General features: G+C 30.1%; 2 protein-coding genes across 2 annotated transcripts; one reads left to right on the top strand and one right to left on the bottom strand.

Moving 5' to 3' along the window:
• Positions 1–6,036: 6,036 nt before the first annotated feature.
• On the top strand, positions 6,037–8,284 carry LOC135955199 (UDP-glucosyltransferase 2-like). Its single transcript, XM_065505527.1, has 2 exons — positions 6,037–6,297; positions 6,950–8,284. The coding sequence occupies exons 1-2, from the start codon at positions 6,051–6,053 to the stop codon at positions 8,266–8,268; spliced, it is 1,566 nt and encodes a 521-aa protein (XP_065361599.1). The 5' UTR covers positions 6,037–6,050; the 3' UTR covers positions 8,269–8,284.
• A 2,222-nt stretch (positions 8,285–10,506) lies between these two features.
• On the bottom strand, positions 10,507–25,024 carry LOC135961001 (uncharacterized). The gene is made up of 6 exons (XM_065512481.1): positions 24,644–25,024; positions 24,238–24,497; positions 18,949–20,009; positions 17,613–17,869; positions 11,740–11,999; positions 10,507–11,675 (listed from the first exon to the last, which is right to left on the bottom strand). The coding sequence occupies exons 1-6, from the start codon at positions 24,906–24,908 to the stop codon at positions 10,605–10,607; spliced, it is 3,174 nt and encodes a 1,057-aa protein (XP_065368553.1). The 5' UTR covers positions 24,909–25,024; the 3' UTR covers positions 10,507–10,604.
• Between the last annotated feature and the right edge of the window lie 35,924 nt (positions 25,025–60,948).

Below are 60,948 nucleotides of genomic sequence, written 5' to 3'. Positions count from 1 at the left end.
CTTTAACATTCCTTAAAAAAATATATCTATAACTTTAATTTTCTATGGAATGATTATCGGTAGCTTGAATTTTCCATAAACAAATTGATCAACAACTTAAATTTTCTGTGGAAAATGTATTGATGACTTAGAAAATTAATCTATAACTGTAAAAACCTTAACGATAGCTTTGATGTTCGAAAAAAAATTTATTGATAACTTAAATTTTCTTTAGAAACTTATCTGTAACTCTGATTTATTGATAAGTTTGATTTTCAATAAAAAATATATCGATAACTTTGGATTTTTTATAAAAAATTGTATCGATAACTTTGATTTTAAATAACTTTAATTTTCTTTAAAAAGTGTATGAATAATTTTAATTTTCTTTAGAAAAATTATCTATTTTTTAATTTTTCAAAAAAAAAATGTATCTATAATAGGGTGAGTCAAAAATGACTTTCCTGCCCCCAGATGTTCAAAATAGGTATTTTTCTAAAATATTCAAGAATCGAGGCAAAAAAATGTATTATCTCTAGCCAAACGTGCATGTGGGGGGTTTATCTTTGAGTGCAGCCAGAGGGCGCTTTCTTAAATTTTTTTGGGGAAAATTGACGAAATTGTTGTGAAAATTGGCGAATATTTGACTTTCTCATATTGAAATCCGGGGGCTCGAAATTCATTTCTGAGCTATGGTTTCTTCGAAAAAGTTTCTTGGAATGACACATAGAACAACAATCGCGATTCATTTTGTACATTTTTTCTGCCCCCTACAATTTGACCCACCCTAATCAATAACTATAATTTTCTACAGACTGTAGAAAGTTTAACGATAGCTTTGATATTCGGAATTGAAAGTACGAAATGCAATTTATCAATAACTTTAATTTTTTATACCCTCCACCACCATAAGTGGTGAATGAGGGTATATATAAGTTTGTCATTCCGTGTGTAACATTGAGAAATATTCATCTGAGACCCAACAAAGTATATATATTATTGATCCTTATGAAATTCTAAGTCGATTGAGCCATGTCCGTCTGTCTCTGTAAAACACGCTCACGTCCAAAATAGGCAAACAAAAGTGGCAGACTTGCAAAAAAAATGTTTCTTGTTCTCCTAAGCAGCTTGGTATTGAAAATCAGCAAAATCGGTTCAGTATAAATAGAGTTATGAACCAAAATGTGAGACAACCTAAAAAAAACTTTATAATTTTTACATAGTTTTCGTTATTTGTGCAAATATATTGCAGATAATACCATAAAATTGTACACACGTTATTTTTATGTTAAAGGGACTAACTCTGTCGAAAATTATAAGAATCGGTCCATGATTTCTTCTAGCCCCCATACAAATTTCTTCCCGAAATATGGTTATATGGTCTGTAAATGCCTACAAAATTGCAGTATCCACACAAAATTCAGGAAAAATAAGTTTCGTGCTTAAAAAAATTACAACAATAAATTTTTTGTGGATCGGCCCATATTTGACCATAGCCACCATATAAATTTCATTTCCGAAAATCACTTAAATAAGCATAAATGTCTTATAAATATCGCTATTAAGTTTAAATTCGTCATAATTAATCCCCATATATACCCAAATCACTGTACCTAATTTAATGAAGATCAGCCAATAATTGGTAATAGCTCCCATATAAGGACCACTTCCGAAAAACATATTAACCTACATAAATATCTAAAAAATATCAATATCAAAACATAATTTTATACAGATCCATAATTTATATTTAGAAATCATACTACAGGATTTTGTGAATATCGGTCCATATTTGACCATAGATCCCATATAAGGTCCACTTCCGAAAATCAGTTAAGTACTCATAAATCTCTTATAAATATCTTTATCATGCTAAAATTCGACAAAAATAATACTCATATACATAGAAATCACTGTACCAAATTTTATGCAGATTGGCCGATAATTGGTCATAGCTCCCTTATAATGCCCATTTTCGAAAAAGATATTAACCTCAAAAAATATTTAAAACAAATCGGTATCAAAATGAAATAACGCACATATCAGTAATTTGTATCCAGTAATCATACTTCTGAATTTTTTGAATATCTGTCCATATTTAACCATAGCTCCCATATAAGATCCACTCCCGAAAATCACTAAAATCCTCATAAATTTCTTAAAAATATAGTTATCAGGTTGAAATTCGAAACGAATTTGAATCAAGTATTCATTTGCTCAAAAACTAAATTTTCTGATATTTTCTATTGAATTTTGAGTTTTGAATTTGATAATTTTGACAATTGAATATACAATTTTCGTTATTGGTTGAACTTTAAATATAAATCTTTGACAAATGTTTGAATTGAAATATAATTTTTTCTGTGTACTGAATTTTGTGAATATCCGTACATAATTGGCCACAGCACCCGTATAAGTACATAAAAATCATGTTAAAATATTTTATGACAATCAAATCATAAGACGTCATAGCTCCCATATAAGTCCCACAATCAAATATTTTGAAATTTGACCAAATATATTTGTATACCCTTTTTATACCCTTCACAAGGGTAAGGGTATATATAAGTTTGTCATTCCGTTTGTAATTTCTACATTTTTCATTTGCGACCCCACAAAGTATATATATTCTGAATCGTTATAGATAGCGGAGTCCGTCTGTGTGTTGAAATCAGTGAGAAAATCGGTGTGAGAAAATCGGTCCACAAATGGCTGAGAAAAAACCAGGACAACCTCGATTTTTTACCTATTTTTGACCCATATCTGGATTACTAAATCATTAATATAGACAATATGGATATCTAATGATAGATATTTCAAAGACCTGTGCAACGACGTATATAAGACCATAGTAAGTTGGACCTACAATGGGTCAAAATCGGAAAAAATATTTTTTAACCTGAATTTTTTTTTCACCAAAATTTTTGTTCACTAAATATTAAAAAAATTAAAAACTAAAAAAAAATTTTTTAAAATTAAAAAAAAAATTATAAAATTTAAAAAAAAAATTATAAAATTTAAAAAAAAAATTATAAAATTTAAAAAACAATTTAAAAACCAATTTCGAAAAAACAACTGGAAAAAAAATTTAAATTTTGTTTACCTAAAAATATTTCAAATTTTTATTTTAAAGTATAATTTGGTGAAGGGTATATAAGATTCGGCACAGCCGAATATAGCTCTCTTACTTGTTTATACTCAGTTTCTTCACTTGAGGTTAACAGGGAAAAATGTGGTTCAAATGGTATTAACTAATTATTAAGTATATAAATTGTTAAATTTCATACGTTCTAATAGGAATTTCAATTGCAAATTGCTGAATTAGATAAAATTTTTTGTACATTTGAAATCAAATATCTTCTGCGTAAACTAGTCTTTCAAAAAATTGTTATATTATTTCAGTTGTTATACCATCATATTTAGGTGGAGGGTATTTAAGATTCGGCACGGCCGAATATAGTACTCTTAATTGTTTATAGAAAATGTATCGATATATTTAATTTGCTATAGAAAATATATATAAACATAAAAACTTTAAATTTGTTGAAGAAAATGTTTCAATAACTCTCGATTTTTTATGGAAAATTTATCGATAACTAAAATATTCTATAGAAAAGTTATCGATAACTTAGCTGTCCTATATAAAATGTCCTACATAAATCTGTAGAAAATTTATCGATAATTTTTCTGTAGAAAATTTATTTTTTACCCTTTTTTTCTTTAAAAAATATATTGATAACTTTTTAATATTATTCGATATCTTAAATTTTTTTTAAAAAGTGTATGAATAATTTTTATTTCCTATAGAAAATTTATCGGTAACTTTGATTTTCTTCAAAACAATATACCGATAACTTTGATTTTATATAGATATTGTTACGAAATTGTACTTGAATTAAAATATAAAGATTTTAAGGGCTGATTTAAAAGTAGCCTAATGCGTTCAAATAACAGTGCTGTAATAGCAAACTGTAACATATCTGTGGGCATTATTTAACATTGAATAAAAGTTTTCAGTTAACCATTGATCGTAAGTTGGCAACGCTGTTTGTTGCGACCGTATATTCGAATTCGAATATTCAGTTAAAGAACATTGTAGAAAGTACACCACAGTTAAAGAGAAATCTAGAGTGCAGATGGCAGTGTTATTAATAGTGGCAGAGATTGCAGTCGTTAGTGAGTTTATCATAGACGCTATTCGAATAAACATCAACTGAGTGCTCTAAAGTGTGCTGTATTTTTCAAGTGAATTCGTGTACATTATAAAGTGTCTGTATTTCTGAGAATTTATAAACGTGTATAAAATACATTGAGTGACTATTTAATTCTGTGGTTGTTGTACATTTTAAATAAATAAAGAGTTGTTACAATTTTTAAACTACTAAACGGCTTTTATTTGCAATCAAAATTATCCGGTTTATTTATAGGAAATAAACCAGCGTTTTGAAAAGGTTAAAACGTAACAATATTTAATCAATGATTTTTATAGAAACTTTATCAATAATTTTTATTTTCTATAGAGAATTTGTCGATAAGTTTTACATATATGCAATAAAAAATCTAACAATAACTTTAGCCTTAGGTAGAAAGTTCATCGAAAGTGTATAAATAATTCTTATTTTCTATAGAAATTTTATCAAACATAATTTTTTTAAATAATTTATCGATGACGATAATTTTTTAAGAAAATTATCGATAACTTTAATTTTCATTAAAAAAGTGTGTGATCATTTTAATTTTTTATAAACATTTAATCAGTAACGTTCATTTTCATGTATAGATAACATAAATTTTCTTTACGAAATTTATCGATAACTTTAATTTGATAAAGACAATTTTTCAATTAATTAAATTTTCTTTACAAAATTTATCGATAATCTTAATTTTCTAGACAATTAATCAATAACTTAAATTTTCGTTAAAAGATTTCTCAAATTAAAATCTGATACAAAAAATGTATCGATAAGTTAAATTTAAATAACATAAATTTTCTAAAAAAGATTTATCAATAAATTAAACCACAAATACAATTGTTCAGATAATTTTTTAGTTAAAATTATATATTTTTTTTAATTTTAAATCTAGCTATTTATTATGATAATAAAAATATTATTATATTATATATGTAATATTTAAATTTAAATTAACTAATCATATATTTTAGTCTTGATTCTGTTGAAATGAGATCACTTCACCCAGAGGCAATGAAAGTACATGCGTATTTAGAGGTTTTCTACAGCAACATATGGCAATATCTTAGCTTTTAATTAAACAAAAAGCTTTTTTTCACACTCTCTATTTACTCACTGGTATTTACTCTCTGAATAAATTTAATTATTTCGATCACACTGTAACTAACTACAACAATGTAGATAAGAATGTAAACAAAAACAATAATATCAGCTAAAATGACAACAAAGTATGTATAACAACAACAAAAGTGAGCGTGTAAATTTTAGTCAGCTATTGTTGTTATTTGTTTTTTTAATTTATATTAAACAAAGTAAATTTTGTGAGTTATTCAAGCATAAACAAACAATTGTCAGAGTAAATACAAAAAGCTTTAATTTGTCTCTCTTTTGTTTGAGCAAACAAAAGGTAAAACACAAAGAAAACTGCAAGCGATAACAGATTTTATAATTACTGAATATACAGTGGGGTCTAATTTGAAAAAATTATGAGAAACTTGAACAAACTAAAATAATACTAATATATATATGTTTCACTGTTTAATTATAATCGTTAAATTATGAATGAAAACTTAATAAAATTTGATGTAGATTTTTATTTAGAAAAGATAAAATTTGTATAATTCCTGCTCTGACGACTGCTTGAAATTTCATTTCAATCTGATAAGAAAATTCAATGCTTGATTAAATTTTTTCAATTCAAGTTTTAATGTGTTGTCGCCCATCGCTTTCATTTAAAATCATAGATTATTTTGTTTTAATTATCTTTGATTAATTCTATGAGATTATAAATTTTAATTTAGCTTTTGTATATTTTAAACTGATTAAACAAAAATAGTGTTTAACTAGTAGTGTGGCTAAACAAGTCTGTTTTTCTTCACTATGAAATATTTAAAATCATTAAATTTGCTGGTATTTGCATTGTTTGCATTAAACCTTAGCGAATCAGCTAACATTTTAGCTGTATTTCCTTTTCCGGGACCATCACAGTACTTGGTAGTACAGCCATATTTGAAAACTTTGGCGGCAAGAGGTCATGAATTGACCGTGATTAATGCATTTCCACAAAAAACACCCATACGAAATTATAGAGATATTTTTGTACCAGAAGTTTTGCAGTATGTGGGAGGTGATTAGTTGATTACACAGTGCAACAAAAAAAAAAATAAGCATATAAGGACCCTAATACGTGATAAAAAAACCAAAAAAAAAAGACCCGTGCCTCCCAGTTTTTCCCAAAGTAATGCACTTTTTTTTGGGCCCCCAAAGATTTGGGGCTTCGGTTAGTAAGAAAAAACTAAAGGAATTAGTGTTACATTATTATAAACTACAGCATACTTTTAGGCAGCTTAAAAAACATTTATTTCGAATTTTTTAAAGTTTTTTGCGATTTTGATCTTGAAGATGAAGTTGTTTTGAATTTATATGTTCACAACTTTTGTTCCCTACGACAAGGGCTACAACTTTGCCTTAGAGAGTAAATCAATATTCCAAACTGTTTGAAAGATATTAACCTGAGAAAATTATCACTTTTTTGCAAAAATGACACCGAGGCCACAAATCATTGGGGACCCATAAAAAAAAGTGCATGACTTTGGGCAAAACTGGGAGACATGGATCTTTTATCACGTAGTGGTGTCCGTAAATGGTTATATTTCAATGACTCAAAAATTACACACAGTGTTATTAATCGATGTAATTATGATCACACAATTAGGCCATTTTTTTTTTAATTTTCCTATGAATTCTTTCTAATCTATTCATTATTTTCTCTTTTTCAGATGTTTTCAGCTACATAAAAATGAAGCAAAGTAAATTTGCCGAAATAATGGGATTTTCCTGGTACTACTCGACTATTGTTAAAGATGTCTTAAATAATGAAAATGTTTGTAAACTACTAGATTCCCCAGAGGAAAAATTCGATTTAGTCATTATAGAAACTCTACAAACAGATGCTTTGTACGGTATTGCTGAACACTTTGGAGCTCCCATTATTGGCTATTCATCTTATGGCACTGATCCTTATATAGACTCTTTAGTAAACAATATATCGCCCATGGCGTATACTCCCCTACTCACGGGAACCTTTACCGAACGCATGAATTTTAAAGAACGTTTAGAAAACATGTGGAGTCATATACTCATGATGGTGCATCGTGAGTTAATGCATAAACCTTTGCATGATAGAATCTATAAGCAATACTTTCCCAAAGCCCGCAGATCATTGGAAGAATTAAGGCAAAATATTTCGCTGATATTATTAAATCAACATTTTAGTTTAAGTTTTCCTAGATCATACGTCACCAACATGATAGAAGTAGGTGGTTTTCATATACAGCATAAGCCGCAAAATCTAACCAAAGACATAGAAGATTTTATAAACTCCTCCTCACAAGATGTAATTTATTTCTCCATGGGTTCTAATATTAAAAGTGAACACTTTCCGGCAGCAATACGTAAAATACTATTGGAAACATTTGCCTCTCTACCCTATAAGTTTCTGTGGAAATTTGAAAATCCTGCTCTTATGGAAAATCGTCCTACAAATGTTTTCATCAGCAATTGGTTTCCTCAGGCAGATATTTTGGCTCATCCACGTGTAAAACTATTTATAACACATGGTGGTCTATTGAGTTTAATAGAATCTATTTACCATAGTAAACCTGTTTTGGGTATTCCGGTATTCTATGATCAATTTGTTAATGTGCTTAGATCGCAGCAATATGGATTTGGTCTTTCTGTTAAATACCAGGAACTTAATCATACTATTTTGAAAGAGAATATTAAAGAAATTATGGAAAATCCTAGTTATATGGAGAAGGCTAAAGAAATGTCCCAACGGTATCGTGATCAAGCCATAGATCCTTTGGAGAAGGCCATTTATTGGACAGAATATGTTTTAAGACATCGTGGTGCTGGATTTCTAAGATCGTCTGCCCAATATTTAAATTATTGGCAAAGAAATAGTTGGGATTGTGCTGCAGTATATTTGGTAGGCTTTTTGGTAATTGTGTCTTTGGTATTGTTTATTTTTGTTAAATTACTTATGTGTTGTTGGCAATTTAAATACAATTCAGGAAATAAAGTTAAAGTTAATTAATTTATGATATCTCTGATACACGCTTTGTTTCTTTGAGAGGTATACTAAATACTTCTGGGAGGATTCATGTAAAAAGCAGACATCAGTCGGATTTACAATATCCGATTTTAATGAAATCTACCACATACATAACATATCCAATATGTTCCTCATATCAGTGACTTTTACAATGGTAACTCAATCCAATGTAAAAAATGTAAGAAAGTATGGTCGGTCAGGCCGGACCATATAATACCCTACACCAAGTAAATAATCAAAAATATTTTTCTTTTAAAATATCAATAATTTATATTCGTAAGTGATTTTCGGAACTGGGCCTTATATGGAAGCTATGACCAATTATTTACCGATCACCATGAAATTAGGTCGTGTGATTCAAGTCAATATGAAAGTTTTTTGTATTAAATTTTATGTATATACCAACATTTTTAAGAGATTTATACACGTTAAAGTGATTTTCGGAAGCGGGTCTATATGAGAGCTATGACTAATTAAGGACCGATCGTAACAAAATTTTGTGACAAGAATTTTGTATATATAAAACTTATTTGAAGCGATATTTGTGTAGATACATATATAAATTAAACATTTATGACCGATAAAGTCCAATTTCGAGAGGACATTTGTATGGGGGCAAGGTGAAATAATGGATTGATTTCAGCCAATTTCAATAGGCTTGGTCCGTGGTAATGTGTACCAAATTTGATCGAAATATCTTCAAAATTGCGACCTATACTTTGCGCACAAGGTTTACATGGACACACAACCAGCCAGACGGACGGACATCGTGACTAGACTAGTATTTTTGGGCGTCACAAACATCTGCACAAACGCCCTCCCCATTATGGTAGTGTAGGGTATAAATATCACGATTTGAAAATTGAACAATTTATTAAAATAGTCTAAAATTATGTACACATAATTGCCCATAACTTTGAAACTACTCAAAGACTAGCATAATTTTTGACTCCATTTTAAAGCCGATGATATTGTCTTTAAAATATTGTGAATAAAATTGTTTACTTCCAAAAGGTTAAATGTCAATATTCGGAGTATATACATATTTCAATATAAAACAAGTAAGGAAGTATGGTCGGTCAAGCCCGACCATATAATACCCTACACTAAGCAAAAAAATTTTTCTTTAAAAATTTCAATAATTTATATTTTTGAGTGATTTTCGGAAGTGGGCCTGGATCACCATGAAATTAGGTCGCGTGATTTGTGTCTATATTAAAGTTAAGTATGTTGAATTTTGTGTGTATACCAACATTTTTAAGCGATTTATGCACGTTAAAGTGACTTTCGAAAGCGGTTCTATATGGGAGCTATGACTAATTATGGACCGATTGTAACAAAATTTGGTGACATGAATTTTGTGTATATAAAACTTATTTGGAGCGGAATTTGTGGAGATGCATATATAAATTAAACATTTATGACCGATAAAGTCCAATTTCGGGAGGACATTTGTATGGGGGCTAGGTGAAATAGTGGACCGATTTCAGCCAGTTTCAATAGACTTGGTCCTTGAGCCGAAAAAACAATATGTACCAAATTTTATCGAAATATCTTCAAAATTGCGACCTGTACTCTGCGCACAAGCTTTGCATGGACAGCCAGCCAGCCAGGACATCGCTTAATCGACTCAGAAAGTGATTCTAAATCGATCGGTATACTTTAAGGTGGGTGTTAGACTAATATTTTTGAGCGTTACAAACATCTGCACAAACGCATAATACCCTCCCCAATATGGTGGTGTAGGGTATAAATATCAAAGATCGCGGTGTTAAAAATTAATAAAAAACGCGGTATAAGGATACTAAACTCTCTACTATATTCGTGCAAAAAAATTCGATGGAGACTCGATTACTTCAGGAGTTATAAAGTAAAATGTTTTTAAATGTACGTTTTTTCATACTTCAAATCGCGATATCTTTGAAATGGAAAGGGTTTCCGATGAAAAAGTCATTGATTTGAGGAACCCTTTGGAATCGTAATATATGTGGTAAATTTTATTAAAATCGAAGATGTCAAATCCGAAAATATCTGTTTTCTGTCCGTTTTGATATGGATTCTCCCTTCTAGGTTCTTTAAAGATCTGAATTCTTTGAAACGTATTTTGTGGGCAAACAATAATTAATTGGTTCTTAATCCATAAATGAGTGCAAATTTTACTGTAGCTGATCTTACTATTATTGGTAACGATAAAAAAAAATATTTTAAAACTTTTTCACATAGTTTAACCAATTTTTATTTATTTTAATTAATTACAAAATACAACCCAATAAAATTTGACTAAAAAATTATTTACATAAGTAGCAGCACTCTTTAGTTTAATTCTTTTTCTGCTTATTTTTCTTAGGCTTCTGTTGAGGAGCAAGCTTCCTCATTAGCGCCCTCAACAAAATACTGAAAAAGTAGATAATGCCGAAAAGCATAAATAACAAACCACCATACAATAGTAACATGGCATCAATATTGTGATATTCAATAAAACTTAAATCTACACCAGCACAATGCAAATATTTGGCACCCTTATGGCGGGCGATATGTTCCACCCAATACACAGCCAAGTCCAAAGGCAGCATGGGTTGATCTCTATATCTCTCAGACATATCCTTTATGCGTTGAGTATAACTTTGATCATTAATAACACGTTCCACGGCTGCTGTGAGGTCCTTAGAATTCAAGGTTTGATAGTCCAAGCGTATGCCATAACCATTACTTTCCGCCTTGGCCATGTTAAGGAACTGATCACCAAATATGGGTATACCTATAACAGGAGTACCATGATAAATACTTTCGGTGGTACTCAAAAGTCCACCATGTGTAATAAAAACTTTAACATTCTCATCGGCCAATATATCGTCTTGTGGAAACCAATCACTAATGAAAACATTATCAGGTTTGCCTTCCAGCTTAGGATCTTCAAATTTCCATAAAACTCTTTGTTTAAGGTTCTTAAAGGCTGTCAATAATTCTTGCTTTTTGGCTGGCGGTAAATCCTTGCTCTTCAAATTGGAACCCATAGAGAAATAAACTACACCATGCTCAGCTTCTGTAATAAACTTCTCAATATCTTCGGGTAAAGGTGTACGCTGGCGATTAATGTGCATGCCTCCCACCTCAATTTGATTGGGCACATAGGGTCTGGCATAGCCCAAAGATACATGAGTGTTAAGCAGAACCGCAGCAGCATTTTTACGCACTGTATACATGTCTCTTTCTAAATGAGGGAAATATTTCTCATACAAGGCCGCCTGTCTGGGTAAATAGTGCAGATCCAAAAATAATCTCTCGAAAGAGACAAACGCCAAATTTCCCACACGTTCGGTGAGAGACATATGATCGGTGAATTTCAGCATGGCACTGGGTATATAAGAGGGAGGAGAGGGAGAGCCCACCTAAAAAAAATAAAGAAATGTTAAGTGATAATGACTATTAATTTAGTTTATATATTTAACTTACCATATCTGTGTTCCATGATATAGCACCAAATGTACCCAGACCTATGAGAGGTGCTTTAAAGTGTTCACTTAAACCAAATAGAGCCTCTGAGAGAAACACCTCACATATAACTGCATCAAATGTATGATTACTGGCCATTAGTTGTTGTACATTAGGTTCTTTCAAAACAATTTCAGTGAGCTCTATGCCCATGTCAAAATAGTGAACAGCATTCTGCAATACATTTTTATCGTTTCTATCCAGCAAACTATTGATTTTCTCTGAAAGAAAATTTAAAATAATATATATAAATTAAAATTTATTTATGATTAATATCTCGAGTAGTTGATAAATGATTTTTCTTGGAAATTTTTAAACATCGTAGGATATAAACAAATACTTAAGTTACTATGTATTCATAATAATATTTATACTCTACACCATCATAGATGTTTATAACGTTCACAAATATTGTCCCAACACTCATCTTAAAGTATACCAATCTGCTCAGGATCACTTTCTGAGTCGATTAAGAGATGTCCGTCTGTCCGTCCGTCCGGACTTATTATTTTAGAATTTTTTTGTTTGAAACACAAAAAAAATGTTTCATTAGGACATTATGACAATATGACCTAATAGCAGACCGTTTGTATCCCCCAATTGTTTTTATTTATTTCCTAATACACCATTTGTACAAGTATGTCCCTTTTAAATTTCACGCATTTAAATGCCTCAAACAACTTTTTTATTTGCAGGTGTTCATACTGATTTAATAAAAACAAACAAGTAAGAGAACAATCGGCTGTGCCGAATCTTATATACCCTTCACCAAACAATACTTTTTTGTTTTTTTTTAATTTTCTTTAAATTTAAAAAAAAAATTTCAAATTTGTTTTTATAATTTTTTTTCATTTTTTAAATTTATTAGTGCAGACTATTTTTTTTGGTGACAAACAAAATTCGGGTCAACATTTTTTCCCCGATTTTGACTCATTGTACACAGAAAAAAATTACTACAAATCAATTGTCATATTAATTACCAAATTCGTCAATACAATTAATTTTTAAATTAAAAAGGCACCAACAATCGACTTTGTGAATATAAAAAAAAATTATTACTTAAAGTTTTTAACACTCAACAATATTTTTTAACTACAAGATTGAGTTATTGAACAATTAATTTAATTTATTTAAACATTAAACTAATCATATTAAACAATTGTGTTGCTAACAGTTAATTACATTTTCTCTATTGGATTTAAACGAAATTAATGCTATTTTATTGACCTTTCGATACTAAGAAAAACAATAAAGGGTTTATTTAAGTAGTTTTTTATTAATAATTACAAGTTTTAATCTGAAAATGACATTGAAAAGGGAGTTTTTCTTGGTTCTATGCTAAGCTATTTCATCCCAAAATTATTGGGTGAGTTCTATTACTTAAGCCGGACAATTGTGGATATAATAGAACATGGATCTAATGGTTACACTTGAAGTATTGACTTTGAATTCGGTTAGAGAGGAGAATGCATTGGAGCACATGTGATCGCTGTATAATTCCTAATAATGTTGGATGGAATCTTGAATTTTATACAGATTTATTCAAATATGATCAATCGTATTTGCTAAATATTTCTTGCGAAGGACCATTGCACGCTCTTTCAGATTTGCACGTAAACCCTGTTGAAAAAAATATCTCTTTAAATGATTTTTCGTCCAATGTATTTCGCTTAAAAGTTACAACAACTTATTTAATTAATATACCTTGTATATTTTTCTTTAACAATTCGCAAAAAATTTCCATTGCAAACAATTAATATTTTATTTATAGATTTTTATTTTAAAATGTACAATTTACTTTTTCTTTTTGACATTTTTTAATTTATTAAAATAAATTATTCAACAAATGAAATACTTGATAAGAAAATAATTAAAATTGTTTACAAATAATTTGATTAAAAAAATTGTTACAAAAGTTAACCAAGTGTTTAGAATTTGTTTTAATTATTTAAGAACTGTTGTCTTTTTTTTCTATGTAGGTCTAACTTACTATGAACTTATATACGTCGTTGGAAAGGACTTTGAAATATCTATTATTAGATACCCATATGTCTAGTAATCCAGATATAGATAAAAAATAGGCAAACAATCTAGGTTGTTCTGGTTTTTTCCTTATATATCAGCTATTTGTGGGCCGATTTTGTCGAATCGAACCGGGTATATAGCGGATATATTGATGTATGAATCATGTGTGTAACTTATTTGGGGGCTACGGAATGTTGATTTCAACATACAGATGGTCAGATGGCCAGACATGGCTATATCGATTCCACTATCTATAACGATCCGAAATATGTGGGGTCGCAAATAGTAAAGGGTATAATAAGTAAGAAAGTATAGTGGGTCAAGCCTGACCATATGAGTATATGAGCAAATCATTATTCTATTACAATCTCAATAAATTTGTTTTCGTGAGTGATTTTCAGAAGTGGAGCAACCGATATGAAACTTATATTTGTAAATTTTATTTGGATTCCAAATACCGAGTTTCAATAAAATCAGCCATGCCCACCGCATACCGCCAATGCAATACATTTTTGTGTAAAAATTTTAAGGAATGGTCGTAGAGCATTGAAATTTGTCACCGAGAATTATATGGACTAAATTAAGAAAAAAAAATAAAATTTTTTCAAAATCGACCACGCCCAATGCCCAACGCCCACTGCCCATACAATCCAAATAGATTTTTTCCCATAAAATTTTTCCTTTCCAAGTAAAAGTCTAGAAATTTGGTACATATACCTCGGTGGTGTAGGGTAAGAAAATTGTAATATGTTTACTTCATTAATTACTACTAATGAACTTTTGATTCATTATTGAAGTTCACCCTACTTCAGGTTTGAAGAATATAGCAATTTTTCGGTGACTGCAAACTTAAATACAACTATTTATCTGTAACTTTGAATTCTTATCGCAAAAAAAATACAAATATTTTATAAAAAAACAGTCGGCTAACAAGTAGTTGTTATCTAAAGTGTTATAATTCATGCATTAACTTCAACTAAATAAAAAAATAACTCTATGGGAGTATTGAATCACCATTAACTACACTGTGCTAGTTGAAAAAAATGTCAAGAGGGGCACCCAGCGGATTTAAACCAAAAATTTCGAAATTTAAAAAATAGTTTTTTGTTTGCCAAAAAAAATACATATTTCTAAAATGACTACGAAGATTAAAAACATGTTAAACCTTACTTAAAGGCAATTTTATTGCGGAATTTCGGTTTTTTCATATTATTCGAGAAACTAAACCGTTTTTGAGTTACGCGTATATACATATGTTGTGCAACCTCCTCTATTTTCCAAATAACGGTATATCTCGAAAATACAAGCTAACCTAAAAAAACGGTTAGCCCCACTGAATTCAGCGTACCCGAATTAGTTTAACTCACTGGGTGCCCTTCTTGACAAAAAAAGTGTCAATTTCGTGCAAAAGTGTCAATTTCGTTCTAGTCTATTTAGTTTTCAATTGTATTTCCAAAATATCGTTTGCATTTTTAATCTACTTAGAAAGTGTTAGCTAATGGTAGTTTATTGATGAACTAGTCTTGTTCCCACAATAGCCATTGCATTGAACTACTTTTTTTTAACTATCGCTTTAACTTCATTTGTTATTAAAAAGAACTATTTCAGAAGCTAATTAAAAACAATATCAATTCTTATCTATAAATCTATTTAATCATACAAAATTGAAATAATAAGATAAGTAATAAAAAATGTGCAGTCAGCAGACCATATTGGTTATCAATATCATAATGAATGGTTGATTAATACACAATAATTAAACGTCAGCATGATAATAAAAATTGTAGTTAACTAATTCAATACAAATAATTTAACTATGAAAATACAATTTTAAAAATAATATTCTTCTTTTAGTGGTTAATTTAAATTTTATATCACAGGCTTAACAGATATAATGACAAAACCTACCATGTCCGTTCATGATTAATTTTTATAGCAAAATCTGAATATTTGAATTTCATGTCAAGTGAACCAACTTAATTACTATCTAATACGACTAACCTTGGTGTCATCCCGATCGGAAGACATCGGTTTTAAAAGTTGGTTCACTTGACATGAAATTCCCCATATGTAAATATTCAGATTTTGCTATAAAAATTAATTATGAACGGACATGATTATGTTTTTCATCACATATAGTATGTTATTTTGAAGGGTAAATATCAGTCATTTATTCTCACTTAGTTATTAAACATTATACTGTAAACAACGTTTTTATAGCTTCGAAAATTTAAAATTTTGTGCCAACAAAGCGTTACATGAGGGAAGTTTTGCTTTACTTTTTTAATTTGAAAAAAAGTGTCGCTGAAGCACGCCGATTGCTTCCCAAAGCTTATTGTTATTACGTTCCACAACTGCTATTCAGAAGTGGTACTTTTGACACGGAAGGCAAATATCGCCCAGGCCAACCAAAAAAAAAGACCTAGACCAAGAATTTGAGGCACTACTTCGTGAAGATTGTAGTCAAACTCAACAAGAGCTTGCAACATAATTGGGAGCTACTCAATCAGCAATTTAGAAACGTTTACAAGCAGCAGCCTTCATCCAAAAGCTGGAAAATTAGGTACTATAGCTAAGAGACCTTGCAAGAAGATTTTGTATGTCTGAAATGATGCCAACAAAAAAATAATTTTTGCACCGAATTATCACTTCTGATGACAAATTGCTGCATTACGATAACTCAAAGCGTAAGAAATCGTATGTGAAGCCCGGTCAACCAGACGAATCAAAACAAAAGCTAAATATCCAAGCCGCTAAGGTAATGCTCTATATTCTATTCTGAGCTGCTGACAACTGGCCAGAGCATCAGATAGAAACTGTATCGAATGCAACTGATTCGTTTGAAGCGATCATTGCCCGAAATATATGAAACCGTAATATTCCATCATGACAACGATAGGCCACATGTTAAAAACCTGGTAAAAACTATTTAGAAAGAAGTGGTTGGGAAGTTTTGTCTCAGATATTCGTCGAGTTTCAATTAAATAAAATTCTCTAAAATATATTACTTCGATGACAAATTGTAATGCTAAATGTAGCCGTTGGCATTTTGGTACTCACTGATAATGCAGAAAATGCAAACATTTAAAGTAGACTCACATGCAATTATTAATTATTAATATCTCTGAGAAAATATTGTTTCTCAAATACAGGAGTATTAGTACTATTAAATTTAATAGTGAAGTGTTATGCAGAATATTTCAATCGGATACCTGCCATGTTAAATTCACCAATCAATAACTTTGCTCGTGGGTTTAAAATTCGTCGTATATGAACTAGTTCAATGAACTGCAGGAAAGTTAGGTTTTCAAAAATCTTAGCTGGAAGGTTAAAAATTCAAATACAATGAAAACTAAAGTTTATCAAAATTTACCAAATTGGTTATGAACAATATGTAGGTGCCAGCAATTTTCACTGTTAAGAATTTATTTTACATTTCAAAATTTAGTTTGAAAAAATGTTTATGTTCCGAGCCTGTTCGTTGGACTGTAGCACCATTTGTGTTTAAATATCACAATTCGAATATTCTTAATGCATAACATCTGTCTTTTGTCGCTGATCAGTTTGCTAAATCAAATATTTTTAGATGTATTTAATAGATACATGTACATACATATATATATCAAATACATAAACTTCATTCTGTGTATATTATAAAATTCTTAATAATCAACCATTTTCACAAATATGTTAAAAATATTAATAACTGCTATTTTAAAACTTGTAGTTAATTACACGTATACACACCGAATAAATACTTATTGCTATTATTTATATAAAATTGTTTTTAATAACCTTTAAATACCCACCATTCATTACTTTCATCATAGATTCTAATGGAACGTCATGATAATTTTTAATATGTTGTTTTTGTGGAAACGGTGAGATCACATAAACTTCATGACCCTTTTGGGCCAAAGCTTTCATTAACGCCGAACCAACAATAAAATGTGATTTAGCACCCGTATGCAAGACACCCAAAAATTTGTATGATTCCACCACTACAGCAGAGTAGCTGAACATAAATAATAATAATAAACTAGCGAGACGCATTTTAATTAACCAAACGTGGGTTTTAATTTATTAATTAACTTATTTGTTGTTATTGTTGTTAGAACGCTTTAAATTTAATTTAAACACTGCGAGTTCGCGTAGACCGCTTTGCTAAACATGTGTTGTTAGAGCGCGTGTTCTTCTATGACTGTTTGAAAAAACTCTCTGTTAATGTTTATTTTGTTAGTTTATAAAAAAAAATTTTATACTGAAATCTAAGTTCCATATGGTGTAATTTCTCTTTAGTAATCTAAACAGTCGACACTGTATGTGTTATCATAACTAAAAATATTTTTTGGGACTTTTGTTGAATTTTGAGTACTTTTTTAGGGGAAAGAGATTATAAATTGTTCAGTAAAGGGCAGATCTTTAGAGGCAGTATATATAAAACTAATTTATGTATTAAACAGTTTGTTTATGTAGAACTAAAAAAACTTCAAATAAAATGTGCAACCTCTCTGTAAACGGTTTCCATACAGGTAGAATTCAAAGATATTGTATCTTGTTTTATTGTTGTAATATGTATTGTGTAGCATAGAACAACAAAAGGTTCATCCTACGATCTCAGCAAGAGATCAATAGTTTAAAGATATATTTTTCCCACCCTTATTGTATTGTTTGCAGGTAGCTAAAATTTGGCTATTAGATATTTTTATTTTGTTTACGTTATATTTGTACGTTAACACTAAAAAAAATTATTTTTACTATACGTAGTGTTTTTTTCTATCAAAATTCACATTTCCCCCATACAAATGTCCACCCGAAATAAGGTTTGAGCTGTCATGGCCCTTATGACGGGCCACATGGGCCACCAGCAGAGACCTGCGCCGAATGCCTAAGAGTCGGTTAAGCCGATCTGCCGAGTCTTGTACAAACTGTGTAGTTTATGATTCAATAAAAAAATAACCATCTAGAGAAAAAACTGTGCTTTTTATTTAAATTTTGGTAAAATTGAATGACAAACAAAAATCATTATCTTAATTTATTTATTAAATAAATATAAAATTAAATTAGTCTTAATGAATTTAAATACAAAAGGACAAATTAAAATCACAATAAAATCTATAATCTAGGAAAATATACAACTTAAATTAATTCTTCTTCAATTTCTTTTTATCCGTCTTTTGTTTCTTGCCACACACCAAGCCCACCATACACTTCAACAGCCACACAATTACAACTAGAACCAAGAGCAGACCACCATACAAAATTAGCATGGCATCAATATTGTGATATTGCACAAAATTTAAATCCAAACCGGCACAGTGTAAATATTTGGCACCCTTATGACGGGCCACATGTTCCACCCAATAAGTGGCCAATTGTAAAGGTTCCATAGGTTGATCTCTGTAACGTTTTGACATATTCTTCACCAACTTTGTATAGTTGGGATTACCCGTCATAGTTTCCACAGCCTGTTGCAAAGCCTGGGCACTTAAATTTTTATAATCCAACATAATGCCATAACCATTGGCCACCGCCTTGGCCATGTTAAGAAATTGATCACCAAATATGGGTATACCTATAAAAGGTTTACCATGATAAATACTCTCGGTGGTACTGAGTAGGCCACCATGTGTAATGAAAGCTTTAACATTATCATGGGCCAGTATATCATCCTGAGGAAACCAATCACTAATGAAAACATTATCGGGTTTTCCTTCTAATTGAGTATCTTCAAATTTCCATAGCACTCTTTGTTTAAGAGACTTTAAAGCTTTTAGTATTTCCTGTCTGGTTTCCAATGGTAGATTTTTCGATTTTATATTTGAGCCCATGGAGAAATATATCACACCATGTTGTGATTCATTTATAAACTTCTCTATATCTTGTGGCAAAGGAGATCTTTTACGATTGATATGCATGCCTCCTACCTCGATCTGATTGGGTACATAAGGCCGAGGAAAGCTTAATGAAACATGGGAATTTAGCAATACCAGGGCAGCGTTTTTTCTCACATCATACATGGATCTTTCATTGTAGGGGAAATACTTGTTATAAAGTTCTTCTTGTTGTGGCAAATAGTGTATATTCAAAAATAGTCGCTCGAATGTGGAGAAGCCTAAATTTATGAGACGTTCTTTGAGAGACATACGATCGGTGAAGGGTAAAAATGCACTGGGTACATAGGAGAGTGGTGAAGGGGAACCAACCTGAAAAGAGAAATATTAAGGGAATTATGGGTTAATGTTGAAACTGATAACAGTAATCGACAGCCAAAAGGGATTTCTAGTGTAAAACATAATTTTTATATAATTTTGGCACGCTGAACAAAAATATGGCAAACATTTTACGTTGATACTCAATTAAGATCTTAGCTTCCGTAGATTTTTAATTCATAAACAGTTTTTTACACATTCAGTTAAATGCTACATTCTATAAGGTAAAATAGATTTTTTTCGTGAAAAATTTAAGTGAAAATATCATGACAACTGCCCGTAAGTTTTAAGTATATGTATAAAAATTATGTTTGGTAAGAGGAGTACTTCTCAAAAATTGTATTTGTCTAGTAGTGTAATTTGTAGAAATTTGATAAATAACTTCTAATTAGGTGCTTTCCAAGATAAGACAAAAATAAGTTAAGTTATTTAGTAAAAACTATATCAATTTCGTTATTACATACATATGCAACGCTTTGGGGTACTTATTATAATATGATAACAAATAAATTAGTAGTTTAAAATTTTGTTATTTATTAATTTCTACTCGTATAACACAAATTTATGAAAGTCATGTATATTTCATACAAGTTTTTACCTCATTTTCGAAATGTCTAGTTATTATACTCATCACTAAAAAGATTTCTGGGTCCACATAAAATTCTAAGACGATCTAGCTATGTCCGTTCACCTGTCTGTTTGGTGATTGCATAATAGCACCGACTGTAGGGCCCTCAGACAAGGACTGCACAGTGGGGCAGAATCGAAATTTTTTGGAAATAAATCTGGCATTTCTAAACGACTGCTCCGATCAGAATAAAATTTGACACGGGCGTAGCCCAGGAGCATTCGAGTTTAAGATAATAAAATGGGCCATACAAATGATCCAGGGGCGGCACTATTGTGGCTCAAAGTAGGGTACCTTCGACATGTAAAATTTTTAAACACGTACGATTTTTTTTCCTGTCCGATTTCAAAGATTTTTATATTTTTGAAAAGCGCTCGGCTACGTCTTGGAAAAAACATGCTTGCGTGTGCTATTTATCTCTTATAATTTCCGAGTTATAGGCATTTCAAAATTGAAATCTTAAAATTTTGCCAAACCTTGGCCAGCTATTTTAAAAATATAGGGCGCAATTTTGGACTGAATGGACTCGAATTTCTTCTGTTAGACAACTAAACTAGAAATAATATACAAAAGATTTGAGGTCAATATCTATTATGGATCCAAAAATAAATGATTTTCAATTTAAATATTAAAAAAATAGTTGATTTTTGCTGTTTTGTAGGCGAAAATGTGACTTAACTCTTTTTTAATTAAAAAAAAATACTTTCTTTAATAACATATCGCTGGCCTAACATGCTCTAAGTCCACTTTTTTTAGAAATTGAGATTTTAATGCAGTAATGTACAATAAGTAAAAATACATTGATTACAAAGAAAAAAATTGGAGTTATTGTTGTTTTGTAGTGATGAGCAAAAACGCTTAGTCCAATTTATCACAAGAAAAAGCTCTAAGTCCCTATAAAAAGTACAATTTAACCATTTATATCAAATTGTTCAATGACATGTATTAAAATAAGTAAGAAAAAATGGTCGGTCAAATATTTTTCTTCTAAAATTTAAATAATTTATTTTCGGAAGAGGGTCTTATTTGGGAGCTATGACTAATTATGGACCGATCGCCATGAAAGTTATTTGCGTTGAATTTTATGTGTATGTATACCAACATTTTTAAGAGATTTATGCTTGTTAAAGTGATTTTTGGAAGCGGGCCTTATATGGGAGCTATGACTTATTAAAGACCGATCGGCATGAAATTAGGTTACATGATTTCCATAGTATAAAGTATTTTTGTATGGGAGCTAGAGGAAATATTATACTGATTTCATCCAGTTTCAATAGGTTTCGTCCTTGGGCCAAAAACAAGTGTATGTACCACATTTTATCGAAATATCTTCATATTTTTAGGTAAACAAAATTTAAAAAAAAAAAAATTCAAAACTGTTTTTAAAAATATATAATTTTTTTTTAAGTTTTTTCAAATTCTTTTTTTGTTTTTTAAAATTATTAGTGAAAAACAAGCAGGAGAGCTATATTTGGTTGAGCCGAACCTTATACACATACCCTTTTTAAAAAAGTTTTTTATCCAAATTTTGTAAAATTTTTTTTTAATTTTTAAAAAATTAAAAATTTTGGATGAAAAAAAAAATTCTGGTTAAAATATATTTTTCCCGATTTTGACCCATTTTAGGTCCAACTTACTATAGCCTTATATACATCGTTGCAATGAACTTTGACATATCTATCATTAGATACCCATTTTTCCTATATTAATGAGGTTATCCTGGAATTTTCCTTATATCTCAGCCATTTGTGGACCGATGTTGTCGATTTTTAATAGCAACCGAGCCGGAAGAATTCCCGATATATTGATGTATGAATGATGTATGTAAGTTGTTTAGGGGCTACGGAAAGTTGATTTCATCATAGAGACTGACAGACGAACAGACGGACATGTAACGATCCAAAATATATATTTTGTGGGGTCGAAAATGAAAAATGTAGAAACTACAAAGGGAATGACAAATCCTTGCCACTCATGGTGAAGGGTATAAAAAGTAGTAAATAAGAAATGAAAGACAAGTTCTAAGAAAAAGACCTAAGTCCATCAAAAAATACAAACTAAGCAATAGAAAAAGCTCTAAGTCCAAAAAAAACATTTACCTCGGCAAATACTTATTTTATCATTTTGCTTTTATTCACATAGAAAACAGAGAAAAATACAAAAATATAGTATACCGATCGACTTAGAATCACTTTCTGCGTCGATTAATCGATGTCCGTCCGTCCGTCAGTCTGGCTGGCTGGCTGTCCATGTAAACCTTGTGAGCAGAGTACAGGTCGCAATTCTGAAGATATTTCGATAAAATTTGGTACATATTACCAAGCCTATTGAAACTCGCTGAAATCGGTACATTATTTCACCTAGACCCCATACAAATGTCCCCTCGAAATTGGACTTTATCGGTCATAAATGTTTAATTTATATATGTATCTACACAAAATTCGCTCCAAATAAGTTTTATATATACAAAATTCATGTCACCAAATTTTGTTACGATCGGTCCATAATTAGTCATAGCTCCCATATAGACCCCGTTTCGAAAATCACTTTAATGTGCATAAATCGCTTATAAATGTTGGTATATACACAAAATTCAACATAAATATCTTTCATATAGACATAAATGACACGACCTAATTTCATGGTGATCGGTCCATAATTGGTCATAGCTCCCATATAAGGCCCACTTCCGAAAATCACTCACGAATATAAATTATTGATATTTTAAAAGAAAAATATTTTTACTCATTTACTTGGTGTAGGGTATTATATGGTCGGGCTTGACCGACCATACTTTCTTACTTGTTTGATGAAGATAAATGTAATGAAGATAAATGTAATTTGCTAAGTTGTCAAAAATTGATAAGTTTGTCAAAAATTTGCAAGGTAAACGATCGCTTTACAAATTCATATTGTTATAATATATATAATAAAAAGCTATATAATTATATATATAGCTTTAAAAACGTTAAGACGTGAATTTTTGTTTGACGATAGTGAAGATGCGGTTATAACAAGAAATTATAGAGACCGAGTTAATTTTTCATGACTACAAAACTTTAATTTTAAAAATGAAAAAAAAATTGGAAAAATTTTAAAAAAAAATTTTTTAAAAAAAAAAATTGGTATAAAATTGTCACTAAAAAAGCCAAAAAAAAAAATTTTTTAAATTAATTTTGAAAAAAAAATTAACATAAAATTTTTGTCACTAAAAAATTAAAAAAAACATTTTGAACTGAAAATTAAAAAAAAATATTTGTTTACCTAAAAATATTTAAAAATTTTATTTCAAAGTATAATTTGGTGAAGGGTCTGGCCAGCCAGACAGACGGAAGGTCGGACATCGTTTAATCTAAGACTAATATTTTTGGGCGCAACAAACATCTGCATAAATGCATAATACTCTCTCCGCTACGATGGTGTAGGGTAATAATAACTAGACATTGTGAAAATGATGTAGAAACTACTATGAAAACTACATGAATTTCAGCACGCATTACTAAGAAATTGACTTTATTTTAACAAAAGTTGTTAACACTTTTCATTACTGTCATTTGTAAAAACAAAAATATTTCTAAAAATTATTCAACTCACCATATCAGTATTCCAGGCAATCGCACCAAACGTGCCCAGACCTATTAAAGGTGCCTTAAAATGTTCACTTATGCCATACAAAGCTTCGGCCAGAAAAACTTCAGAGATGACAGCATCGAATGTTTGATTGGTGGCCAATAAAGCTCTAACACTCGGTTCATTTAGAACTGCCTCGGTTACTTGCAAACCTATATTATGAAATGACATAATATTTTCCAGTAAACTGCGTTTCGTTGTTTCCAAAAGTGCATTAGTTTCCTCTACGATTACAAGTAATTAAAACAAACCGCATTTTAGATTAATATATTTAGATATAATTAAAAAAAAGACATTCATGCATGTAACCATAAGTAATTACATAAATGTGTATGAAATTTAAAAAAAAAACAAAACAAAAATCACTCACTTTCCATTATCTTTAAAACCGAGGGCACCGGTACATCATGATAATTTTTCAATGGCTTTTTCAAAGGAAATGGACTAATCACGGTCACTTCATGACCCTTTTCCACTAGGCCGCGCATTAAAGCAGAGCCCACAATAAAATGTGATTTTGAGCTAAAGTGCAACACACCCAAGAATTTATATGATTCTAAATGATCGACACTGAGTAATGTCAATAACAGGCCTAAAAATAGCCTGAAGTTTATTTGTGCATTCCATAAACGCATGTTGTTTTGTTGTTTCTTTTTTTAAATGTTTTCTTTTACTTTTAATTTTTTAACCACCAGCCACTGCTCGTTCCTTGTGCGAATCTTTTAGATACTAAACTGCAGATAAACCTGTCTACTCATTTTTATTATTGAGGCAACAAGTTTTTTGTTTATTTTTCTCAGTATGTATTAGCACTTCTGTTAACAACATTTGTGCACAACTCAATCAGCTGTTGCTAATGAAGAATATTTAAAAGATTAATAATCGAAAATTGTGTGTGTATATTTTGTTTTGCTAAAAAAATATGCCCATCATGCTAATACGTAAAAAGCCGGCTAAAAGTGAGACAAGTTAACATGGAATCATTAAGAGATAATTTAATAACATAAAGAGAGCGTGATAAAGAGACTACAGCTAGTGAGATAGATATTTTGTATCAGAGATGGAAAATTTTTATTTTGTGTTTAAAATATGAGAACAACTATATTTTTCAAATCTAACCGAATTTAATTGTTCATTATTTCTTAAGTGTTTATGATTTTAATAAAATTGCAAATAATTTTGATTCAATGATACTACTAGCAACAAAATACCAGAATCCAATGTTTATATCTTTGTTAGTTATAGCTTCATAAATCTAGAACATTAAATTAAATTGAATGAAATATACTAGAGTTTTTTAATCTTTTTACCATAAATTTTTATATTATACTAGCTGAACCCGGCCCGCGTTGCTGGCCCTTACAATAATTCTGTTTTATATTGCATCTCGATTTTAATATACAGTGTCGGACAAAAAGAAGCACGGACTTCCCCGACCTGACATCACACCCGAAACACTGAGGTGGTCATTTGATAAAGTTGTAGCGGATATCTATAAGTACAGTGGCATGTATGCCCTTAAAAAAAAGAAATGGATGTATTTAAGGCAAATGGGATATTATATTTATGAATTCATCTTAAGGACAGGGGATATACGTTTCTTTTTTTATTTAGTCGGGAGTAAACCACAAAACATGAATTTTCCAAATGTAAGCCAGCAATAGTCAACGATTGGCCTTATGCTTTGTCGTTGGAAACCTTTGGTATGCGTGAAATCTTTACGTCTTCGAATTTTAATCTGCCACCGATGATTGTTTCTTCAATTAGAATTGGTGAACATTTTTTGATGGTCAATCGTGTTCCGTTGCATAATTTTGGCGCGTTTATGTTGCGGAGAAACATTATCTGTGATCTAACCTTCAATGTTTCAGTAGCATAATTGAGGCCTGTTCTTCGTTCATTACTGTGTCAATCGATTTGTATTTCATTGTTTCGCCAGTCAGTTTCAATTAATTTGCTCATTGAGCTTGTTAACATCATAATTTTTTGGTACCAAAATTGCACGTTCCCACAGCCAATCCGAATTTTTGTAGTTGGTTGTAAGACTTGTGAATACCTTGTCGACAACGGATTGAATATTCATTTGCATTTGGCAGAAGTTCGGCGAGAACGAAATTTGATTTGTCGACGTTGTTTACTATATTAATTGTACTTTCGGAAATTTTGTTTATCATCGGTTAAAAGCAATTTTATAGTACAATGTTAACAGCGGAATACTTGTTTTATCGAACGATATGAAAATTTGGTATGTACCGGACATGTTACACCAAATCATTCGTTTCAGAGTACACCACTGTGAATTAAAATTTTTAGAATGATGTTAAGCAACGAAATTAAAATTAGCATTGTTTGATCGTTGGGAATGAAAAAAGCATTTATTTCTCGAATGAAAAAATAAAAATAATTTTTTGGCAATTTTTTTTTTTATTTTTTTTATTTGCAAAAGTTTGGCTACAATTACTGACCTTGAAATCATTAGGTATATTGTCATTAGCGGTATAGTGTAAAAATTTGATTTTACCACGCCCCTCCGCCCACAGACCGAAAATAAAAAATCTGAAGATTCACTGAAAATTTGATAAAAATCGGTCCAGCCATATCTCCGGAACCACTATGCCGATTTCATGTAAACTTCACAAAAACCACCCGTTTTCGCAGTTAGTGGTGACATCAAAATGTACACTTCTTTTTATATATAAGATTTAGAGTTGTATTGGGTGTATGAGTCAAAAATGAGGGATCTACAATAGATGGAGTATCTATTGAACGAAGCTTTTCTATTAATTAATTTATATGTCATCTTGAAGGGTACATATCTGTCATTTATTCACACTTAGCTATTGAACATTATAGTGTAAAAAATTAAAAATATGCGCTTATAATATGCACTATAAACAGAGAAAATATGCACTAAAAATGGCAAAAATATGCAATAGAAACAAGTTTTATATTTAAAATATATTCATTAATACAAGAAATTATTGGCAGCATCATCAATTAATTTTACTTGTGCATTCAGAGAATTGAATCCCTGTAGTTTAGTAATAGTTTCAGAAATAAAGATGTAATTTGAGCACAGAAATGCTAATTGGCTTTTAGTATTATTCTTTTTTAAAATAAAAATATCTTGAATTTTTTTAATTGAGTGAGCGTCGCTATTATCAAATTCTTCCATAATATTTTTAATTTCATCTAAATTTTCAGTAGTAGTAAGCCGCATCTAGTAATTACTGGTTGAGATGGAGGAGGAAACTCTGGATACTTTTCTTTAAATTTAGCAACACAAGATGGTGCCTTTAAAAACACTTTTTCCATTCGAAATTAATAAATCTATATCCTCAAATTGAGATCTAGTTTCTTCGGCTACTCGATGTAATTCATGTGCTAAACATGTTACATGAATTAGTTTGGAATCAAATGCCTTTAGGCTATTTGCTGCTATAAAAGAAAATTAAATATGCAATAAAATGGAAAATATGCTAAATATATGCATTTAAAAGAAAACTATGCATTTATATTAAAATATGCAAACATATGCAATAAAAAATCAATGTAATTTTGTTGCAAATTCTTCGATTCGGAATGACAAATTATCAAAAGTGATTTTGAGTTAAAGACTACAAACATGCATTTGCATAGAAATCCTTGCCCTGTTAATGACTTAGTAATCCAGATATAGATCAAAAATAGGGCAATTTGTGGGCCGATTTTGTCGATTTTAAATATATTGATGTATGAATCATGTACGTAAGTTATTTGGGAACCATATCCTATTATGGTCCTTTTCACGTTGCAGGGAGTGTACGAATTGAAGCCGGGAGACTTTGAAATATTATTCTCCATGTTGGAAATGATGGTTGAACGCTACGAAAGAAAATAATTTTTGCACCGAATCACTACTTGCGATGCAAAATGTATCCTTTACCGTCATTGCGGCAACGGTATATTAAAGATAACGGTAATTTCGGTCTGATTTATATATTAGTAAAATTTACATCCAGTAAAAATAATATGGTTTGAATAAACTCTGAATGGAACAGAAAAATTAGAAGTAATACGAGGATGTTTAAAAGTGTATTTTAGGTTCATCTTTGCTTGTTTTACATTACTTTTTTTGCAATAATTTAGAAATTACGCTTTCAGCACTTGGTTTCACGAATTCTACCAATTCTAACACACCCTCAAAATGCATTTTAACCACTAAAATTAAATTAGTTTACTTTTATTTATAAGTATATGACTGTGTCTAGCCTTTGTGTATATTAATTCTTAATATTCTCCATAGTAGTCAATATTTTAACACACAACGTTTTATTTATTAATTTCTTTCCACTTCATATTTATTTGCTAAATCACGTTTACAAATGTAAAACTTTGCTAGCATTTATTTGTTTTAGTTTTTGACAAACAAAAATGTAAATTGTTTTTTTTATATTTTTCTACTTCTAAGATATTTTCATTATCAATGACAGGTTTTTAACACATGTTAATTGCTTTGATGAGAATTAGTTGCACATTTTGTGTTGACTTAAGGTAGGTAGTGTTGATAGAAAATCTTTTTAATAATGTTTCGAGAACATTTGCATATCTCTTTCTTCTAGCTAATATTCTAATTAGTATTATTTGCTTAAACATAAAGCGATTAAATATAAGTATTGCATATTTAATACATAATTGCAATTCTTCCAATATTTCGAAACCATATTTTTGCTTTACGGCCTACCCGTCATATGTCGGGTATTATAAATCCACACATTTATAATAACTGAAAGAATCTCTTTAATGTTGTATTTCAGAAACAATATTTTAGTTCAAAATAAACATTACCAATATAATTTCATATTAAAATCAGTTCAGAAGAAAAAAGTTATATGGCAAATTGTGAGACAATCTAACAAAAATGTTTTGAATTTATTTAAACGACGAGCATAATTTGTATAATTATAGTTTAAGTTGCAGGGTATATAAGATTCGTCACAGCTGACACTAGCACCTCTGACTTGTTTTTTTTAATAAATTTGTTTATTTTTGTTTTATTAGCAAGTGGTTGTAAAACAAATACTTTATATATTTCGTCGTATTACTTGCAATTTTTTAATTCTTTAATAACAGAGCGATAAGTTTCAATATGCAGAATTAGTAAATCTGAATAAAGTTTTCATATATCCCCACAATTAATAATACAAAGAGGTCGAATTGACCACGAAATTGGGTAACGTTGTGGTCATCGTCATTTTACATGCAATGCAAATTTGGTCACACATTTTTTTATTGCCTTAAAGCCATTTATGATCCGAATGAGCTGAAATTTAAAACAAAAAAAATATTACTTGAGAATTATACAAAGAATACGATTATATGTGTATGAAAGAATACGATTATACATGTAGATTATCTCTTTTAATTCTAGAGATATTTAGGTTTATCTAAACCCTCTCCACCATAGTGGGAAGGATTTAATGCATTTGTGCTGATGTTTGTAACGTCCAAAAATATTAGTGTAACACCCACCTTAAAGTCGACTCAGAATCACGTTTTTAGTCGATTAAAAGAGGTCCGTCTGTCCGTCTGGCTGTCCATGTAAACCTTATGTGCAAAGTACATTGCGCAATTTTGAAGATATTTCGATAAAATTTGGTACATTACATTTTCTCGGCCAAAAGACAAAAATGAAACTGAAAATGGTCCATTATTTCATTATCGGTCATAAATGTTTGATTTATATAGGTATCTTTACAAGTTTGGCTCCAAATAAGTTCTATATATACGGAATTCATGTTACATGATGATCGCTCCATAATTAGTCATAGCTCCCATATAAGGCCCGCTTCCGAAAATCCCTTTAATGAGCATAAATCTCATAAACATACACACAAAATTCAACAGAAATAAATTTCATACAGACCTAACTTCATGACGATCAGTACATAATTAGTCATATCTTCCATATAAGGCCAACATTCTAAAATCATTCACGAAAATATATTATTGAAATTTTAAAAGAAAAATGTGTTTGCTCATTTACTTAGTGTAGGGTATTATATAGTCGTAGTTTTAATTTATATACTTATGCATCGGCACAAATTTCTCTCCAAATAATTTGTAAATACACGAAAGTCATTTCAACTAATTTGTATTAGATTATTTATGAGACTTCTAAAAGCTGGCGCTGTGTATATAAATAGTAACAGGGCCTGTTATAGTTAATATTAACTGTAATACCAGTGTGTTTAAAGTGTGTAACAGTTCTTAAGCTGTTATGTAGATTTTAATAAATAAAGAACTGTTACAAATTTTTAAATATGGTCGGACATGACCGACAATCCTTTATACGAAAATAACTTTATTTTAATTATTTATTTAAAGAAATTTAAATGTAAGGAACTCATTAACTTTAACTATATCATCAAAAAATGAATTGTACTTTACTGTTTAGTAATTAAATATTGAGACCTTAAAAAATACACCTTTTTGTTTAAAAAAATATTTTAAAAATATAAATTTGCTATGTTAAAAAAGTTGACTCATAAGCTGCTAATAAAAAAGATTTAGTATTCTAGGGTTAAAGCGTGTGATGAGTGTTAAGTAGCTGTATTTTTTTTAATCAGTTATCAATTACTTTTTCTAAATAAAGAGTCTTCATTAAGCACTTGCTATCTTTAAATTGAACAATGTGCGTCGAACTTTTTTATTCGTTTGAAAGGCAAATCGATGACATTATGTAGGGAATATAACATCGCGAAAATATCCATATTGAATGCCGCTGGGTTGTGGCTTATTCTAGATTAGCTACTTAAGAAAATATCCACAAGAAAAGTCTAACGGCAGTTCACATCAACTCCACGTGGGATAACCATGCCCTCAAATCGCTCGTGCAGAATATCTAATGTGGCTTGAGCTGTGTGGCAGCTCTGCTATTGAAACCACATGTCGTTGGTATACATAACATCCAATTCCAGCCAAAATAAGTTGATAGTTTATGGCCTGGCCAACTTCATTCTCAAAGGATCGATTGTGATGCAGTTTTTGTTTCCAGCCGGGGTATGCTTAGTCTGTCCAGGTTCTTCAAAGGTCTGCTTCCTTTGAAATGTTTACCACAGAGCTGTCTTGGATCTTTGGAATATGTTTGTTAATGGGTGAAACTTCTAATAGAGAATCCGACGAGATAAATACTTCGGCTCTCGGTCGGATAATGACTAATTATTTGTGAATACTGTCTATGGATGCAATCCGAGGAGACAAATTCTTCAGCTCTCGTCGGCTAACTACAACTTATTGACTATACTAGTTAATGAGTACAATCCGACGAGATAAATGCTTCGGCTCTCGGCCGGCTAACGACTAATTATTCGTAAATACAGCTTATGGATGCAATCCGAGGAGATAAATTCTTCAGCTCTCATCGGCTAACTACAACTTATTGGCTACGACTAGCTAATGAATACGATCCGATGAGATAAATGCTTCTGCTCTCAGTCGGCTAACTACAGATTTTAACTAGGGTATTAATACGAAGTAAGAATTTAGCTCTCGTCTAATTATGCTTTGTTACCCGGGCGCAAAGTATAAGTAGATCGGAACTTCAATTCTCCCTCCCTTGTTCCTGTTTTCTTAGATGTCTTATATTAGAATTCACATATACTGTTTGGGAATTATTGACAAAAAATTGGAATTCATATAAACTGTTTAGGAATTAATTATGTTATGTTGATGTATTGACTTTTGTAACTGCACGTTACACGATGAAGGCGCTAGTCCAAAATTCTCACCATGATTCGACAACTTTGTTTGTTGAAACACACATTCCTTCAGAATTGGGACTAATCTTGTAAAAATGAGCGAAGAGATAGGAGCGTTGCCCGAACCGAACACAATAAAACAATTTTATCATTTGCACGAATGTCAATAAATGACAGCCATTTAACAGGTGTAGGTGCAACAATAGAGCAGCTATCAACTGCCAAAATTTCGCAAGTCCCTATTGGAAGACCCTATATTTACTACAAATATTTCCACAATATTTACATCTATTACTTTAACCCACTTTCTTTTGGCATTTATTAACTACAAAAAAAACTTTTCTCCCATAATGTTCTATAATACACATAAATTTTGATACTTTTTCTCAACTTTTTTTCCCCCTTTTAATTTTTTTCTTTTCATTTTCAATGATGGTACTTTTTGTTACTTTTATGCTCATATGTCGCTTGCAGCACATTCATTACTTAATTTCACACTTCTTTAGCGTGGAAAAGCTGCCAGACTGACTAGCTGTATGGTTGGCTGTTTGCCTGTCTATTTATCTAGTTAGTTGGTGCAGAGGCTTATTGCTTGCCACAATGGCTGATATGAGGGTTTTCCAGCTACAAGTACTTTTTCTTGTCTATTTGTGGCGTAGCGTGTGTGTTTGTTCTTTAGTTTTTTTTACTTCTTCTCATTCTGACTACATTGGTTCGCAGAATTTACTGGCGCACTAGTTTGGAAGAAGAAAAAAAAACCTACTCAACACTTGGCAAGGCAAAATTTCTATACTTTACCTAAATTATACGAGTAGCTGTGCATTTGCATATTGCGTTTAAAATTTGCCGTAGGGGCATGGTGGTATTATGAAAAAAATAAAAGTAAAAATTACTCAATAAAAAACAGTTTATGGTAAAAAAAAATAGTGGCCCAGCTTACAAATATGAAAATTTGGCTACTTTTACAAACCTCCTCTGCCCGCTCCCTTTTAAAATTAAGGTGTTAATAATGACATATTATAAATTATTAAAACTTATTTGTTCTTTATATAGGTTAAGTTCAAATTCATTTTGTAATTGTTATGATGTTACTATGTGTTTTCCTTTTCTTGTGGAGATTTAAATAATTTGAAAAAGATTTTTTTCTAATAGCAATATTTATTAATAAAATATTTACTCAGCATTACATTTGTGCGTAATGTGAACAACAATTTTCATTTTGTGAAAATCTGTGCAATATTCGGCTTTGTATTCAATTTAATTTTATTGTGCGAGTACTACAAACTGATTTTTATTTGAAACACCCTACATTGTGTAAGAAATATTGCGATACGAAGAATCATATGATAAAACATAAAAAGTTAAAAAAAAGTTGTCAAACAAAAAACTAAGCCGTATTTCACGGTCCATCCAGTGATCGCTGGCAGTTGTAACATACTTATACTTAGGTTGCAAACAGACTATATATCTCACTGATCTCATACAATTGAAGCCTGCTTGGAGTATAAATATTAGAGAAGAGAAAGACATGTAATACCCCGGTTTGCGTCGCTAATTGGGCCTGGAGAAACGCGATTCAAACCGAAACGACGCAAAATGAAGCAAGACTTCCCATATATTTGTGTTGAATTTCATTAGTTGGTTCCTAGATTCATAATTTTTGCTGAAAAATAAAGATTTTTCAATACAAAAATTTTCGTATTAACGACGCAAACCGAAGTACTAACGACGCACCTTTGAAGCTTGCGAAGAACAAAAACGATGCAAATCGAAGCATTAACGACGCAACTTCGAAGCCATGCAACGCAAAAAATCACAGAAATTTTAAAAGACGCAACTGGAAGTTAAATCAAATCATAATTTCATTAGGAAGTATCGTGTATCTTCTTTGAGAGCTTTCAAATATAAACATTATGCGAACCGAAATTGCATATCCATTTTACTGATTAATTTATTGCAATAAAAATTATTGATAATGGCGCTTTGTCGCTCAACAGTTGGATTATTTTGGAATTAAATCTGACATTTCTAATCTAATGCTCCGATTGACATGAAAGTTCATGCAAGTGTAGCAGAAGAGTATTCTAGTTCAAGATTGGAGGATGAATCCTCCGGACCTCCAAGGAGTGGCTTTTTGGAGTCGCAAAGTACACCACATCCGACATGCAACATATTTAAACACTTGTAAATTTTTTGTGATCCGTCCATTATTAAAATTTTGTCCGAAAGTCAAAATTGTCGAATTGGTGTGTATTTTGGGATGGCGGCATCATTGGTCCATATTTATTTCAGAACGTCATTGGCCATGTTATATCCATCAACGCCGAACGCTATAGTTCCATGATTACCAACCTTTTCAGGTTTCAACAGACAGCTCATTCCATATTGAACATTCTGCATCAGCGATTTGAGGGCATGGTCAATTCATGAGGTGGTGATGTGAGCAGGCCACCGAGATCGTGCGATTTGATCACGTAACACTTTTTTGCGAGGTTCTTAAATCGCATGTCTTATATTTTCTTACATTTCCTACTACAATTGGTTGGGTTTTCTTTTCGACTACAAAGTAGTTTGTAATTGTAAATGTTTTTGTATCAAAATCAAAATAAGACAAGGACACCTGCAAATTTATCAACAAAATAATAGGGAATCCCCAACGGAATACAGTTTTATATACCCTGGAATGTTTTGTATATCAAGCATCAATAGTGTCCCTTAGAATTAAATTTTTTGAAATGTTGACACGGTACCCCCTGAAAACTTCCGTAATGACCTAAAATACCACCAAAAAAATGTTTAGCTTGTTCTAAGAAGGGCAACTTTCCGACTTTCGATTTAGTTTTGAGGTGCATTTACAAGGGGAAAAAATGCATTTTTTACTTTTGCAATTTAATTGAAAAGAATCGAAATGTGTACGTAATTGTCGATCTAATGAGATATAAAAGACAAAAATTAGTTAAAAAATGTTATTAAAAAATCGCCAGGCCATTAACGTGTCTCAGCCACTAGAACAAGAAATGTAGGAACAAAATTAACATATTTTGAGAAATATTAAAACAAAAGTTTATTCTTACTTAATATATATCCATATTTACTTGAATATGAGATTGTATCTTCATAAGATACAGTAGGTTAACTGTATAACCAAAAAAAACGACAGTTTCAAAACTCCAATTTCAAATTTTTAAAAATTTTGTTAAACAAATTTCAGAATTTTTTTATCATCACATAGGGATTTATTGACAACATAATAGGGAATAAAATTGTGAAAAATTATGTCAACACCTCCTATAGATTTTCAAGAAAAACAAATTTTTGGGTCATATTTTGGCGAATGAGCCCAATTTCCCTACTGTTATTAATTTTAAGTAAAATCTTTTCAGAAAATTATAGTTCAGATATTTCTAAATATACTCTGAAAGTTTTACTAAAATTGGAAAACGCTAAACCTTAAATCGTGAAGGTCAAAGGTCAAAATTTTCAATATTTGCAATTTCTAATGGAAAGATAGCGAATTGTTATATATTTTTTGGCCGATTTTGAAGAAAAATATAACATGATGTCTAGTATTTACAATAACAGCACAAAAATGGAAATTAACCCTTAAGAGCACTTCGTGTCAAAATGACTGTGTTTTTCGTGATTTTAAAAGTTCAGGGTCATTGTTATATAGTGCTATTAAGGTCAATTTCCATTTTTGTACTGTTATTGTAAATACTAAACGTCATGTAAATTCAATATATACATATAAAAGAGTAACGTTACTGAGTGTCAGACAACCCAAACACCTATAGGGAAAGACATGAGATTAGGACAATACGTTCCCCTCTCCCACTAAAAAGGAATTTTTGGAAATTTGAAGATTTAGGAGATAAAATAATGTAATTTCGGTAACATTATATCTACTAAACTAATTTAAAAATACTTTCCGCTTAAATAAATATCAGACAGGTTTTTGGTACTTTTTTTCAAATTTGATACTTTTAGAGGAGAAAACGGGTAGAAACTGTTTTTTGGTATTTTTTTGCTAACCAATAAACATAAAAATAAATTTCAAATCGTATTCTTATTTATTAAAAAATAACAAATATGGTACTTTTCGGAAATTCGAACAAAAAGGGGTAAACACTTTATTTATTTTTGGTACTTTTTCATGAAATAATGTTTTTCTAATACGAAACTGAAACTTATTTAAATGGGGACAAAAAATATCAAAAATGCCTTAAAACTGGAAAACACTATTTATTGAGAATTATTTGGGGTATTCAAACGGTCTGCTATTAGGTCGTATTGTCATAATGTCCTAAAATATTTTTTTAGTTTATTTTATGACAAACCAATAAACATAGTTCAAAAAGTTTAAACTAAAAAGATATTTTAGGACATTATGACAATACGACCTAATAGGAGACCGTTTGAATACCCCAATTGTTTAATATAAAAAACTCAAATATCATTAACTTTACTATGTAACTTCGTAAATACTGTGATTTCCAATTTGTGCTATTTGCAACTCGAATGTGAAGTTGTAGATAAATCCAAACCAAATCAATCTTTGATCACACATATTTTATACCAAAAATCGATTTTTTATAAAAAAAAATAAAATATCTTAAATCGTTAATAACTTCGTAAATACTGTGATTTTTCAATATGTGGTTATAAAATAAAACTCCAATATTTTAAATCGTTAATAACTTCGTAAATACTGCAATTTTATTTTAAATTGGAGTATTTACGAAGTTTAATATTTAGTTTTAACAGTAGCTGTAGATTTTTGAGTATAAGTGTAGACGTCAACTACTTCGTTCTCTACCATAAACACATTTCCAGCATTAACATACTATTCTTCGCTATTTCTTCGGTAATGTTTTTACATACATTTTCAAATAAGCTCCTAGAAATAGTCAAACATTTTCTTATAACCAAAACCATTACTATTGTTTACGCAAATAATAGAAAGAAATCAAAGTAAAAAACACATTTACTACCACACAGTGGTTTCGAAGAAATTCAATTTAGTTTTGCTACCGTCAAATTTCATATGATCAGAACTGAACGTATGTGCAATTTGAAGTACATGTAGTCTAGCATGAAGTCAATTGTCACTTTAGTGACTCTAAGTAATCTAGAGTAATGACAATTTAGACAGTTTTTATACTGCACTTCAGAAAATAGTTATTTTATCCACCAAAAGTAATTCATGGGAGAGGAGCTTCCGGTTATTTGACTGTCCTATTTTAACTGGTATTCGAAATATTGGTCTCATTATAAGTATATACCTATATGTTTACTTTATGGAACTAAATCTTTGAGAAATCTTCCAATGAATACAACTGAGACCACTGTTTACCATTACATTAAAATAAAATTTTGACTACAAAAACAAAAACAAAAATTATATTTAAATATTCTAGCATTATTTTACAACATTTCCTTCAGTAATTGTTACAAGACAAAAGACGAAAGTAAAATACGTTTAACACTCACAGTCAAATTGAAAGTAGTAGTAGTTAATAATAAGTAGAGTATAGTACATTAAAATTTATTTTTATTACCAATAATAAAGGTATATTAACTGAAATGGAAGAAAACAAAATAACAAGTAGCCAAGAAAAAACAAAATTAGTTGAAAAGTAAACATGTTAATGTTCATATTTTGCCTGTCTATTTGTTTTAATGTTTTCTTTGAGAAAGTCTGTTTGTTTTCCAAGTGAAATTCAAATTATGAAAGAAGCATGTTAAAAATGTGAAGGAATTATTTGAAATATAAAAAGAAATGGACATAATTGTGTATTCAATTGCAATTTTGTTTGACAATACAATAAACTGGGCCAGACAAGAAGATGTTGAACTTTTAAATAATTTAGATTTCAAGTAAAATGTTGTGATGTTAATAAAATAATTTAATATTTGGGGGAAAGAAATCACTTGTTGTTGCAGATTTTCTTTGACTTTAAATTCCAACATTTTTACCTTTTAAAAACGGTGGTTTATTTCATTTAAGTAAACCGTATACTTTTGATTGCAAATAAAAGCAGTTTATTATTTAAAAATGTGTAACAACTCTTTATTTATTAAAATTTACACAACAACAGTTTAAATAGTGACTCAGTGTTTTTATACAAATACACGTTTTAATTCACGTAATACTCACACTTTATAATGTACAAGAATGCAGTTGATGTTAACTCTAACAGCGCCTATGATAAAATAAAATGGCGACTGCAACCGCAGCCACTATTCATAAACAGCACCATCTTCCTTCCAGTAGCTTCATGAGAGTTCTATTCATACATTTAAAACCGTTAAATTTGAATACAAATATAATTTCCTAACAATATTTATGACTACTCAAACAATATTCATGGACAGCTAATACCCATCTTCAATATCAAACAAACGATATCAGCAGAACATAACAAAATTAGGTGACAGATGACGCCGCCAGCCCAAAATCCTCTCCAAACAGTGAAGTCTTAAATTCGACAATTTGGTTAGTTGTTAATTCATCCTATCAACTGTCAATATTGGAATACTTTCTAAATTGACATTTTAACACATTTTTTCAATAAACCTTTATTTTTGGTAAATTATTCTTTAAATTTCATGGTAAATTTATTTAATTTCATGGCAATTATTTATTAGTTTAATTAATAACACTGTCCAACAGCATTTTCGGAACATACTAGCGACCCTATAATTCTGAAAGAGCATGTTAAGTAGATCAATTTTGTAGAATAAACTTATAGTCCAGCTGGTCTAAAACTGAAAAAAAAGTTGTAAGTTAATATCTGAGAGAATTCTTATTGTCAGAGTTATATTGCGGAATTTTATGGGGATCATTTTTGTGCAAGATCTTAAGCCCCCACCTCCTCTCTTTAGGGGTCAATTTGACCCCTTTTTTGAGAAAATCGAAAAAAGTCCTTTCAAAAACGACATTTAAGGATTAATATAATATAATATTCTACGAAATTTTTTGCCGTAAAATTTCATTGGGGGTCACCAAAGACACAAAAGTTGTAAATAGAACCCTTTACGCTTAATCAGCATAATTCCACTCCATGTCGGGTCTCACATTTTTTAAAAATATCTCCAAGAATCCAAGTATGATCCGAATGAGCTGAAATTTAAAATGTAAATAGTCCATAAGGAGATCTACAAAATATATGAAAATACATGTAAGTTATCTCTTTTAGTTCAAGAGATATTTAGGTTTATTTATTTTTTTAATTCTCCTCGATCTTTTTTTGGTTTTTTAGATATGGCGGGCCTACGAAGGTTCGAAATTTTTTTTTAAAATATTATCTATATTTGCTGTAAAATTTCGAACAATAAAAAGAACATGCTAACAGTTATCTCATCCCTATAAAAAGTTACACGCATCCAAATTTGGAACATGAAAAAATGGCCATATTTTTTACGTTTTTTCAAAAACACATTTTGCATGGAATATATAAAAATATTTTAAATTTTTTCAAAAGGGAGCAAGGTTTGTGGAGCTCCTGGTGAATAAATATAAGCTTTTTGTATAAGTGGTTGGTATTGTTGAAAACCTTAGGACTTGAAGCTTAATAGTTTGGTGAAGCGAAATAATTAAAAAATATAATATAGGGATGTTTCATGAACAAAAATATAAAGTTTGAATTAATTTAAAATTTCAAAGGTTAAAGATAATACATCAAAAATTGGAAATAGTGTAGATCCAAATGTCCTCAAATCAACGGCATTACAATTTTTGACACTTTTTTTTTAAAAATACTAAATTCCTAAAACGGGGAAAATGTCTTCCAAAATCTGAGTTTTTTTAGAAAATACCCTACTGCGATGGTATTTACCGTGTGATAGCAAAATAACTTTGCACGTATTTGAGTAGTATACAGGGCTATATAAGCGTAATGCCTTTTCGAGGATCGGTGCTTTGGCTTTTTTATAATTTTTTACTGAAACCAAATTTTTTTTTTTTTTTAATTGTAAAAGTTTGGATAAGCCTGGAGGCGACTAGGTCCACTCAAGTGAGCCAACTTTTACTTTACACGATTTTGCATTAGGTTCTCTTTCCGGGTCGTATACAAATTTTATATAGTCCGGAAGAAAATGTTTTTCTACAATAGAAAAAATATAGGGAATTTTTTTGGAAAAAAAATGTAAAAATATGGCCATTTTTTCATGTTCCAACTTTGGATGCGTTTAACTTTTTATAGGGATAAGATAACTGTTAGCATGTTATTTTTATTGTTTTCAAAATTTTATAGCAAATATAGGTAATATTTAAAAAAAAAAATTCGAACCTTCGTAGGCCCAACATATCTAAAAAACCAAAAAAGATCGAGCAGAATTTAAAAAAATAAATAAATAAACCTAAATATCTCTTGAACTAAAAGAGATAACTTATGGACTATTTACATTTTAAATTGCATTTCATTCCGATCATACTTTGATTTCTGGAGATATTTATAAAAAATTATAGACCCGTGTAATTTTGCTAATTAAGCGTAAAGGGCTCTATTTACAACTTTTATGTCTTGGGTGACCCCCATTGAAATTTTACGGCAAAAAGTTTCGTAGAATATCTTAATCCTTAAATGTCCTTTTTGAAAGGACTTTTTTCGATTTTCTCTAAAGAGGGGGTCAAATTGACCCTTAAAGAGAGGAGATAGGGGCTTAAGATTTTCCACAAAAATGATAAATTTCCACAATATAATTCCACAATATAATTCTATAATTTCCACAATATAATTCTGATAATAAGAATTCTCTCAGATATTAACTTACAACTTATTTTTCAGTTAGTATAATGCTACCTTCGATAAAAATATTAAAACTTTGAACCACTGCACAGTGTGGTAGATCGCAAATCTAACTGGACAAAATTAATAAATCACGTTGGGTTCACTTCTCACTTATGAATCATATAAAAAATGAGTTCAAATATATAAACGATTATAAAAAACCAACTTTTTTTTTCGCAATGTAATTTGGGAGTTTTTACCCATTCTTCAAAAATTTTCTTTCGTGACAAAGTAGAAGTCATACTGGAAAAGTGAAAAAAATGTATGGCGGTCGCAAGAATGTGCAAGATGTTTTTGATTTACCTTGAAGTGAACAATTGAAAGATTCATTCAAATATAGTTTTACACCGGAACTGTCCGGAATAAACAGTTTTAACTCTACTTGAAAAAAGGCAATATTTTATTTTTTCTTTGTGTAGGTCATACTGGAAAAGTGAAAAAAAATGTATGGCGGTCGCAAAAATGCGCAAGATGTTTTTGATTTTCCTTAAAGTGAACACTTGGCTGATTAACTCAAATATGGTTTTACAGCGGAACTATGCGAAATAAACAGCTTTAACTCTACTTGAAAAAAGGAAATATTTTATTTTTTCCAATTTCTGATCTTCTCACAAAAAATAGTTTTTTTTAATAGTTACAATGGAAATAAATAAATGAAAATTGTTGCATGTTTCCCTGAAATAGAGCTTAAAAATAATATAAAAAAATTATGACAATAAAATCACCGTAGTCTTTTTAATCATAAACCAAAGTCACACAAAAAATACACTTCTCTTTGAAATCTTAATGTACCTGTTGACAACAACTGACTTTAAAGCTTAGTTTTTCCTAATCGGAGCTAAAAACCAAGAAAACAAAACATGAATTACAGTTCCCTATTGTATTGAGAAGCTCATTAAATGATCAGAAGGAATGTTGCCAGACAATTATTTTTTAATTTTGACCAGCTAGATTACCACAGTGTGCACTGTAAAGAAAAATTCAGACCAGCTGGACTATAACTCAACATGCTCTTTAAGAATCATAGGGTCGCTAGTCTGTTCCAAAAATGCTGTTGGACAGTGTAATTAGCCGTTTTCGAAACCACTCTGAAAATTTAAGTATAAAATATCATAGAAAACTGTTTCTACAACATCAACATATCACTACAAACTAAATAAATGTTGACAATAGCAAACCTTTTTCCTTTGAGTCTGATGAGTTTGTGGCAAAGTAACATTAACTATGTCACTGCCCTTGGATTATTAAAAAAAAATCTTTTATTTTACATCCTCAGCCATTTGAACTTAAACCAGCAGTTAAAATGAGATGAAAAACTAGAAAGAAGGACGGGGCAAACTAGAGAAAATACCACTATCCTTTGATGACAGTTTGTTGATTAAAATTGTTTTTGATGAGTTGGTTTTATAACGCATCATCACCATTTTAGTAGTTACTAAAACTACTACTGCAATAACGATTATTTTTGCTAAAAATTAAAAAAAAAAAAATAAATGAAGAAAGCAAGGACAAAAAACAAAAACTATAAGCAGCAATTTAATATATCAACGAGGATGGTTTGACAATTAAGACAAAAGGAATACAATTGTTACAATTTTATGCAAATTCTTGTTCTAAATTAACAGGACTAACGACATCATATATTAATGTAAGAAAAATATAAAAAAAAACAGTGAATGCTTCACTTTATGATCATTGAATTGTGTAACTCAGATAAACCTTTTTTCTTCTTAGAAAAATCTAATTGATTGCTTTCATAAACCACCACCATTCATTCTGTTTGTGGGATAATAGCTTTTCTCTCCACCCTCCTACATGTAGCACTACAAAGGCTGGCTAGATCATGCATATTTAAACAGACTTTGATGGTTTTTCTTGCTGATGATGAGTTGTTGTATTTTCTCTGTTTTTTAACTTTTTTCTCTCCATCTCTTTTTTTATTTTTCACTTAATGCACTTTTGTCATAAAATGACATCTCACACAAACTCCCAAATCTTACTAAAATAGCCACACATTTTTTCCTTTAACGTTTCATTATTAGTTGGTTATTTCTTCTAAAGTAAATTTTCTCCAAACAGCTTTTGATAAAACCAACTTTAATATCATGTTAAATGAGTTCTTTTTTCTTAGATGCTTTCTTTTGTTCTATTTTTTATTTTTTCTTAAACTAACAAACGTTTCTAGATAAAACTGTAAGAAAAAACCCACAAAATATTATTGCTTTTTATGCGAAATCATTTATTTTCAATAATAATAATATTTGTTACCCCCAGCTTAGAAACAATAAAACACATTTACACTCCACCCAAAAAAGATACGAAAAACCTCAAATGTAATTTTCTCCATATGTTACTTGGCAGTTGGCTAGCAAATAAAAGAAAAATTTGTAATTTGTAAAAAAAAACTTATATAAAAAGTAATATCCTTTGCAGTAATAACAAAAAAAAGTATCATTTACAGACATTGTTCTTTTAATGTTTAAATGGTTTTAAGAAAAAAAAAGTACAAATACAAATAAGTTTTATAAATTAAAAATACTTTAAATGTACATTGAACTATATGTGCACCAAGCAATAAGATAACTGAGAATCTTATGTGAATGAACTTTATTTTTCAACTATCTAACATACATTACACTACCAAGTAATGTGTTAAAATGCTAATACAATGACTATTCACTACTTAGACATTGGTAATTTTACTCATTATTTTGACAAGATGACATCATTAGAGGTAATTACTTATCAAAAGCTTTTACAAATAAGAAGTTAAAAATTACATTAACGACTAAAATATCTTTATTTCCTCTACCCGAAATTTGCGGCTTGATTTGTAAATGGCTACCAAGCACCGCCAAAACGTCTGCATTAGTGTGGAAATATGCTGCCATCTTGATTTGCTCATGTCTGAGAATAAACGTCGCACAGTGGCGCCTGTAGATTAAGTGAAGCAAAACTAAAAAATTTCATGTGCCACTAAAATGCAAACATTTTCAGCTTTTGTAAAAATTTGAAAAAGACATATAACCGTGGAACTCCATTAGATGTACCTTCTTATACGGATTGTGTCCAATATTTTATCAAAATTTTTTTTTTCAAATATTTCTGGATAAAATAAAAAAAAAAATTCAATATTTTCTGGAATAATTTTAAATCATAAAAGCCTTTAAAAATAAACATCTGAGAAGCGCGCAGCCAACGGATTTTCACCCTCAGGTTCTTGACCGACTTAACTGCTGCTTCCCACAAACTTCAAAAGAGAAAAATAACTCTATCACTTTGTTTTCCCGACAATTGTTTTTCTACTAACACAGTGCAACACGAAAAAATATAACCATATACGGATACCACTACGTGATAAAAGACCCGTGTATCACAATATTGCCCAAAGTCATGCAATTCTTTTTAAGCCCCCCAAAGATTTGAATTCTCGGTGTAATTTTTGCAAAAAATTTATATTTTTCTCAGGCTCATATCTTGAAAACCATTCGGAATTTTGATTTACTCTCTGAGGCAAAGTTGTAGCTCTTGTCATAAAGAAAATAGAAACATATAAATCATTGATTTTTTTTACCTTTTTCCCCTATTCAGGTCCATTGGTAGCAGACCGTTCAAAATTCAAGGAGACAATCAACTACAAAAATGTACCTAAGATCTCAATAAACAACTTTCTGAACAAATTTATATCTACAATATAAATTTATTCAAAGTATTGGCCATTTTCCCATCTTTTTGGCATTAGAGCCAAAAACGAATCAAGACAATATCGGATACTCTGTTCCAAAGTGAAGTGTATCCCAAAGTGAACGTTCTGCATTGATAGAAACAAATAGTAGTCGGACGGGGCACGGTCTGGACTTCCCAACCACTTCATTCTAATTACTTTTCAACAGGTATTACAACTTGTGACCGTTGTCATGATGAAATATTATGGTTTCATGTCTGTTCGCAAATTCTGGGCTTTTTTTGGACAATTCTCGCTTCAGACGTATCAGTTGCGTTCCGTACATGTTTCCAGTGATGGTCTGGTCAGATTTCAGCTCATGATATATTGTACCATTTTAGTCCCACCAAATACAGAGCATTAACTTAGCACCATGAATATTTGCCGCTGTTCACGATTTCTTTCGATATGGATCCATTTTTCATCGCCAGCAATCATTTTCGACATGTAAAATTTTTCTTTTGGATGAATCCTACTGCTCGCTAACCTTCTGAAATTTCAACTCGAGTAGCTCCCTATGATTTTGCAAGCTCCTATTGAGTTTTACAACAATCTTCATCGAATAACTCCTGCAATTCTTGTCTTCAAACTATTTTGGCTGACATGGGAGATCTTTGTCTTCCCTGTGAAAATCACCACTTCTGAACCTCGTCAAAAGCCGCAGAACAAAAGGTACTTTTTCGCATTTTTTTCAAAAATTAGTTTTTTGTTTTTTTTAATTTTTTACTAAGTAAATGGGTTCTTAAAAAATGTTGTGCTTAACAAAACGTAAAACACTAGTAGAAAACGAAAATAAATTATTTAATTTCAATGTGTAATTTGTTTATATATTAGATCAGTATTAAAACCATTCATTTAAAATATTATCGCTAAAAAAACGCATAAAAAAACATACTTTTTAATTTTGTTTTTAACAAAACGTATTTAAAATGGTTTTATATCAAACATCCTTCACATTTAATGTGGTGACTTATGGCAGTTAGATGTATCTATTGATAAGCAATTAACTTGTTACCATTTCCAGGTTCATGCAGTTTTTTAATGGAGCGAAATAAATAAAACTCAATTTCCCAAAAATTGTATATGTGCGAAAAAGTACCTTTTTTTCAGCGGCTCCTCAATTGTAGAAGGTAGAATTACTAGGGAAAATTTTCAATATTTATCCCTATAACGTCAAACTTTGATTTTGAATTTTTTCATATTTTCTTTTGTTTGACGTTACTTAATTGAGAATTAATTTTCTACGGAGTGTACCTTATTTTGTTGGGTCATCCAATTATATAGAATTTTGAAATTTGTTATCAGAAATACCGCAATTCCCAAAAAAGTGTTGAAATTCCAAAAATGGATTTTTTAGATTTTTGGCTATAATATCTATACCAGGGGCGGGGTTATCGTAACTCTTTACAAAATAATTAAGAACATATTTGGAAATTTGGAATATTTAAGAATTTAAGAATTTTTGCCATAAAATTGAATTTTACATAAACAATAGCTGTTTTTTGGGTATACCTTTTTCTTATTTTTAAATTTAAATGCATATAACTTTGGAGTGAATCACGATTTTTAAACAAGTTTTTTTTTGTTTTACATATATATTTGTTGGTAGTCCAATAAAGGAAAAAGAGAGAAAATTGGGAAATATTTAGTGGTTAAAAATGTTGAAAATTTAATTTTCAAATGCGAATATCTCTTAAGTTATAAGAGATAATTAATAGCTATCAATTAAGTTGTAAATCGAAACACAGACAAAGACATAGATTCGTTTTAAAAATTGGTGTCCTAGTTTGGGGGCCCATGGCAGCATCCTTGGCAGACCCATGCGGTCAAGATTTAAAAATTAAACTCGACAGTACTTCCACATTGCACACATTAAATTTCATTCAAATCAGTCTAAGGGTTTATAAGTTACAGATTTATTACCCTCTTTTTTTCTATATCACTGTGCAGAGTTGAAAAAACGTGACACCGTATGTTGTCAACATGACACCAACATTTGTCGATTTTGTAACGTCCCGACGTTATTCTCTCAGTGCAGAGGTCTAACTTTCATGTTTACGAAATTTAAATTACAACATATAAATTAAATATTAGAATATGCTTTTTGAGAAATAAAATTTGTGATCTAAAACTAAACTTCCTAGAAATTCGACAATATCAAATCGTTTCCCATTCTAACCTATAATAGGTACAACCTATACAATTAGAAATTTTCATCTTTATTTAGTGTTTATTAGAACCGAAAACAATTTATTTAATTTTTTGAAATTTTTTTCAAAAACAATCTTGAATATGTAAAATTTGGTATTATAAATATGCCTGTAATTTTATGATTTTTTACTATCTAGCTGTAATGGGTTATCGATGTCAGAAAATTCTACTATCTTATTCAATTCACAATATCCTTCTTTGTTCTGCTTTACTTTCGCATGCAGACAAACAAATAACATTTACATAGTTTAAAAATTATTTAAAAATGTCACGATTAATTTTTAATTTTCTTTAGAAACCCAAAATAAAGGAAACAACTGAAACGTAAAGAATTTCAATAAAAATCAAAGTTCTGGTTATGGTACTTATTTTAATTCTTGACTTTCTTTTCAGTTGTAATTTGTTAAGTCACTTTATTTATTTCACTAAATATTTAAACACATATAAATGAAAATATACACACGAGCATGTGAACAATAGGGTGGTCCTCATTTTTCACTTTTTATCTCCATATTTTTAGCATTTAATTCTTTAAAAATGTTGCTACCCATACTCTAAAATTCAAATAAAATATGCAACCGCGAAACTTTATCCGATTTTTTTAAAATTTTCAGCATTTTGTGTTTATATGATGGAGATAAATTTTAGGCATTGGTAGGATCGTGAATCAGAAAAATTAGTTTCACCCTAATATAAGCAGCATTGTGTGTGTGCAATGTTATTAAATTGCTACTTACAGATAGTTGAATGTTGCTACTGCTCTTGGCAAACATTACCAACAACTGATGCCAAAAATACATGGAATAGACAAAAAAAAAAAACAAGAATGACAAAAAACACAGCAATGAAAAATACGAAAAAAAAAACTAAGTAAGAAGATGAAATGTAATTAGATTTCAACCACACTGTTAGTGACATTTATGTATGTGATTCTTACTTTGTCTGTATTGTTGTGCTTCTGGTAACTGAAATTATATTTTTGTTACTGTGTTGCCGCTGCTGCTCATGCTGTCATTGTTAGTCTCACTGTCGTTGTTCTTGCTGTCAACATTATTGTCGTTTCTCGTAATGTCTCCAATATCCGTTTGTCCTGTTCGTTGTAGACAATTTTGTTTGTTTCTTTGGAAATTAATAATATTAAAATGTTGCAATTGTGTGTACCAAGCACAAAATAGAGGAAAATATAATTGTTCTCTCTTTTATTCATTAATTCGAGGAATGAATGTAGTTGCTGTAGTTTGTTGCAAAATACAAAAGTTGGAATTTAAAAAATTAAAAAATTACATTCACTGGAAAGTTAATTTTAGCCAAGGATTAACAAAATGTGTTCGGGTTCATACATGCCTTCCACCCATAATCAGAATTAATATTTCGATATTAATTCATAGTAGGACGTGATATAAAAAAAATATAGATATAAATTCATAATATTTATTAATTCATTAATTCAATGTAATGTTAACTCACCTTAAGTATGAGAGTGAATGAAAGTAAAACATTTTAAGTAGAAATTTATAACCGATTATGGCCAATAGGCTAAGTTGTTGAAAATAAATAATAATAAAAAAAAAAAAAAAAAAAAAAAAAAACATTTCTCTCATATTTTTAAATATGTTTCAAATGAAATTACTATTTGAATTAACTGCAACACCGTAGTGGAGGGCGTTTATGCTGAAGTTTATAGGTTATAAATCTTTAATTTCTATAGGTATCTACTAGGGTAATCGAATTATTCGAATTTTCTCTTGTTCGAATAAAACGAATAATTCGAATAAGAGATATTAACTTGTTCGAATAATTCGATCACGCGTTTAATATTAATCGAATTATTCGAATAATTTCATTTTTTTAAAGTAAAGAATGAAGTTCTGATGTCGGTTTTTAATATTTTATTGTTAAAGAAAAACAAAAAATAACGTTAAAGTTAAGAATTCAAGTACTGATAATGTTAAAAAACATTCGACAACAAAGTCCATCATTAAATTTTCATCAGAAATAGTCTGATCAGATTAACTCCCGAACAATCTACAAAACAATTGACTAACAAACTCTTTAGTTTCCGTTTTGGAGCTATGCTTTAAAAAATTTGAGCTAGTTGGACATGATCCTGAATTCAAATACAATATAAATGTATTTAGAACTTTTTTGTCGTTCATTAATTCGGGTTTTAAATTGATTCTAATTCTTCAGTAAATTAATTATTCACTATATCTAAATTATTTATAAGAAATTGTATTATACATCAAGCTCTATCAACGTTGCCGAATCTTTGCTTAATAAAGTGGTTTTGGGGAATTACACAATAAATATAATCTGTCCAAAGTTTGATATCATTGTCAGTGAACGTGGCTAATTTAAAGTCAGGAAGTGCATGATTGACGTATTTACAAATATGCAAGAAGTTTATTACCATGTTACACAAAGATGTTCAACGATGTTCAAAATCTCATATAAGACGAAATCCATGCTTTTCTTGCAACAAAACGTTAGTTTGCAATATTTGTACTTATCATTCGATTTATTAAATATTTTGCAACACTTACGCACGCGGTTAACATCACTTATATACATATATTTTAAGATCATGGCCTTCATCTATTTCAATGTAATCATTATAAATGTCATCCTCAATATCACTTTCGACGATCGTTTCAAAATCACATTCAACTCCACTTTAATCCAAGTTAAAATTTTGATTATTAACTGCGATTCTTCTAATATTTCGCCATCTAAATAACAAATATTTTATTCCGTACCTTTTATTTTCATTGGTTCAAGTCCTAAGTTGAAAATTTTGAAAGATTTGTTTTTAAAATTGTAACTTCTTGCAGTAATATTTATATATTTATAGAAGAAGGAGCTATTGGAACACTCATCTACAGTGATCGAAAGTCCCTTGTCTTTATGTATTTGTCGAATTTCAGAAACAATAAAATTTTTGTGAGTCATTATTACTTATTTAAATTTAGAATTATGAATTATGAAAACATTTATTCGTTTTATTCGATTATTCTACATAAAATTGTTCGAATTATTCGTTATTCGAAAATGGCCATTTTTAAATTGTTCGAATAATTATTCGATTAATCGAACGATCATTAAATGAATACCCTAGTATCTTCACAAATTTCGCTTTAAATAAGTTTTATATACTTATACGCAAGTCATGTCACCATATAAGGCACACTTCCGGGTGGACATTTGTATGGGGGCTAGATGAAATCATTGGCCAATATTAAACAGAGTATTTGGGGAAAATAACAGCCTGTTAGATCCTTTCGTTTGACTATATTGTGGGTCTGCAATGATGATGTTTATTAAAATATTCACAAATACGAGGGTGGGTGAATTTCCCGGCTCTTAAATGAAAGGGCAACAACATTCGGTAGCAGACTACCTCGTGACTTGAGGAGAAATTGGAAAAACCTAAATTGCGTCTACTCATTAAGCATTAGCAAAACAAGTAAGAAAGTATGGTCGGGCTTAATACCCTACACTAAGTAAAAGATTAAAAACATTTTTCTTTTAAAATTTCAATAATTTGTATTTTTGAGTGATTTTCGGAAGTCGGCCTTATATGGGGGCTATGACCAATTATGGACCGATCACCATGAAATTAGGTCGTGTGATTTGTGTCTGTATGAAAGTTTGATGTGTTGAATTTTGTGAGTATACCAACATTTTTAAGCGATTTATGCACGTTAAAGTGATTTTCGGAAGCGGGTCTATATGGGAGCTATGACTAATTATGGACCGATTGTAACAAAATTTGATGACATGAATTGTGTATATATAAAACTTATTTGGAGCGCAATTTGTGGAGATACATTTATAAATTAAACATTTATGACCGATAAAGTCCAATTTCGGAAGAACATTTGTATGGCCAGTTTATGATTTCAGCCAGTTTCAATAGGCTGTGAGGAGGGTATAAGCGTTTGTGCAGATGTTTGTAACGCCCATTAATATTAGTCTAACACCCACCTTAAAGTATACCGATCGACTTAGAATCACTTTCTGAGTCGATTAAACGATGTCCGCCAGTCCGCCAGTCCGTCCGTTTGGCTAGCTGGCTGTCCATGTAAACCTTGTGCGCAGAGTACAGGTCGCAATTTTGATTAAATTTTTTCGGCCCAAGGACCAATACTGTTGAAACTGGCTGAAATCGGTCCATTATTTCACCTAGCCCCCATACAAATGTCCTTCCGAAATTGGACTTTATCGGCCATAAATGTTTAATTAATAAATGTATCTCCACAAATTCCGCGCCAAATAAGTTTTCTATATACAAAATTCATGTCACCAAATTTTGTTTCGATCGGTCCATAATTAGTCATAGCTCCCATATAGACCCGCTTCCGAAAATCACTTTAACGTGCATAAATCGCTCAAAAATGTTGGTATGCTTACAAAATTCAACATAGTAAACATTCATATAGACATAAATCACATGACCTAATTTCATGGTGATCGGTCCATAATTGGTCATAGCTCCCATATAAGGCCCACTTCCGAAAATCACTCAAAAATATAAATTATTGTAATTTTAAAAGAAATATGTTTTTGCTCGTTTACTTAGTGTAGGGTATTATATGGTCGGACTTGGCAACATTTATTCGGATATGAGAAAAATGTTGCTTTCTATCCACTTTGAGATGGATTCTACCGATACTTAATTTGCCTTAATTAAATACTTATTAAATTCCTAAAATTTAGTTCCTCTAAAGCTATAAATTCTCAAATCAATACATTTTGCTTTAAACAATTTTCCAATAATACTGATAACTTTAATTTTGGTTAATACAGCTGCCTCAAATATATGCAATTTGTTTTCATAATTTATGTTTAAAATAAATTTAAATAGTTTGTATGCATACAAAAAGAAAACCTTAATAAAATACAAAAAAAGAAAAAACGTATTGTATAACAGCCATAAAGTAACAAATTAAATCTCTGACGCTTTCATAGACTCCGGTCAAAGGCCATTGTTGTCCGAAAAATGGACATCATGTGTGCAAGCATGCAATTATTTATGACACTCTGCGACAATGTCAATTCCAATCTATACAAATAATACAAACAACCAAAAAAAAAAAGATTCACAACGATATACATATATATAGATTTATAAACTACAATGCACATTATACCATACCATCTCTTACAAAGGTAGTTTTGGTTAGGGAAAATATTTGAATGAGTAGGAATGAGTTTTTCCGATCCATTGTCACAGTTTAGGGCATCATAATATCAATGCTGATCGCCCTAGACAGCAGTATGTTGGAGTGGTTTGGTTTTATGTATTTAAATGTATTGTTTGATGCGTGTTACAGTGAAAAATATATACATACTTTTATAAATAATGATATTGAACACAAAAATATATAGTAGAAGTACTATGTGTTTAAGTTTACGTGTGGAATTTAACATCAAAATCAGGGCAGCCATACAATTTACCACTCTCAAATATTTGGTCAATGTAGGTTCAATAAATTAGATAATATAAAACAGGATAATCATCCTTAGCAAAGATTTTATTTAAATAAGATCCATTGTATGATTGCAAACAAATTGTTACGTTTTTACCTTTTAAAAATGGTAGTTTATATCCTTGAAGTAAACTGGATACTTTTGATAGCAAATAAAAGCAGTTTAATAGTTTTTAAAAATTGTAAAATCTATTTATTTATTTAAATTGACACAACAATTTAAATACTCACATTCTTTAAATGTACACACTTATATTACAGACTTTAAAAACACACATATAATGTACAAGTCTACACTGGTAATACAGTTGAAGTAACTTCTAACAGCGTCTATGATAAACTAAAAACCGACTGCAACTACTACCACTAACTATTCATACTCAGCGCCATCTTCCATCCAGTAGCTTCAGGAAAGTTCTATTTCTACAATGATCTTCTCAAAGATTTTATTCAATATTGTATGTTCGATAAAATCCACAGTTATGTTAATAATGTCCACGGTTATGTTAACTGCTGTTAACCGGCCGGCAAACAACATTGTCCACAATTTGATGTCTCCACAAATAGAAATGTTAAAAAACAAGATGGAACTTGAAACCAGACTTTAGAAACCGTTATATTTGAATTAAAATACAATTTCGTAACAATATATCAAATTAACAAGTAAGAGAACTATATTCGGCTGTGCGAATCTTATATATATTTTTTTTCTCCATTACCCCTCTTGGGAGCATTTGGCTTCCACAAAGCATCTTCCATCTTATACGATTTGTTTTGCAGTTGTTTTTCACATATTTCCCATGTAAGATTGCACTCCTTGTTATTGGAGTATCGTGCGTCTTCATGTACTTCAGACTGTTGCTATTTCAGTTTCGATAAACAGTTGTTGTTCCTGTTAAGTAGGTGATTGGTCTGCTGTAGCGGGTCCACAATAGATCCAGCCTACTGTTATTTTTGCCTTGTGTCAGTTTCGTTAATCGGTTGTTGTTCTAACTAAGTTGATGAATGGTCTGCTGTAGCTGGTCTAGGATAATGGTGCTGCCATCTGTCGTTGCCTAGAAACAACGCCCTCTGTATATTTGGTATACTGGTGGGGAACCTTGTTAATTTAATTCTTACATTTTTGCGAATCTTATATAACCTTAAAAAAAAAATTTTTTTTAAATATTTTTAGGTAAACAAAATTAAGAGATTTTTAATTTTTCTTCAAAATATTTTTTTAAAAAGATTTTCCAAATTTTTTTTAAATTTTTAATTTTTTTTTTTTTTTGGAAAAAGAATTTAAAAAAAATGTAGAAATTACAAACGGAATAACAAACTTATATATACCCTTGCCACTCATGGTGAAGGGTATAAAAATGAGGGATTGTCGTGATAATACAAATCTAGGGATATGAGGAGTCTATTATTAAGCGCTTCCCATCTTTTGCAAGGCCATTATGTATGTGATATGACATCGTGTCAGCAGCGGCTCGCATCCGAAATGTCTAATTTTCCATGACTCTATCGAATAAAACAGGCTGATGGCTGTATATAAGTCAAGAAACCCCCATAAGAAGAAATCTAGAAATCTCCATGACCATACGACCAAACCGCTCATGCAGAATGTCCAATGCGGCATGAGCTGTTTGGTACGTATCGTCCTGTTGAAACCACATGTCGTTGGTGGTCATCTTATTCAAATTGGACTTAAAACAACAAGGGGGCCGAGCCACAATGTCCCAAAATGGGGCTCCTCGCTTATATCAAAAATTATGCCAAATTTTAGTTCGCGATTCGATTTGAAAGATTTATGTATATATATGGAGTCTATTTGATGACATCTACAATATATCTTATAGTTTACGAGTTATTCGCATTTAAAAATTAAAATTTTAGTTCTTTTACCTACCCTGATCTGCTTTTTTGCTAATAACGGATCCAAATCTTTCTCGATTTTCTTGAAATAACCTTTTTTAAATTAGGAACAAAACTATTAATAATTATAAGAAAGAATTGTTTAACCCTTACAAAAACACCTTTAACAGGGTGACAGGGTACCCGGGTACCAACACACAGATCAAATGACGTTTCGTATTATTGTGCAATATACATGAATGCTCCATATTATTAAATGCAAGAACAATGTTTTAGTTTGGCCTACAGACAATTCAATAAATAGGTATTCCGATTTATATATCCAGTACTCAAATAAATTCAGCAAGTAGAAAGACTACTCAATATTGTGTTGTGAGCGTATGAGTAATATTTTCCATATCATTTTTTCACAATTTTTTTTTTTTCGAAAAAAGTACTTGCATTAATTTTAAATTATACAGAAAATCAGAAAAACATAAATAATGTGTTTACATTTTTTTGAAAGATAACATTTCGGTAAATATTATAAAAGCAAACCAATATATAAGTTCGTATTATAGCCTGGTCCAAAGTACACTTATTTTTTATGTAAATTTCAAATTTGGACAACATTTTCTCTAATCGATACCTGCTTTCAAAAAAATAGGATCTGTTTTGTATGTCCCAATATGTTTTTCAATTTTGTGCAAAGGGTTTTCATAGCCTCGAGCTTCATGCCTACAATAGATCCAAAAATGTAAAAAAATCCCTATTTTGGGATTTTTTAAAAGTTTTTTGGGAATTGTGGGATTGTTATTAACAATTCACAAACAATTCACTTTTGGATTTGGATTGAATGTTTCCATACAAGTGTAAAATTTCATTAAAAACGATTCATAAACAAAAGTTTTATTGTGTTTTAAAAATTAAAATTTTCCATAAAAATTAGCTATGGTTTTATTACCATATTTTTGAAAAGACACTTCTATAATTTTTTGAATTCTTAAAAATTGTAAACATTTTTTAACCCGGCAATTCCCAGTGTCACTTACAGTTGACAAAGATTAACGGTAGTTTTAAACATAGAAACAGATATCACTGATAAATATTGATATTATTTATATACAGACAAGATCCTGTTTTATATCTGATTTTATTTTGGCAACGCTAGAATTTTATTAACTAGGGGATTTTTAAAAATTATTAAGCAGTGTTGTGTGTCTTATAACAATGTGAGCAAGTATTTTTAGAAAATTATTTTTTTTCTGGCCAGTTTCACCTATATATATTTTTTTATATTTTTTTTTTATTTTAAACTTATTTATAGTGTAAAATAGATGTATTTTTACTATTTTTAATAAAAACAAATTGCTTTCCCTTTGGCGAGGGTATGGGAATTGCCGGGATAAAAGAGGAAATAATTTCCTGCACATCTATATATAATATGTATAACTTCGTTATATAAACTTTAAAAATATCAAAGTTCTCTTGTTTTTAAGGATAATATTAGAAATAAAATTGAAAATAACATAATTTTAACCTCCACCGAAAAGTTTCTCATTTTATATATAGTCAATTTGATAATTAGAACAACAAGTAAGAGAGCTATACTCGGCTGCGCCGAATCTTATATGTTCTTCAGCAAATTATACTTCAAAATACAAATTTTAAATATTTTTAGCTAAACAAAATTTATTTTTTTTCAGTTAATTTTTTCATTATTTGGAAATTTTTTTTCTTCTAATTAAATTTTTAAATTTTTTTAAATTTTTTTTTTTTTAAATTTTTTAAATGAAACATTTTTTTTTTTAATTTAAAAAAAAAAATTTTTTGAGGTGAAAACAAAATTCGGGTTAAAAATTGTTTTTTCCGATTTTGTTGCAAAGGTCTTTGAAATATCTATCATCAGATATCCATATTGTTTATATCAACTTAGTAATCCAGATATAAGTCAAAAATCGAGGATGTCCTGGGTTTTTCCTCATATCTCAGCAATTTGTGGACCGATTTTGCTGATTTTAAATAGAAAACTTTTCGAAAGCATGTCTGACAGAATTATTGAAGATTCGGATCCCGAAGATATCTGGGGTCTTCAGAAAATTGATTTCAACAAACAGACAGACGGACATGGCTTAATCGACTCCGCTATCTATAAGGATCCAGAATATATATACTTTATAGGGTCGGAAAATTGTATTGTGGAAATTACAAACGGAATGACAAACTTCTCACGAAGGTGGAGGATATAAAAAGAGGGAAATATATCTGTAACTTCTAAACGATTAGTATGATTTGAATGAAATGTGATATGCTGAAATAGGAAGTGTTGAGTTTAAGTTTTGAGGGGTGCCGCCAAGGTTCCCCATAGTAGGGCATCTCGTGTATATTAAATTTTTAAAAAAACGATCATATTTCTTCGTTTCTGTTCCTATTTAAAAACAATTACATATACATATATAGAATCTCCTTGTCGAATACTACCTGTATAAGAAATGTATACCATTGAAAAGGTAACATTACATCAAATAATTTTAATGAAAACAAAATTTAAAAGAGAAACCAAAGAGTGTTTAATTTGGAACTAGTAATATCCGATGCCTTACGAAAGTTTTTTTATTTTCCTCCCCAATTGCAAAGATTTCTATTGTTCAAATTTGTCTTCCTCAAAATTTAAGCTCTTATTTTATTAAATACAATCAATATTTCTTTAAATTGCTGGTCACCCTACTTCATAGTTTATGCCTTTTGTTTATGCAGATGTTCATAGATTTTAAAATACAAATAAAAGGAATTGTTTCACATTTTATGCTTCAGTTTGAAGTCTGCTTCAATGAAAGGAAAGCTAAAGTTTATGCGTTAAACGAATGAAAAAATAAAAAAAAAAAAACACAAACACATAACAGCAAACAAAACCTCAACCACATCAGCCACAAAAAATAAACATAGACAGTGCCACGGTAGGAAAACAATAACAAGAGAGGCAGCAGCAGAAACAACAACACAATATGCAACAGCGAACAAAAAATATGATGTTGAAGCAAAAAAGAAAAATAACCAAATGATATAAAGTCACATCAACATCTGGTCTGGTCTATCGCAAAACATACATACATACATCCATTCTATGTGTGCTTGTGTGGAAACTGCAGCCACATTAAATTGACGTTGTTCCTTTTGTGTGTGTGTGCGTGTAACCTGTGTACTTTTTTCATTCACTCACTCACTCTCTCTCTCGCTCTTCCGTTAAAAAGGACATACATAATTATCAATACGATGATGGCGTCATGTTGTAAAATTGTGTCAAAAATTTATTATTTAAATAACTACAAACCCACCAACAGCAGCAACAGCAACCTCATCATATAAACTAACAAAAAAAAAAACATACTTAATTTAAAAATAACACAACAATAATTCCGTATGGAAATCATTTGTTTTTTTAACAATTTCATATCGAAATTTATTACATGAAAAATACCATGACAGATTTGACTCATATTCCAGTGTTTTCTTATTTAATTAAATATGCAGGTATTTGTTATGTAAAACTATTTAATACATTTTTTACAAACTATACAATAGCATTTTGAAAAGTTGCCATTAGTTACTTAAAAAAATGGTAGCTATGGACCCCACTTGAATCCACTGTTTTTCAACAACCTATTTATGATACTTCCAAAGTAGCACGAATAGCCTATCTGTTAAACCTAATAGTCATTTCCATCCGCATAAGTACTTAGCCCATTCGCCATAGCATAATACCGTCAGAATTTTTCTCAAATTTTTACATCACTAAAGCCTTAAAATTACAGATAATAACCCCAGCATAATGCACTGGCTATTCTTGAAGTAGTTAGTGTTGAGTATGACAGGAAGCAAGAAAAAGCAAAAAATAAAAATAGCTTTTGGATGTTGTCTCACATTTTGCACCTAACTCTGGTTCTACACGATCAGTTTTGTTCATTTTTGATACAAAATATTTTTGATTATTTGGAGAGAACTTCTTCCCCCTATGTCTTTCTCTCGAGGACCTATCCTGCCAATGGAGGACGGACTTTGTATGAAATTGTTAAAACTGTTTCATACAATTTATTGGCAAAACTTTTTATACCCTACACCACCGTAGCACAGTGTGGTAGATCGCAAATCTAACTGGATAAAATTAATAAATCATGTTGGGTTCACTTCTCACTAATGAATCATATAAAAAATGAGTTCAAATATATAATAGGGGGGTCAGACGGCATGTATTGCTTGTGTATTGGGACATGTATTCGATACATATGGAATTCCATGTGTATGTCATAATCAGGGAAACCAAAATATGCAAATGCATGTTTTTTCTGGTGAGTCTAATGAGCACATGGATAAGATATTTACACGTTTCAGAACTATTTAAGAATTTTTGCATCGATTTGTTAGTGCATATTTTTGCATATTTTACCCTTAAATACATATTTTTCCATATATTTGTTTTAAGAGCATATTTATGTCATATTTTGCGTTTTTAGAGCATATTTTACTGTTTAATAGCATATTTTGAGTTTATCAAAAACAAATTTTGTCTTACTTATTTTTCGCTGTTGTGTTACAGGTTTTTACTTCCTTTGTTTAAAATTCAAAATTGAAAAATAGATGGCTTTTCACCAAAAAAAAAAAAAAAATTTAAAAAACAGAAATTTTTTTTTAAAATTTAAAATAACAATTCGAAAAATTTTTTTATCCAAAAAATGAAAAAACTGAAAAAAAATTTTGTTCACCTAAGAATATTAAAATTTTTTATTTTGAAATATAATTTTTTATTTTGAAGTATAATTAGGTGAAGGGTATATAAGATTCGGCACAGCCGAATATAGCTCTCTTACTTGTTTTAATATTTTTATATTACTATTTTAATAATAGCTCCATCTAAATATCAAATTTTAGTTCTAATTCAAACTTAACCGCTCTAAGTGTTAAAGAAATATTGTCTTTTAAATTTGCTCCTGTAACATCAGTTGATGTCGAAAGAAACATTTTCTATGTTTAAAAATGTTTTCAGATCCAATAGACAACGATTTTTATTTGAAAATTTAAGTAAATTTTTTTTGGTTAAAAATGATGTAAAGGTTTGTTTTTTTAAGAGCATATTTTTTAAATTTTAAGAGCATATTTTAAAGTTTTTACTGCATATTTAAAGCGCCTAAAACGCTTTTTTTAGAGCATATTTCCGGTTTCCCTGGTCATAATTCACCTTATACATACGATTCATAATTGTGTTGTATTTGAAAATACAACACTGTTATACACACGAAAATAGAACATGCTCTAATTGCCAAAAATGTCACGAGTAATACACATGTATTTTACATACACAAAGTTTCATGTGGATCACACGGTATGTATATGTTTACATGGAAAAATGTCCCAATACATGGCACAAAACACAAGCAATACATGCCTTCTGACCCCCCTTTAAACGATTATAAAAAACCTACTTTTTTTCGCAATGTATTTTGGGAGTTTTTACCCATTTTTCAAAAATTTTCTTTCGTGAAAAAGTAGAAGTCATACTGGAAAAGTGAATATATTTATGGCGGTCGCAAGAATGCGCAAGATGTTTTTGATTTACCTTGAAGTGAACACTTGAAAGATTAACTCAAATATAGTTTTACACCGGAACTATCCGGAATAAACAGCTTTAACTCTACTTGAAAAAAGGAAATATTTTATTTTTTCCAATTTCTGATCTTCTCATAAAAAATAGTTTTTTTAATAGTTACAATTGAAATAATTAAATGAAAATTGTTGCATATTTCCTTGAAATAGAGCTTAATAATAATATAAAAAAATTATGACAATAAAATCACCGTAGCCTTTTTAATCATAAACCAAAGTCACACAAAAAATACACTTCTCTTTGAAATCTTAATGTACCTGTTGACAACAACTGACTTTAAAGCTTAGTTTTTCCTAATCGGAGCTAAAAACCAAAAAAACAAAACATGAATTACACTTCCCTATTGTATTGAGAAGCTCATTAAATGATCAGAAGGAATGTTGCCAGAAATTTGTTTTTTAATTTTGTGTAGTGGGGAGAGTATATTGGATTAGTGCTGATGTTTGTAACGTGTAAAAATATTGTTTTGAATCCGTTCATTATTTCTCCTAGACCCCATATAACTACCCTATCTGAAAATAGTTAAGCTCTCATAAATATCTAAATTATAAACATATCCAAACCAAATTCAGTACTAATAAGTTTTATATAAGCTAAAATCGTTCTACCAAATTTAGTACCGATCGCTTCTCAATTTTCCATAGCTCCCATATAAGCCATATTCCCGAAAATCTCTGAAATAAGTTAGTATCCAAATGGAATTCAACACAACTGTGTTTCATATATTCGCAAATCATCCCAACAAATTTTGTGACGATCGGTCCATAATTGGTCATAGCTCCCATATAAAGACCACTTCCGAAAATCACTATATCGAGCATAAATATGTTGGTATTCAAATTAGTTCAATACAAATAAGTTTCATATTAAAAGGAAAATGTTTATAATCATTTTCTCGGTGTAGGATATATTATGGTCGGTATTGCCCGACTGACTATACTTTCTTACTTGTTATTTCTAATTAACTAGCACTCAGGAATCTAGACGTATGAGTAGTTTCGTAATTATTAATTAATTAAATATCACTCATACGTACTCATATGTAGGAGTCAATAAATTCTCCGAAAATTCGTTCATAAATTTGTACGCATTTTTTAAACAAAAACTCAGTTTTTACACATAAGTTTTTTATATAAGTTTTTGATATCGGTGGAAACCTCATGACTTGGATATTGACATTTTAGTGAAATGAATTAATTTTGTGTTTTTTCGGACGTATTTTACC

This window comes from Calliphora vicina, chromosome 1 (genome assembly GCF_958450345.1).
Source record: "Calliphora vicina chromosome 1, idCalVici1.1, whole genome shotgun sequence".
Classification (NCBI taxonomy): Eukaryota; Metazoa; Arthropoda; class Insecta; order Diptera; family Calliphoridae; genus Calliphora; species Calliphora vicina.
Note: the sequence above shows the minus strand (reverse complement) of the source record. Positions and strands in the feature narration are given on the sequence as shown.

Coding starts and splice junctions, on each gene's coding strand:
- LOC135955199 (XM_065505527.1), top strand. CDS start 6,051: ATGAAATATTTAAAATCATTAAATTTGCTGGTATTTGCATTGTTTGCA. Junction 6,298..6,949: donor AGTTTTGCAGTATGTGGGAG/GTGATTAGTTGA, acceptor TCTCTTTTTCAG/ATGTTTTCAGCTACATAAAA.
- LOC135961001 (XM_065512481.1), bottom strand. CDS start 24,908: ATGCGTTTATGGAATGCACAAATAAACTTCAGGCTATTTTTAGGCCTG. Junction 12,000..17,612: donor TATGATGAAAGTAATGAATG/GTGGGTATTTAA, acceptor ATTTTCTTTCAG/AGAAAATCAATAGTTTGCTG. Junction 11,676..11,739: donor TATCATGGAACACAGATATG/GTAAGTTAAATA, acceptor TATTTTTTTTAG/GTGGGCTCTCCCTCTCCTCC.